The sequence below is a fragment of the Phyllostomus hastatus genome, unplaced genomic scaffold (assembly GCF_019186645.2).
Source record: "Phyllostomus hastatus isolate PE091 unplaced genomic scaffold, TTU_PhHast_1.1 phas_contig_977, whole genome shotgun sequence".
NCBI classification, from domain to species: Eukaryota; Metazoa; Chordata; class Mammalia; order Chiroptera; family Phyllostomidae; genus Phyllostomus; species Phyllostomus hastatus.
This window is the reverse complement of record NW_025333998.1, coordinates 20,077-92,165: the sequence shown is the minus strand read 5'-3', so window position 1 is coordinate 92,165 and position 72,089 is coordinate 20,077. Positions and strand designations below refer to the sequence as shown.

The 72,089-nt window shown below is 41.5% G+C and overlaps 2 protein-coding genes across 2 annotated transcripts; both read left to right on the top strand.

The window, feature by feature from the left end:
* Positions 1-18,868: 18,868 nt before the first annotated feature.
* On the top strand, positions 18,869-51,759 carry LOC123828162 (nuclear autoantigen Sp-100-like). The gene is made up of 9 exons (XM_045852804.1): positions 18,869-19,032; positions 19,870-19,953; positions 21,246-21,302; positions 23,060-23,203; positions 24,068-24,214; positions 24,884-24,967; positions 39,734-39,787; positions 49,767-49,871; positions 51,698-51,759. Exons 1-9 carry the CDS (start codon positions 18,885-18,887, stop codon positions 51,757-51,759), a joined length of 885 nt encoding a protein of 294 aa, XP_045708760.1. The 5' UTR covers positions 18,869-18,884.
* A 7,663-nt stretch (positions 51,760-59,422) lies between these two features.
* On the top strand, positions 59,423-62,014 carry LOC123828159 (nuclear body protein SP140-like protein). Its single transcript, XM_045852801.1, has 5 exons — positions 59,423-59,571; positions 60,264-60,369; positions 60,670-60,747; positions 60,970-61,101; positions 61,855-62,014. Exons 2-5 carry the CDS (start codon positions 60,349-60,351, stop codon positions 61,930-61,932), a joined length of 309 nt encoding a protein of 102 aa, XP_045708757.1. The 5' UTR covers positions 59,423-59,571; positions 60,264-60,348; the 3' UTR covers positions 61,933-62,014.
* The last annotated feature ends 10,075 nt before the right edge of the window (positions 62,015-72,089 follow it).

The window sequence follows — 72,089 nt, the reverse complement described above, 5'->3', positions numbered from 1 at the left end:
CGCATATTGTTAGGCTTCTCAGCAGCAACTGATCTGTCTCATCCTTGGGTGGTTTTCAAGTATTCACTCCAACTGAAATTCTAGAATAAACCATGTTTTTTCACCAGACTTATCGTTTGCTGTCTTATTTTGTTTATAAAGGAGACCATTCTAAATAGTTGTGTGTTTCTGCTCCAGTGAGCATAGAAGTACAAAGTGTATCTAGCCTGGCTTGCACCTCTCCTAACAAATATGTGCCTCTGATGCTCTGCACAGCAGCATCTCTCCTCCTGGTGGACCTGGGCTCTGGGGCACTGGACCCACTGGCATCTCCAGAAACCAGAATGAGGCTGAGCGTGGGAATGGGCACAGCAGATCTGCTGCTTACATGCAAGGACGAAGCTTTCTGCTTCTGATCTGTAGGAGTGAGCTCCTACTGAGCCATTCTCTTGCAGAAAACAGCTGGAAACCCTGGGTAATATTTGGAGAATAAGGCTTGAAACTCAAGAAAGTGAACAAAAACAGGACAATTCTGCAAGGAAGTCAAATCTCACAAGTAGCAAACATGTGATGTTGCTAGTGTACTATCACCAGACTCTGAGAGTAGCCTCAGGCTTGTGGGGTGGTCAACACTTTGGTAGAAAGTCCACCTTCTTCCTGGTCAGCAAAGTCAGGCAACCAGTCTGCCTGGGGGGCCAGAGGGTAATCCCAGAAAGGAGAAGTTCATAGAGAAACCTCAAAATACCAGCGTTCTCCCTGGTAAAATCTGGATCAAGGGACATGGCTTAGATGTGTGCCAAAAATAACCCCTAAATGTCAACCCCAGAAGTGGATTTATCCACATGGCCTCTGACTGCTCCAATCAACTGCTTGCACACACACCACCCCAGAGGCTGCTGTCCCTGTGCACTTGAGCTCTGAGGAGCACAGAGCCCTGGCCTCTCCAGCATGGTGAGCCCAGGGCGACCTGCCAGGGAGCAAACTCACCTTTCACAGAACTCCCAGCCTGAGAGTGTCCCCAGGAAGAAGGGAGGTCAGGGGGGATCAGGAGCCCTGTTGGTTGATATACCACCTTGTAGAAGGGGACATTGAGGCAGGGCCTGAGTGTTCCCACTTAAGTCCTGGTGCCCCTCCCTCTTCATTCCTACATCCACAGGGGTACAGCAGGACTTAATCCTCTGGCCCAGGTGTTGCCGTTGGTGCCACTTTGCTTCTTCGTGTCCTTGAATTTTCAGGTTGGGACTCCCTACACCATCTTGAGGACAAACCTCTATCCCCACAGGATATCATAGGCTGGAGACTCAGCCCACTACTGATTGGAAGCTGCTCCTGGTGAAGCTAAGGAAGCCCATCCCCTCCCCGAGTCCCCCTACATTGCGTCCCTCCTCAGTCACTGCCTCTCCTCCTTTCCAGGTTTCCAGGACCCATAGTTCAGGGAATTTCCCTGAAAACAGGAGTGGTCCCTGTTGTCAGTGCTCCTTGCCACCCGGGAAAATGGTCCAAGTACTTCCTTTTGTCTCCTTCTCATCAATCCAGCTGGACTGTTAGGGGGGGTCCGCCTGCTTCTGAAGATGGTCTTGTCTGGGTCTTAACTTGGCCTCATGTGACCTTGTTTTCAGAATCAAAAACCTTTTCTTTATGCACAGAGCACCCCCCAATCCCACAGATACCACTGCTGTTCCCAGATTCAGGTTTGTGCCAGCTTTCTCTCTCCCCACAAATGTGTCCCATGCTCTTTGGCTAGAGCAGGCTCAGTAGAAGACTGTCCACCCAGGAGGCTGGCCACTGTGGATTTCCCACCCAGCCGACTGCTCTCCACCTCTCATTCATGTGGTGATTTGGTGACTCTAAGCAAACTCAGGGAAGAGCTGGCACATTTATGCCAACACCAAGAATGGTGGTGTCCTAGTCTGCTGGCTGCCTGCTGGGCACAGGAGAAAGAGTGTGAGGGAAGAAGGTAAAAGGCTGGTGCCATCTGTGTCAGACCTTGTTGGGTCCTATGAACCACGGAGGCCAGGAGCAGAGGACAAGAGTACCCAGCAGAATCTCAGCTTACTAATTTTTCTTTTTCCTTTTTTATCATTCTCATGCAAGGACCTGCTTATTAATTTTATTTATTTATTTTTTAAAAACTATTTTATTGTTGTTCAATTATAATTGTCTGCATTTACACCCCTTCACTATTCCCCCCAATCCAGCCATCCCCACCTTCCTCCCTTGCTTCCATGCCCCCCCATGGTTTTGTCCATGTGTCCTTTATACTTGTTCCTAAAAACCCTTCCCCTCTTCCCCCATTATTCCCTCCCACCTCCCCTCCAGCTACTGTGAGATTGTTCTTAATTTCAATGCCTCTGGTTATATTTTTGCTTGCTTGTTTGTTTTGTTGATTCAGCTCCAGTTAAAGGTAAGATCATATGGAACTTGTCTCTCACTTAGGGACTTGTCCCTCACTGTCCACCTGTCTTATTTCACTTAGCATAATGCTCTCCAGTTCCATCTATGCTGTTCACAAAGGGTAGGAGCTCCTTCTTTCTTTCTGCTGCATAGTATTCCATTGTGTAAATGTACCATCGTTTTTTGATCCATTCATTTACTGATAGGCACCTAGGTTGCTTCCAGCACTAGGCTATTGTAAATTGTGCTGTTATGAACATTGGGGTGCATAGATTCTTTTGGATTGGTGTTTCACATTCTTAGGGTATAATTCCAGGAGTGGAATTGCCAGGTCAAAAAGGCAGTTCCATTTTTAGTTTTCTGGGGAAATTCCATACTGCTTTCCACAGTGGTTGCACTAGTCTGAAATCCCACCAACAGTGCACTAGGATTCCCTTTTCTCCACATCCTCTCCAACACTTGTTGTTTGTTGCTTTGTTTATGATGGCCATTCTGACCAGTGTGGCGTGGTATCTCATTGTGGTTTTAATTTGCATTTTTCTGATGGCTAGTGATGTTGAGCATCTTTTCATATTTCTCTGGGGCCTCTGTATGTCCTCCTTGGAGAAGTGTCTGTTCAACTCTTTTGCACATTTTTGATTGGGTTGTTCGCTTCCTGGAGTGGAGTCATGTGAATTCTTTATATATTTCGGAGATCAAACCCTTTTCCAAGGTATCATTGGCAAATATGTTTTCCCATATAGTGGTTCTCTTTTCATTTTAATGCTGTTTTCTTTAGGCATGCAGAAGTTTTTTAATTCGATGAGGCCCCATTTTTCTGTTCTTGCCTTTATGTCCCTTGCTCTAGGGGACATATTGGTGAACATATTGCTGCATTGAATGTCTGAGATTTTTCTGCCAATGTTTCTCTAGGAGTTTCATGGTATCATGACTTATAGTCAATCTGCCTTGAATACATTTTTTGTGTATGGCGTAAGTTGGTGATTGAGTTTCATTTTGTTGCATGTAGCTGTCCAGATCTCCCAACTCCATTTGTTGGAGAAGCTATTTTTACTCCATTTATGCTTCTGCCCCCTTTGTCAAACATTAGTTGATCATAGAGACTTGGGTTTATTTCTGGGCTGTGTATTCTGTTTCATTGGTCTATGTGTCTGTTCTTATGCCAGTACCAATCTGTTTTGATTACAGTGGCCTTGTAATACAGTTGGATACCAGGTATTGTGATCCCTCCTACTTTGTTCTTTTTTCTCAAAATTTTAAAGAAAAGGATGACTTGAACTCTCCCCTATACACAGTTGGGTGCTCTTTCTTCCATTGTTACACACACAGGGGATCGAGAGCAGGAAGAGCTACAGGGAAGGCTGTGACCCAAATCCCTTGGAAAGATGTCTGTATAAATAAGTCCTTGAAGCAAAAGCCGAATTCAACAACCATAACTCAACCTCCTTCTTTAAGGTGGAAAAAAATTCTTAAGCTTTTCAGCAACAACTTATATGCCTCTTCTGTATAGTTGTTTGTAAGTATCCACTCCACCTTCTAGAATAAGCCATATTTTTCCTCCAAGCATATTATTTGTTCTGTTATTTTGCTTATGAAATGAGGCCACCACTCTACATAGGCGTGTTTTTTTGCTCCTGGGTGCACAGAAGTACAAAGTGTATCTAGCCTGGCTGTGTGTCTTCTAACAAATATGTGCCTCTGATGCTCTGCACAGCAGCATCTCTTCCTTGGTGGGCAGGGAGTTCAGGGGCACTGGACCCACTGGGTCTCCAGAAGCCAGAACAAGGCTGGGCTTTGGACTGGGCAGTGCTATTCCACTATTTGCAAGCAGGAATGGAGAGTTTTGTTTCTGATCCATAGAAGTGAGTTACTACCCAACCCAATGCTTTCAGAAAACATCTAGAAATTGTGGACAATGGTCAGAGAACAACTGTCTGAGACTTCTGCAAAGTGAACAAAAAGTTGGGTGAGTCTGGAGGTAAAGAGCACCAAGGAAGCAGGCAACATGAGTTGCTTCCTATTTACTGACGCCTGACTCTGTGAGCAGCCACAGTCTGTGTGGTCAGCAGAGCCAGGAAGAACCCGTGGCAACCATGCTCTCAGGGGATGAAGGTGGAAAACCCAGAAGAAAGAAAGTCACAGAGAAAAAACAAAATTCTGTGCATAAACTTGCCCCCAAGTATCCTGACATGTGTTCTAAAACAACTGACAGGCAGAGGTGATACAGATGGAAGTAAAAATACCAGCATTCTTCCTGATAAAAGCTGGATCAAAGGATGTGCCTTAGATGTGTGCCAAAAATAACCCCTAAACCTGAACCCTAGGAGTTGATTTATTCACAAGCCCAGCTGCTGAATCTACCACTCTTTACCCCTCACACACCCTACAGACCACTGTCCCTGTGCACTTGAGCTTGGAGGAACACAAAGCCCAGGCCTCTCCAGCAGGATGAGCCCAGAGAGACCCACCAAGGACCACACTCACCTTTCACAGAACTCCCAGTCTGAGCGTCTCCCCAGAAAGATGGGAGGGCAGGGGGGCCAGCAGTCCTGCTGGTTGATAGGCCACCTCTGAGAAGGGGACACTGGTGCAAGGCCTGAGTGTTCCTTCTGAGGTCAAGGTGCCACCGTGTCCATTCCTACATCCACAGAGGTGCTGCAGGACTCCATCCTCAGCACAGTGGCTGCTGTTGCTGCTGCTTTCTTCCTCCTGCCTGTGAATTCTCAGGTCTGGATTCCCTGCCACATCTCAGGGATAAGCTTCTGTCCCCTGAGGGTCTCCCAGGCTGGAGACTCAGCCCATTTTTTATGTGTGTTTAGAAGCTGCCCCTGGTGAACAAGAGAAGCCCATTTCCCTCACTATGTCTTCTGCCCCGTGACCCTTCTTTGCTGTTTCTCCTGCTTTCCAGGTTTCCAGGCCACGTAGCTCAGGCAACTTCCTTGAAAACAGGATTGTCCCTGTTGTCATTGCTCTTTGCCACCATGGAAAATGGAGAGAAAATGCTCTTCTCTCCTTCAAGTCAGCCAAGCAGGACTATTAGGAGTCCACTTGCTCCTGAAGATGGTCTTCTCTGATTCCCAACCTGGGTGGCTCTGACCTTGTTTCCTGGATCAAAAATGTTTGCATCTCCACAGGGGACTCCTGATCCCATAGAAACCACTGCTGTTCACTGAGTAGCATGTGTGCCCAGCTTTCTGTGGTCCCAGGAAAGAGACCCCTTTCTTTGAGCCAGGGCAGCCCCAGTATGGGAGTGTCTTCCCAGGAGGTGGGCAGCTGTGGATTTCTGTGGAGAGCAACAACAATAAAATGGCATTGGTACTATTAAGATAACATAAAATATATTAAACCAAGTGGAGTCACTTATGTTAACTAAAATGGCTGTCAGTCAGTCATGACACTTTGGTTCCAGAGGAAAATTCCCTAAGTCAGAGTAAACGCATCTGGCAAGGAGACAGGTCTGCCCATGTGGTGAGAGAAATGTGTAGCAAGGAGACATACCTACAATATCTACACACATGTTCAAAGAGCTATGTCAGCGCAGTGAGACCACCCACAGCTAGGCTCCTGGGAAATTCCACACTTGGCATTAGGAGTGCCAAGACATTTACCGAAAAGACTCAGAAGGGTGGGGTACAACATTTTCAAGGTATAACTGAGGCAGGTTCCATTCCATTGCTGAGATAGCTGAGCTCCACACACCAGAGTGCTGCTCCCCGCCACGCCGATCTCCCTTGGCAACAGTCACTGGAGGCTCTACCGTTCTGGACTGAGTACTTCTCCTGCCCTGCTGCCCTCCTGACTCTGGACATTTTTCCTTGCAAGACAATGGCAACTCCCTTGCCCACTGTGCTGTCTCTCAGACCTGCAGACTGCGACTCTGGACTCGGGATTGTTATCCCCCTATTGATTGCCGTGTGTGTGGGTTCTATTACTCTCAGGCTGTTAGCGTGTAAGTAGGATATTAATGTATGCTGATGGTCTACTTTGAGTGAATCTGCATTCAATCAAAGATGGGTAAATAGCATAGTTACTGTGTGTGGCTCTTGTCTATTCCTTGGTGCCAGGCTGCTCAGCAGGCAGCTAATCAAACAGTTGCCTGGCTGCCTTATAGGAAAGACTACATCATGAACAAGGCGCTCATGACATTTTCCCACGCACCCAACTGCTATCTGCCTGTCATTCAGGTGATCTGGTGACTCTAAGCAGATTCAGGGAAAAGCTGGCACAGTTATGCCAACACCCAGTGTGGTGTTGGCCTAGTGTGCCTGCTGCCCGGGGACAGAGGAGGGACACTGGAAAGGCAGGAGTTGTCTGTGTCAGACTATGTCTGGGCCATGAGTCCCATGCAGGTTGGGAGCACAGGGCAGCTGTGTCCTCCAGAGGCTCAGCTTACCAGTCTGGAGGGTGGGGCAGATCCCTGTGTGTGCAGCACCTGAGACACATTGAGACCTTGCCCACTAATACAGAAACCATCCTCATTGTCCTAGAATCTGTCCCAATGTGATCAATATTCACTCCTTTGGGGAGAATGAAGGGACATTCATGGAGAGAGGGTAGAACTTTCCCTGTGTCTTAAATTCAGCTGGGCCAGAACCCTTAGTCCCAGCCAGAGGAAGTGAGACTCAGGGACCAAATGTGGGAAACCATTGCTCTAAGGTTGGTGCTTCTCCAGCCCTGTGTCCAAACACTGGGACTAGTGCAATTGGCTCTAGGCTCTCCAAGGGTCTGAGTGAAGATCTGAAGTTTCTGTCTTTCCCTCTCTCCCAACAGCCACCTCCACATGGACAAGGGGAACATGGGTTCATTCCCATCCATGTAAGCCCTGCACCCTCTTAGAAGGTTGGGGCAGCTGGGGACAGTGGGTTCACAGGTTGTTTTTGTGTCTTTGCACACACAAGGGGACTACAGAGGACTGGTTCTGCACCCTCTGGCAGACCGCCTCTTTGGCCTTCCACACCCTGGTTGTCCCTCTTTGTCCTGCATTCCTCCTGCCACTGTCCTGATGGCTGAGGACCTCTATCAATACTCTATGGGGCTATAGAAGGGGAAAGGCAGCCTAGGGCAGCACAGGGGTACTTAGTTTCACTTCTCTTTTCCTCATTTGGGTGGAGTGCATTCAGGGTGAGTCTGTTACACATTTCCTGCTCAGAGCTGGGCAGTCTCACTGAAACCAGGCAGGAGAAACCAGAGGGATCAGAGGTCCTGGCAGGATCAAGGGCAGGACGATGGCCACCAAGGGCAGTGACCTCAGCACCAGGTCAGTTTCTGTCTGCCTTCCTTTAACTTTCTCTCTGGCTATGGTGCTGCTTTAGTACCTATTATTTATTAGACACTCCTCTAAACCCTGACCTTAACCTTGTTTATAGGAACACTCACGTGCAGTGTAATGGAATGCAGGAATATGCACTGAGGGAAGCGGATCTTTAAACAGCAGGGGGGGACAGCTGCAGGTGTGAGTGCAGCTGCCACAGTCCACAGGACACTTGTCTTACACCTACTGCTCTGCTGTGGAGTCATTTCGACACGGTTGTGCTTCCTGAGGTTTTGAGGCAGTGATTTGTTATTTTCTCATGACCTTTGTGCCCTCTCTTTTCCCTCAGGCCTCCTCTACTTTCACATTGGTCATTTCAAGAGGGTACTTTAGAAAATATAAAAATTCAGGTTAAACATCTGACTTTTCAATGGGTGCCATGGTCCCCTACCGGACCTGCATTGGGTCAGCACCAGGCCTACTCTGGTCTCAGGCTGGGGGTCTGGTTCTTCCTCCAGGGATCTTGGTAAGGGAGTCAAAAGAAGAGAAAGGACCAAGATACCAAAGACTAGTGCAGGTTAAGTGTTCCATTTGTACTTTCATTTTCTGCTCCCGAGAGGTTTACACATTTGGCAAAGAAAAGGCTAGAAATCCTTTCACATTAATCATCACATGGATCCATCTCATTGTTTTTAATGGCCACAAGCTACTGCATGGAATCCATGCACCATAATTCTTTACCAACGAGCTCTGAAATATAATTTTATATGTCTTCATGTTTTTTGCATATACCCCAGTGTTTGTGTAGTTTCAAAAACCGAAATGTGAAATTGTTGAGGGTAATAACACTCACTTGTTTATACTGCAGATCCTGCTAAGTTGCCTTTTTTTTTTTTCCTATGGCTGAACCGCTGTATTCTCCCAGCACTGGCTGATGAGACATCTGTCCACACCCAGACTTCACAAAGGAGCTGGGTTAAGGGATATAGCCTGCTAATTTGCATTCTCTGATTACATGGGAAGTTGAACAGGTTTTGCTGTCTATTGTCTATTTAAATTGCCTCTTCTCTGAACTGTTGGTTTATTTTTGGCCAGTGTTATTAGTTGGGCTGATTGTCCTTCCTTTAATGACAAGGTAGAGTTTGCTGCTTAGTTTGAACTTTACAAATATACTTTTCTTGTCTTTAATTTTGTTTCTGGTGACTTCTATCATATTAAAGCTTGAAATTTGGAGTATCTACTTGTAGTATTAATTTAATAAAATGGATACACCTTGGTTATTATAAATAAATAAAAGCAATACCAAAAGTTACTGGTAAATTCCATACAGCTCTACTTAAACACAGTCCTTGTGTTCTTTAAGGTGGCAGATTCAATTTCACCTCTATTTCAGAGATGCTTCCTTCTCCAATATGGTGTAAAACTTTATTTTTCAAATTTTGTGCAAAATTATTCTTTCATTGATGCAAATTGAGCTCTCACAGCTTTATATGCCCCCTAAACTTTTATTCTTTAGTTTTTTACTTTGTGTTCATAATGGTTCTCTCAAATTTTTCTTCTGAGACAATTATTTTACTTTCAGCTCTTTCTTTGGTTTTGTATAATTTCTAATTTGAAAGAGTTAATTCTGTTTGTTTTCAGAGTGGTCTCAATTTCCTTCCATAGCTCTGCAAGCTCAACTTTAAACCACATTTTGTTACTAAATCAAGAAATCTGCACACTGTTGCTTTATTTATATAGGTGTTTGTGTGACATTAAGTGTTTTTGGATGTCTTCCTTGACTGCTGAGTCTTCCTGAAAGTGAGCCCTGTCTGTAGCTTGGTGTCTGTGTTCCTTCACTTTCTTTCTCTCCTGCCTGCCATGGTTGTATAGCCTACCTCACTCATGTTTGACTTTTGCACCATTCTCATCTGGATGAATTTTTTAAAAATATTTTCTGTCTTATCTGAGACTGAATTTCTTGGCATCTAATATACAGTTTGAAGGACTTATCATTTTTCTTGTCATTTTCTCTGAGACACCACATTTGGTTAACCATCCTGTTGCCCTCTGCTCTACTGCCCTTTTCATTACCCAGTGGCCACATGTGCAGGGTCTGCTCTGTGCTCCTCTTCCCTGTCATTGGCGTGTAATATCCTCTCCTAGTGCCACAATGACTGTCAGAGTACAACAACTTCATAAGAACTTTGACATCTGGCAGAGTGCATCTTCCTATCTTCTTTTCCTTTTCAAAATGCCTCATCCTTTTGCATATCCAAACCAGCTAGTCAAAATCTTGTTGAGATTTATATTGGGATTGTAATGAATTTGTGGAACAACTGAAGAGAATTGACATCATTATGATATTGATTTTGTATCTCATTAATATGGTATATGCATACTATTAATTTAAAAATATTCTCTAGAAATTTCCAGCCAAGATGGAATTGTTGGTATATCACACTGTGCCTCTTCCCACAACCAAAAGGACAAGAAAAAAACTTAAAAAGAAAAAGCATGCAGAACTGCCAGAAAATCAAACTATATGGAAGTTGGACAACCAAAGACTTAAAGAAATATTCATCCAGACTGGTAGGAATGGAGGAGATGGGCAGGTGGGGCAGAGAGGACTCATGGCATGGCAGTGCCTAGAGGGACTGGGGAGGGCAAGGTGGCATCTTGTGGACCAGGTGAGGTGGTAGCTGGCAGAGTGGGTGGTCTCACGTTTTCGTGCAGGTAAACCGGGAGGAACAATGGGGGAGTGAGACAGATCAAGCAAACTAGTGTTCCAGCGTGGAAAAATAAGGCATCGAAACCCCTGATGAAAAATGTTGTGGGTTTTGTTTCAGCATGGGAAGCTCCCAACTCACAGGAGAGTTCGTTCGAGAGACCCACAGGGTTCTAGAATATACACAAACCCACCCACCTGGAAATCAGCACCAGAAGGGTCCAATTTCCTAGTAGGTAGTGGAGGAAGTGACTGAAAGCCAATCAAGAGCCCAGCAAGCCACATTGTTCCTTCTTGGACCCCCATCCCCATATTGCACCAAAATGCAGAAACATGGGTTGTCCTGCCCTGGTGAATACCTAAGGCTCCATGCCTTACTAAGTAACAGGCATGCCAACACAAAAAAGTGGCCCAAATGGAAGAACAGATCAAAGTTCTAGAAAAAATGAGCACGCAATGAAGTGATAGCTAATATATCAGATTCACCGTCCAAACACTGGTATCAAGATTCTCACAGAAATAGTTGAGTACGGTCTCAAAATAGAGGAAAGAATGCACAGGGAACTTAACAGTGATGGGATGGAAACTGGAACTCAAACCAACAGTTTGGACCAGAAGGAAGAAATGAACATTCAACAAGAACAGAATGAAAAAACAAGAATTCAAAAATGAGGACAGTCTTAGAAACCTCTGAGATAACTTTAAATGTTCCAACATTTGAATCATAGGGGTGCCAGAAGGAGAAGAGGAAGAGCAAGAAATTGAAAACTTATTTGAGAAAATAATGGAGAACTTCCCCAATCTGACCAAGGTAATAGCCTCCCAGGAAGTCCATGAAGCTCAGAGAATCCCATAGAAGTTAGACCCAAGGAAGCACACAGCAAGACACATCATAATTACATCACCCAAAATTAAAGAGAAGGAGGTGGATATAATCTTAAAAGCAGCAAGAGAAAAAAAAAGAGTTACCTACAAAGAGTTCCCATAAGACTATCTGCTGATTTCTCAAAAGAAACCTTACAGGCAAGAAGGGGCTGGAAAGAAGTATTCAAAGCCATGAAAAGATAGGACCTACATCCAAGATTTCTCTCTCCAGCAAAGCTCTCATTTAGAATGAAAGGGCAGATAAAATGCTTCCCAGGTAAGGTCAAGTTCAAGGAGTTCATCAGCACCAAGCCCTTATTATACAAAATGTTAAAGGGACTTATCTGAATAAAAGAAGATCCAAAACTATGAGCAGTAAAATGACAGCAAACTCACAACTATCAACAACCGAACCTTAAAAAACAAACACAAACTAAGTAAACAATTAGAAGAGGAACAGAATCATATAAATGGAAATAACATGGAGGGTTATAAACAGGGAGGGGGAGGAGGGAGAATGTGGGAAAAGGTACAGAGAATAAGAAGCATAATTGGTAGGTACAAAGTAGACAGTGGAAGGTTAAGAATAGTATAGGAAATGTAGAAGCCAAAGAAGTTATATGTATGACCCATGGGCAGGAACTAAATGGAGGGGGGGAAAGCATGTTGGAGGAGGGGTAGAAGGCAGAAGGGAATAAAGGGAGGGGAATGGTACAACTGTAATAGTATAATCAATAAAATATATTTAAAATATTTTCTAATAAAATTTATAGCTTTGACTCTAGATGTTTTATACTCATTCTGCTACATTTATTTGTCCATACCTTTTTTTCTTAAATCTGCATAATTTCACATCAGCTTTCTAGCTGCCTGCTACTAAGATATAAAAATAAATTAATTTTTGCCACTTTCTAATTTAGTAACTTATATGGTGATATATATGAACTTATATAAGGTATACCTAGTGACAATTTTGTTTCTTTATAATCTTTACACTTATTTTATTTTCTTTGCTTATTGTGTTGGCCAGGACTTCCAAGATTATGGTGAGCACAAGTAATGCTAGTAATCATCTGCAAATTGAGCCCAGGTCCAAAGAGAAAGCTTTTCTCATTGCCCCATTATGGTTGATGTTAGCTGTACGTTTCCTTTCCTAATATGGAAACTTGCACAGATTTTTAAAAATGTATATCTAATGTTTTTTAGTGTATGAGGTGTTTCTGGCCCTGTTTTCTACACTTTCTGCTGTTCTCACTTCCAAAGATTATTTAAATAAATTTTTGGGGGGAATAATTTTATATTTATAGAAAAGTAAAGATACTCTAGAAATTTCTGTACACTTCACACCTAGTTTCACATCCTGTGATATTATGCTCTTACACTGCTGTGATACACTTATCAAAACAGAAAAACCCACATTGCTACATCCGTGTCACTGAACCTGCAGACTTTTTTAAATTTTAATGGTTCTTCCATTAAAGTCCTTGTTGAGTTCCAGGATTGACTCCAGGATACCACGTTGCCCTCAGTCATCCTGTCACCTATTCTATGGTCTGTGACAGTTCCTCAGTTTCTCCTTGTTTTTCATGACCCTGGGGTTTGGAAAGTACTATTCAGGCATTTTGTTAAGTATTCCTCAGTTTTGGTTAATCTTGATTCTTTCAGTCTGGTGTTACGGGTTTCAGGAAAGAACTCCCTGAGGAGAAGTGCCCTTCTCATCCCTTCTGTCAGGGGAGATGTCAGCCTGACTTATCACCAGGGTTGTTCACCTTGATCACTTGGTTAAGGTGGTGATCGCCAGGCTTCTTTTGCAAACTTGTTATGTTTTCCTCTCCACACTTATTCACAGAGATCCTTTTGCTGGTTGATTTTGGCTGTATCCTCAATTGTACTTGAAAAACTTACTTATGGGTAAAATTTAGGCCTGCAGTGAAGGCATGAGCCTTTGGGCAGGATTTCTTTTGCTACATCAAGGTACCTGAGGGCACAAGCCCAAGCCCTCCATTCATTTCATCTGGATTCCCATTGGACTCTCCATCCTGTGTGGCCTGGACTTTGTTTCTGTCCCTCACATACTAAGGTTGTCAAACCCAAGGATCTGGTTCTCTAGGATCAAGAAATGCCTTGAAGTCAAATGTGGCTTCTGTGATAACTCCCTGGTTTCTCCTTCCCCTTCACCAAAGTAATAAATCCTTATACTGTTTTCATTTCCTAAATGATTAATAACATTTAAATGCTTTTGCCAACTTTCAGGTTTTATCAGCAGAAAGTGATATAGCACATGCAAGTGGAGGGTATTGAGATTTTTTTAAAACTCTCCCTACTGCACCAGCAACCTATAGTCATTGATCGATGGGGTCATTGATTTGCTCTCATTTCTCAGATTATGGCTTTATTTTTAAGTATATTTTATTGATTATGTTATTCAGTTGTCCCATTTTTTCTTTCACTTTATTTGCCTCCAATCTGCACACCACATCTGTACAGATTCCCACCCCTCCTTATTTAATGTCCATGGGTTGTACATATAAATTCTTTGGCTTCTCTATTTCCTATACTATTCTTAACCTTCCCCTGTATATTTTGTGCCTACCATTTATGCTTCTTATTTCCTGTACCTTTTCCCCCTGCATTCCCTCCCCTGCCCCACTGATAATCCTCCATGTGATCTCCATTTCTGTGATTCTCTTCCTGTTCTAGTTGTTTGTTTAGTTTCTTGTTTTTGTTTTTTTTCATGTTAAGTTGTTGATAGTTGTGAATTTGCTGTCATTTTTCCTGTTCATAGTTTTGATTATCTTTTTCTTAGACAAGTCCCTTTCACATTTCATATAATGCTTGGTGATGATGAACTCCTTGAACTTGACCTTATCTAGGAAGCACTTTATCTGCCCTTCCATTCTAAATGATAGCTTTGCTGGATAGAGTAATCTAGGTGGTAGTCCTTGCGTTTCATGACTTTGAATACTTCTTTCGAGACCCTTCTAGCTTGCAAGGTTTCTTTCGAGAAATCAGCAGATAGTCTTAAGGGAACTCCTTTGTGTGTGTCTCCTTTTCTCTTGCTGCTTTTAAGATTCTCTCCTTATCTTTGATCTTGAGTGATGTAATTATGATGTGCCTTGCTTTGTGCTTCCTTGAGTCCAACTTCTTTGGGACTCTCTCAGATTCCTGGATTTCCTGGGAGTCTATTTCCTTTGCCAGATTAGGGAAGTTCTTCTTCCTTATGTTTACAAGTAAGTTTTCAATTTTTTGCTTTTCCTTTTCTCTTTCTGGCATCCACCTGATTTGGATGTTGGAGCACTTAATATTGTCCCATAGGTTCCTAAGCCTCTCCTCGTAGTTTTAAATTCTTCTGACTTTATTCTGTTCTAGTTGAATGTTTATTGCTTCCTTCTGGTAAGAACCATTGATTTGAGTTCCACTTTCCTTCCCTTCACTGTTGGTTCTCTGTACATTTACCTTTAATTCACTTTTCATAGCCTTCACTTTTTCCTCTATTATGTGACTATACTCAACAATTTCTGTGAGCATCCTGATTATCAGTGTTTTGAACTCTGCATCTGACAGGTTGTCTACCTCTTCTTTGCTTAGTTGTATTTTTTCTGGAGCTTTGATCTCTTCTTTCATTTGAGCCATATTTTTTGTCTCAGTGTACCTGTTACTTTATAAGGGGTGGAACCTCAGGTATTTGTCAGGTCAGGGCAACCTACATCATTGTGTTGTGGCTCTGTATATGGAAGTCTCTGACTGAAGAAACCTGTGGGGGGGCCCTGGTCGGTGTATCTCAGTGGATTGAGCTTGGGCCTGTGAACCAAGGAATCACCAGTTCAGTTCCTAGTCAGGGCACATGCCTGGGTTGCAGACCAGATCCCCAGTAGGGGGCCAATCAGGAGGCAACCACACATGGATGCTTTGCTCCCTCTCTTTCTCTTCCCCTTGCCCCCCCCCAAAGTCAATAAATACAAATTTAAAAAGAATATTGAGTTTTCCAATCTAAAATATTTAATGTCTCTATTTATTTAGACGTTTAATTTTTCTGTACAATGTTTTATACTTTTCTGTGCAAGTCTTGCATTCCATTTGTTTGATTCTTTCTAAGAATTTAATTCTTTGCCTTACTTTATTTTCAATTTGAGAACCCAATTCTTAAAATTTTATGTTTCCTGGTTCTTTTATAAAAACAATATTATTTTATAAGCTGTGAGGTGTTAAATATGCTTAAAGTCTTGTTATGTTGGACCTATTATTTCTATTTCTACTGATGTTGCCAAAAAAAGTTGAAAGAAGGTTTTGAAGGGGTCCTGGGTGGAACCTGACACTTGTCACTAAGCCAGTGTTAACAGCCTTGAATGTGACATTCCACACATTTTCTAACATTTGTTTCAAAGTTTACCCATAAGATTTTAGTACTTTGATTTATATAAAAATGAGGCCATAATATATTAATCTGAACTTGATATTTTTGTTCATCTATAAAACTATGATCTTCTCCTTGATCTCACTTTTTAAGTGGAATCTAATCCACAAAATGAACAAGCAAGCAAAAATATAACCAGAGACATTAAAATCAAGAACAATCTGACTATAACCAGAGGGGAGGTGAAAGAGGATGATGGGAGGGGAGGGGATGAGATTTCAGGAACAGTTGTTCCTGAAGGTGAGGAACACATGGAGAAAACCACGGGTGGGTGGAATCAGGGGAGGGAGGTAGGGCTGCCTGGTGTGGGAGAGAGGGATGGGGGAAAAACACAGACAACTGTACTTGAACAACAATAAAATTTAAAAAAAAGAAGTAAAAAGGTAAGGGTGAACTATTTGAGAGTTGTTTCAGGCAGCTAACTTGTACAAATCTATGTTACTTTCAGATGTTATGGTTATAGTATTTGCCTGATTTTTAAGAATTTATAAGTTGTTGTAACTTATTATTCAAAATAAATGTTTACTCTTGTAATCAATTTTGTAAAAAAAAACCCCCATGATATCCCATCCAAATTACTAAAAGGAAATAGGTATGTAATACTCCACTAGTATGTATTTATTATAATATATTAAACCATTTATCTGAAGGAAAAATCATATTGTTTTCAGGTTTGGTGGTCATATTAAGTTTTTATTGTTGGTTTTTGCTATTGAAACAATGCTTCAATAAATGCTTTTGTACCTACAGGTATCTGATAAAAAATATTTACTTGTGATATATGTGTCTAGTACTCAAGAAAATCAATGGACAAAACAAATGAAAATCTCTGTCTTAATGGCATATGTATACTTAGGAGGAAGAGTGACAGTAAGAAAATAAATTTTAAATAAAATACAGAAGTAATTAATTTAATATGTTAGGGAAGGCTAAGACATGGTAGAGAAAAAAAGAAAACGGAAGGAGCTAAATTAGGAATTGGGACTATAAGGTCAGGGTGAAGGAGCTGAAGTTTTTATTTCAAATAAATTGGTCAAAGCAGGTCCCATTGAGAAGGTGACATGGAACAAGGACCTTAAGGAGATGAGGCAGTTAGTTCACTAAATGGGTATCTGAACAAAGAACACTCTATGCAGGGGAGACAGCACTAAGTTTCTAGGGCTCACGTGTGCCTGGTGTAGTCAAGGAACAGCAGAGAGGCAGGTTTGGCCAGAGGAAGTGAGCTAGGGGACAGGGGAGAAGAGCTGGACTATTTCGGGCCCCTTGAGTACTGTAAGAACTTGTCTTTCTTCTGAGGGGGAAATAAGGTACCACTGAAAGTTCTGGAACTCTAGTTTCTGTAAGTTGCAAACTGGTGTTTTATATTTCCATAGGCTAGGTTCCCAAAGTGGGGTGACTACTGGACCAATATGGACTCTATCTTTGAATTTATTGCAATATGTTTTCAGTAAAGTCTTTAGCAATTTCTGCTCATACCAGCAATGAACGTCTGCTTCTCTGAATCTTCTCCATCGCTGCTTTGTCACTTATGAAGTTGTGTTTGCCAATTTAGTAGGCAAAAAGGGATGTTTATCTTGTATGAATACTTATGTTTATTGGACATTTTAGTTTTCCCTAAGTTGCCTGTTCAGGTCCATTTTCTTTGGCATCATAAGTCATACTTTATGAACTAACAAGCAAAATAGATAAAGGACAGGTTGACAGCTGTTGGGTGTATGTGGCTGGGTGGAGGGTGGAGGGTTTGAGCAAAAAAGAAAAAAAAGAGGAAGAACTCATGCCAGGGGAAGGGGGGTGGGTTATGGGGGGGGGGATGAATGGTGATGGACAGAGGCTTGACTAGGGTCGTTAACACACAATACCATGTACGGATGATGTGTTGCAGAAATGTACACCTGAATTAGGTCCAGGGGATGTAACTAATAAAACTCTCAGCTGATTTCTCAAAAAAACCTTTTGAGGCTAGAAGGGATTGCCAAGAAATATTCAAAGTTGTGAAAAGTGGGGACCTACGCCAAAGATTGCTCTACCATTTTGTCATGGTATCCTTTCTCTCCAGAATGTCTGCAGAGGACCAGGACATATATAACAGTGTCAAGGAGACTGCAGGCAAGCTCTTCAAAAGGCATAAGGTGGAAATTTCAACTGCAATAGAAAGACCATTTCCTTTCTTTGAAATGCTCCGGGACCATGAATTTATCACTAATGAAAAAATATAACGTAAGTGAGGTTTACTTTGTCACAATCTGGCACACAGCGCTAAACTTTGTTTTGTTCTGATATATTTGAAGTCAAATGTCAGAGAACAATCAGACAACTGAGGAGTCTCCTGTGAGTGGGGACCTTCTCATGTAGTGCTGTAAGTGTTCCTAGAGTTAAGAAGGGAGAAGAGAAACAGGCATTACTGGAAACAGTCCTGCTCCTAACTGAAGGGAATAGTGCCCTGTGGTGCCCCCAGAGTTTGGTGAATAGCCCTGGAGACAGGTTGGATCCACACATGAATAATGCCTTGTAGGATTTATGTATATAATATAGCACAAATTAGGAAAAACAGTAATTTTAATGAATGGAGGAATAAGCTTAATGATTTCATTTAATGAAATAATAATTGTCACAACATTTCATTTCAATAAATATCAATTTAAATATTTAGATTGAGAACATTAAAATCCCCCAGAGAATAAATGTCTGGTGACATTTTTTTCCTATTTTTTCCTTTTCTGTTGGTATTTCTGGAGTATCAGAATTCTGCTAATTTTAGCAAAAAACTTAAGCATAAATGCAGAGTACAAGTTTTGTCTTTCCCCTATGAATATGCTTACTTTATGGCAAAGTTCACAGGAAGGAAAAGATCATCAGCTGGCTTGCTTGAGCCCTTCTAGGCTGAGTCTGTCCTGGGGAAGGGACAAGTGTTTTCCAGTCAAAGGAACAGCGGCACATCACCTGCTAAATCGATTCCTAAAATATTTGGCTGGGCTCTGCAAGGGATACACATCACTTAACATGAACCTATTTTTGTTCTACAAAAATTGTTCCTCCTTCTATCTACTATAAATGAGGATAAGGAGATTAAATTCACAAACAGATGTTTTCTAGGGAGACAGATTTAGTTGTTCCACTTAGTAGTCATACAAACATATACAAATTCTAAACTTTTACATCAGAAGATACTATCTAGGGAAATTGTCATACATTAACAATAAAATCACTATCTGGCGGCTGTTCTGTATTTATATTTTCCGCATTCTCTATTTTTTAAGGAGTATCAAGCAAAGCTTATGCGAATTTCTGCAACAGCAGCTGTATATGATATTCTTACTGAACTGCAGGAGACATTTGACTTTCCCCTTCTGCGTGATTTGTTCAGCAATACCATCATGAAGAACTATCCTGATTTACGTCGCAGTTACACAATCTTCAAAAGAGGTAATTAGGTTTATTACTAACTTTTTGATGTCCATGGCCAATTTTTTTTCCACAAGTATATACTGAGTTCCTACCATGTGCCAAACACTGTGCTAGGCGGTGGAGCTACAGCAGTTAAGAAGCAGACATAGCATGAGCCTCTCAAAGCTTATAACATAATGGACACAGTTAAACACCCACCAGGTGGTCTGTTTAACTAGGCATTTAGACTCACAGGACATGCAGAGACACAGTGGCATCAGATTTACTTGGAAGAACAAATGACAAGAAAAATAACATCCCTATAGGGTGGTGTCAGTCACTGCTCTTCTGTGAGACCCTTTGTAGTGGTCCACACAGCAGTCCATCAAGTGGCGTACTACCTGCCTCGAGTGACAGCTTAGGTATGAGTGTGGGATCCACCATGTCCTAGCCACACCATGTCCATGGGAGTCGGTGTCTCATGTAACAACTCTACAATCATAACTTACCGCAACCCCAAAGGAAAGAGCTAACTTACAAGAGTCATGACATTGGAGGAAGACCAAATATGGCTTAGAGTTCATACCTAGTCCCTCCCAGGTCACAGGCAATCTCCCCTACATACTGTCACTGCTCGTTTTTTACCCTAAACCCAGTGTTGGCTTAGTAACACAGAGGGAGGCCACCTTCATCAGGTTTCCAGAGTAATGAGCAAGAACATTAACTCAAAGTCAAACTTGCTTTTAAAGAAGGGGAAAAGGTTTTATTATCACATTCTCCACAACACACGTGGAAATTCTGAAACATGCAATTTGAGGTGATGTCACTATTCTGGATGGAGATCTCTAACTGTCTTCTTCTCTTGCCTTCTCTCAGAGATATCAAACATAAGCAATTACCTGGAAAATGATGAGGAAGAAAATGAGGGGAGATCTGGTATTCAACTAAACCTTGAACAAGGTGATTGCAACCAGATAAAAACCGATTCTCATCTGCTTAGAGGAAAGGAGAAAGGGAGGTGGGCTCTGAGGCCAGAGTAAGGTTTGGGAATCTGGGGGAGAACCATAGAGGAACCTGGAGAAGACAGCGGTGGGTATATGTGCGAGCATCGGCCCAGAGGTCAGTCTTGTAGAAGTAGCTGTGACAGGAGACCATGAGCCCAATAATCAAGACAGGAACCCAGAGTGTCAGGAAACCAGATTTAACAAGAATACTGACCTGGTAGTAATTGTGATTTAGAAAAATCCTGTAAGAGAAGATCAGTGTGAAGCTGTGGAGGACTAGGAACTGTGGGCACAAGGTCAACACCACATAGGAGATCCTTGGTGAAGACAGAAAATGGGACTGATTTAAATATAGGGGGATGCCGTTCAAGAGCAGGAATGTTCAAGGACATAGGCAGGCATATGAGGAAAGAAGAGGGGAAGTGGTAAGATGTGGAGGAGAAGATGGTTATAATTTGAGGGAGAGAGAGAAGGAAGAGAAATGAAAGACAGGAAAAGGAGGTAAAGGACACAATAAAACAACCTTATTTTTAAGAGCTCACTTATTGAGCATTTACTCATGCAGTCGTGGGCTTAGTGCTCACACCTGCCCTTGGGGAGCAGTCTCACTATCTGCGCATTTCTGAAAAGGACTGAAATCTAGAGAGACTGTGTATGCATTTGGCTTGGGGTCAAATAGGCAAGATAAACCTAGATATTCTGAACCTAGAGCCTGTGTTCCTAACCCTGTACACACCAGATAGTCTCATGGAAAAGACAGAAGCCTGAGTTAAAAACAGGAAACATAAGTAGAAAGAAACACAGAAAGAAGAATACCAAGAGCTGGAGGAAGTGCAGGAAATCCGACACGGAATCTCATGAAACGTCCAACAGTTACAGAAAAACAGGCATGCAGAGTCATGGTGTGGTGTGAAGGGAAGTGGGGAAGAGAGAACAAGATTTTGTAGAAAGTAAGGGCACCAGTCAAAGTCAGCTCTAAAAGTTCATGGTGACTTTGGGTGACATGAGAAGCCATCTGCAGTTACTGAGTGACTTGTGAGCAATCTCAGTAAGATGGCCTGGCTGAGGCCAGCAGTGTAGTGGATGGCTAGAGTCACAGGGGAACCCCGAGGTCCAGATGAGACCTGTATTAATACCTGGGGGAGGGGATCATCAAGTCTTACCTTGTAAAGGTTTACATGGGACTAGAGGAAAACAGCACAGCTCACACTTCAATTTCTGGAATAAATTTCTACTTTCTTCCCCCAGGAACTGACAGTAACTCAAACTTGCCTTGGAGTGGCCCACATCCCCTGAATAATGCTGGTGTGTTTCTAGTAACTGTTTTATGATCATTGTTTTTCTTGTCTTATTCTGGCATGTGCTATGGGGGTGAAGGGTAGGGCTGATTCTTTTTAGTGCTGATTGTCCAGAATAGTCATTCTTTGCATCTGCATTTTCCCCAAAGATTTAGATAACAGTCTTCCTTTTCCTGGTTTTTGGGAGGGCTGGCTCTTCCCTACCTCCTGCATGTGCTGCCAGCTCCTGCCATCCTTGGCCTGGACCTATTGCTTGTGCACCTGGTTTCACAAGCCTTCTGCCTCTGTCTCGCTTAACACTGGCTGCAGCCTTGCTTTGATGTCACACCCAGCAGTGGCCAGCACTGCAGTGAGAAGAGGGGGGTAGGGATAATGAGTGTTCCTCCTGGGCCAGGATCTCTCATGTGTTGGGTCCCTTACACAGGACCATGGACACCATGTGAATCTGTGCAAACCCTCTCCCCTTCAACTCCAGGGCTGCAGGCCTGGAGCTGCTCTAAAACACCCTGGAAGGCATATTATGTAGCCTCCACTGGGATGTGTTATTCAAGAAAGGATGTTTTAAATTAATAACACATTTTTATTAAAAAAATTTCAGAATGATTTTTGAGAGCACCTTTATACTTTTCACAAGTCATGTTTACTCAGAAAGTAAATGTTTAAGAGTATAAAACATCCAACATGCATCAATCCATAGTTTAGTACTTTATCTACCAGTGAGCTGGTGGGAAGAGGAGGGGCGAGAGGAAGGAACAGTGGTGAGTAATGGGCAGAAAAGGGTTTCACTGTGTGTGTGTGTGTGTGTGTGTGTGTAGGGGGGTGTGGTGGGGAGGGAGTAATGACCCAAATATTGCAAACAAACCACCAATAAATGTGTCCAAGAGTCTGACTCATCTAGGAAGGTTGACTGTGACAAGCACAGGGCCGGAAAGGGCTGTGTCTTGTGCCCCTCCTTCCAAGAGGGGGCTCCAAAGAACTATGGATATTGCATTAGAATGCACCAGGGCCCAAGTTCTATGTTAAAATTGTGAGAATTAATTTAGTAAATAATATTTTTTATAAATTAGTTAGCTTAGAAAAATAGTTCTAAATGAGAAAAACCAAGCTGCAATGAAAGTAATGTTTATCCATTCATACACAATTGGGGTTGGTGGGAAGAGAGTGGGATGGGTCAATGGAGTCAATAATGCACAGAGGAGGTTCACTGTGGGGAAGGGGGGTGTGCAGGTCCTGGGAGGTTTACTCAGATTCATTCCTTATCTTTTCCTGCTCTGCTCTGCCCTCTAACCCTGGCCACAGACCCCTGCAGACTTGCTTGCCAGCTCCATTGTACTGCGTCCAGCTGAGTTCCTGACCTGGTAGACAGTAGCAAGACATTAGAGGATGGGAGCAAGGGAGAAGCCGGTATATATTGCTGTCACTTTCTCAGGCCTCAACTCTGGCAGTAGCTGCATCTTCCCCATGACACCACTTCCCACCAAGCAGGCCAGCCATAGTCCAGCTTGTCCCCACCCAGTGACCTTGGGATATGCCCTTGGTACAGACCTCACCCTTAGTCCTTCACATACCTTGCTCTTGACCATTTTGAAAGCTGCCACATTCTTCCATTTGGGCTTCTTGGCTCTTCCATCAGCTGTATAACTAATCATCTGGACTAAATTCCCTCTGCTCTAAAGTTTAGACAGCTTCTTATTGTATTTTCCTGCTGGACCCTGATTGATGGAGGAAACAAATTAAATATCTATGAATCAAAATGTGGTCTAGGTACAGCCACATCTGATAATGGACTCTCAAATGACATGTTTGAAGAAGAGATAAGTGTGATTGTTGATACAACCACTGGCAACAACGATGCCCTAGAAAGCCAACAAGCAAATGAACAATATGCCCAGCAGAATGAGCCAGCAGGTAAGACTGAATGTCTGCCATGGATGAGTGTGGAGGGGAACAGGCAGGTGGAGGGACTCAGTGTGGTGGATACAGTCACAAGAGTAGAACTTCAGTAATGATGAGAGTGCATAAGACGGAGAAAACATAAAGACAAAATTGCTATAGAAAGGGCATTCACAGGTCACAAAAACAATTAAGAAATACAGTAGGAGAAAGTAAGAAACATTGTAGAGAATGGATAAACTGAAGGTTCACATAGGGCACAGCAAGGTCAGGTCTAGGGTGAGGCAGGAACCCAGAGGCTTGTGAAGAGGATCTCACTCTCAGCACCTCCTGTGCTGTAGATGACTACTTTGCTTCACCCTGGACCCTGCTGGGCCCTGGTGCACAATGACAAAATAAATATAGAGAAATAAGTATGAATAGAAGAAGATATAGAGGGAAGTAAATATCAATAAATAGTAAAAATCAGGAGACAACAACAGCACTATGTCGAGAATGAGTAAAGGAGAATGAATGGAGAACTGGTAGAGAGAGGACCAAGCTTTGTCTGATTGGAGGAGACAGTCTCCAGAAAGAAGGCACAAGGGACTGATCCTAATTCCACTGAAAAGGTAAGGTGTCCACACTGATGAAAATGGCCTGAGAACCTTCTTAGGTAAAAAATAGGTCTCTCCTCTGAAAAGTAGAATCAAAAGTAAAAATAAAAAAACCAGAGTTAACAGAGGCACAAAGGAAGGACAGAGCTGAGCAGCAGGAAAGGAGAGGGTGGGGGAGCTCTCCCTGCAGTGGGATTACAGGGAGAAGGGCTTAATTGTAGTGAGGGTGCTCACTCTCTCTGCAGAAACAAGTGAAATTCTTCATTTTTGCAATTTGGTCCAGGAGCAGATCTACCGAACCATGGAATCCCAGTGAGTTCCGGCTCTATAGATCCAATGAACATAAAGAAGGAAAAGCCATATTTTAATTCAGGAGTTGAATGGGAAGCCCAAGGAAGGAGTGACTGTAACCAGGCATCTGACATAATAGGCAAGGCTGACTGAAAGAGTGTGTGGTGTGAACCACAGCACTGGGCAAGGGTCTGGGACATGTCAGAGGGCCCGTGGAGGCAGTCCTGGTGACCTGGGTTAGAGATAGGAAGGGGAGGGAACCAGCGCCTTATGCAGCAAGTTCAGCAGAAAAGTGTCCGCAGTCGTTGGAAAAATATCAAAACAGAAATGGTTGACTTAAGCATTGATATCACACTGTTTCTATGCAAGAGAAGAAAGTGACAGATGGAGGAGTTGAGGAAAAATCAAAGAACCAAGATACTCGTTACAGGAGAGAAAACGGAACACATGAAGACGAGGAGAGTTTAAAGACATGCCATCGCCAGGCATGATTAGTGGAAACTGAGCCAATAGGGAAGTGGAGAATTAAACTGAGAATGAAAGAAGAGGTAGAGTGTGGGTGGAGGTGGGACACAGGGTGACTGTGGGGTAAGAAGTGCTGCAGGATGGGCACAGCTGCCCTCTGTGCCCGAATCTCACCACCTCTTGTGTAGGACCTGGAGCAACCTGCCAGGCCCACGCTTTAGTGCACAGACCAGTGGGACCTGAGCGGGTTAACTTAGCTCCTCAGTCTTCCTAGTGCTCTTGTCATGGGTTTTCCTGTCCATGGGCTCCTTGGGCCACTAAGGGGTTTTTGTCCTCTGTACAGACATCAGCAGTGAGGACTCCGTGGAACGCAGAAACAGAGAAGAGGCCCCAGAACCTTCCACCTCAACAGTGAAAAGGAAATCTGGTAAGGAGGTGGGAGTTCAAGGCTTGGGCTGCAGGAAGCTGAATTAACAGGTATTGTTTCCTGAGGCATCCATTCTGAGTTGATTCTGCACTAAGGATGCAGTTTATCCTGGAATCCCATTCTCTGCATTTTACTTGACCACTTTGGGATGTGCAAGACAATAGGAAATCATTTTATTTATATTTTTGAAGATGAGGCTATATATTGATGAGTCCTATTAATATATGCATGTATAAATTGATTATATAGTAGAAATAGGCTGGCAAAGTAATGATCTTGTTTTAAAATGAACGGATATGACTATAAAGTGTTGGATTTATACAATTATTTCTAAAGAGAAGAGAAAAACAAATATTTCTTTATTGGAAGATCACATTCCCCCAGCTATCTAGTGTTAGCAGAAATGCATAAGGCATTTTGAAACCCAGAGTATGTTTTCTACAGAGTTCTTCAGCAAGTCATGAATATATAGTGACTTTTTCAAAGGACCTTGGCAAATAGTATCTTACTTTTTCTCTTACATCTTACCCTGAGGGGTAAGCATGATGGACAGTGTTACTCTTGTTTCTAGATAAGGAAACACAATTACAGAAATGTTTTTAGGTCTACCACAAAGTCTCCTGGAGATGATAGCTTCCTGGATTCTACATGGTTTCCTTTGTAAAACTGCAGTTGAAAAATGTTACAAAAATTTTTCCCTCATCCTTGGGAAGCATGAGTGGTCATAAGCTTTGCAGCTCTTTGGTGCACAGACTGATGGTTGGTTTCCCTTCCTGCGTTCTCAGAGGATATTGGAAGCATGCTATTTAGGAAAACATGCTAGGAAAAGACCTAAAAACAAATAAAAACGTTACCTGGTCTTTAGGTTACAAATGTACAATATTTAAATCATATATTTATTGTAATACCTCACTATGACTATCCATGAAAAATGTAAGTTTGCTTCAGTTTTTAGAGAGTGCATATTCTGACTTGTGTCTTATAGTAGGCAACCCGCTCCAAAAGGTGGTTTTATAGTAGGTCCATGGCTCAGACACAAGAGACTATTGCTGAGATTTGGAAACAGTTCAAGGGGCACTTGGGGAAAGGAAGCCTTCTACCTGCGACACAGGATTTCCAAGTTCTCCCCACATGAGAAACAGCAGATGAAGAAAAAGACAGTGTAAAATGACAATAGAAGGGGTGAGAGGAGGAAGACCCATGTATCCATGCCTCTGTTTCCACTTTGTTCATCAGTTTATTTTGTTCATTAGATTCCACATGTAAGTGAGTTTATGTGGTATTTGTCTTTCTCTGACTGGCTTATTTACTTAGCAAAGTAATGTGCAGGTCCATCCATGCTGTCACAAGAGTTAAGATTTCCTTCTTTATCTGGTTTTGGAGTGTGGATAATGCCGGCTTTGTAAAGAACTTGGAAGTCTTCTCTCTTTAATTTTTTGGAATAGTTTGAGAAGGATATATGTTAGTTCTTTGAATGTTTGGCAAAATTTGCCTGTGAAGTCATCTGGTTCCAGACTTTTTTTTGCTGAAAAAAATGTTAAATTTTTTATTGTGTTTTTCCATTACCATTTAACCAACCCCCTTACACCTCCCTCCATACCTCAATCACCACACTGTTGTCCATGTCCATGAATTGTTTTTCATTTTTGCCTGATCTCTTCACTCCCTAATCCCCCCATAACTGTCATCCTGCTTTCTGTTTATGAGTCTGTCTTTATTTTGCTTGTTAGTTCAGTTTGTTCATTAGATTCCACATGAGTGAAATCATATGGTATTTGTCTTTCTCTGACTGGCTTATTTCACTTAGCATAATGTTCTCCAGTTCCATCCATGCTGTCAAAAGGGTAAAATTTTCTTTATTTATGGCTGATTAGTATTCAATTTTATAAATGTCCCACAATTGCTTTATCCATTCATCTACTGATGGAAGCTTGGGCTGTTTCCATATCTTGGCAGTTGTAAATAATGCCACAGTGAGCAGAGAGGTCCTTATGTTTTTCTGAATTAGTGTTTGGGGATTCTTCATATATATTCCCATAAATAGGAATACTGGGTTAAAAGGCAGATTTATTTTTAATTATTTGAGGTATTTCCATAATGCTTTCCATAGTGGCTGGGTCAATCTGCATTCCCACCAACAGTGCAGTGGGATTCCTTTTCTCCACATCCTTACTAGCACTTGTTTGTCGATTTATTGATAATAGCCATTTTGACCAGTGTGAGGTGATATTGTGGTTTTAATATACATTTCTCTAATGATTAGTGATGTTGAGCATCTTTTCATATGTCTACTGGTCATCTGTATGTCCTCTTTGAGAAGGGCCTGTTTAGGTCCTTGCCTGGGTTGAATAGTTTATTTGTTTGTTTACTTTGGTGTTGAATTTTATAAATTCTTTATAAATTTTGGATGTTAACCTCTTATTCAATGTATCAGAACATATGCTTCCCCATTCTGTGGATTGCATTTTTATTTTGTTGATGGTTTCCATTGCTGTACAAAAACTTGTTATTTATTTTTTTCATTTTCACCAATGACTTTATATTTTAATGATTTTATTATTGTTCAGTTACAGTTGTCTGTACTTTCTCCCCATCCCCTCCAAACCCACCTCCCTCTCTTGCTTCCACCCTCCGTAAGTTTTGTCCACGTGTCCTTTTTTAAATATATTTTATTGATTATGCTATTACAGTTGTCCCATTACTCCCCCTCCATCCCCCTCCACCCTACACACCCTCTCTCACCCACATTCCCTCTCTAGTTCATGACCATGTATAATAAGTTCTTTAGCTTCTGCATTTCCCATACTATTCTTGCCCTCCCCCGACTATTTTCTTCCTACCATCTGTGCTACTTATTCTCCACAACTTTTCCCCCTCCCTCCTCCTCCCACTCCCCTGTTGCTAACCCTCCATCCTTCCATGTGATCTCCATTTCTGTGGTCTGTTCCTGTTCTAGTTGTTTGCTTAGTCTGTTTTTCTTTTTGGTGTGGTTGTTCATAATTGTGAGTTTGCTGTCATTTTACTATACATGTTTTTTATCTCCTTTTTCTTAGATAAGTCCCTTTAACATTTCATCAAATAAGGGCTTGGTGATGATGAACTCCTTCAACTTGACCTTACCTGGGAAGCACTATATCTGCCCTTCCATTCTGAATGATATCTTTGCTGGATAGAGCAATCTAGGATGTAGGTCCTTGCCTTTGATGACTTGGAATACTTCTTTCCATCCCCTTCTTGCCTGAAGGTCTCTTTTGTGAAATCAGCTGACAGTCTTATGGGAACTCCTTTGTAGGAAACTGTCTCCTTATCTCTTGCTGCTTCTAGGATTCTCTCCATCTTTACCTTGGCTAACGTAATTAGCCAAGGGTAATGTAATGATGTGCCTTGGTGTGTTCCTCCTTGGGTCCAACTTCTTTGGGACTCTCTGAGCTTCCTGGAGTTCCTGGAAATCTATTCCTTTGCCAGATTGGGAAATTCTCCTTTATTATTTGTTCATATAATTTTTCCATTTGTTGCTCTTCCTCTTTCCCTGCTGGTACCCCTATAATTCAAATGTTGGGGCATTTAAAGATGTCCTGGAGGTTCCTAAGCCTCCCCTCATTTTTTTGAATACTTGTTTCTTCATTCTTTTCTTTTTGGTTGTTTCTTTCTTCCTTCTGGTCCACTGCATTGATTTGAGTCCCAGTTTCCTTTTCATCACTCTTGGTTCCCTGACCCTTGGTTCCTTCATTTCTGTTACTGTAGCCTTCACTTTTTAACCTAATTTGCAGCCAGATTGAACCAATTCTGTGAGCATCCTGATCACCAGTGCTTTGAACTGTGCATCTGATAAGTTGGCTATCTCCTGGTCACTTAAAAGTATTGGTCCTGGGGTTTTGATTTGTACTTCCTTTTGAACCATTTTTTTTTTAATCTGGTCATGCCTGGTAGGTAGTGAGGGGTGGAGCCTTAGGTGTTCCCCAGGGCGGGGCAACCCAGTGGCTGGGTTTTGACGCTATATGTGGGGGCGGGGTCTGAGAGGGAACAATGGTGCTTGCTCTGCTCTCTGTCAGACTTCAGTCCTTTCTGCCACTTCCCCCAAGCAAACTGGGCCTCTATTGTGCTAATTCCCATGTGGGTGGGCTTGTGCACATTCTAGGAACCCGTGGGTCTTTCCAACAAACTCTCCTGTGAGGCTGGGAGTCTCTCCCTGTGCCTCAACCCTCACAGGTGTTTTCAATCAGTGCTCCAAGGCTCCATTTCCCAGCGCTAGGACACTGGGTTGCACGCAGTGCCTTGCTTCACAATCACCGCCTTGCTGGGCCTGCCGGTTGCCACCCTGTGCCCAGGGTCTGCCAGCTGCCTGCATGTCCAGGGTCCACCTGCTCTGGTCTTGTGCACCCGGGATGCCTTACATGCCTGGTTCCACCACTCTTTGTGCTGCCACTGCTCTCTACCTGGCTGCCCAACTCCACCCCTCCTATTGGTCTGGATGAATGTGTCCATTTTAACTCCTTGGTTGTCCGACTTTCATACAGTTCAATTTTCTATCAGTTCTGGTTGTTATTCTGTTTCTAAATTGTTGTTGTCCCTATTTTGGTTATGCGAAGAGGCACAGTGTCTTTACCTATGCCTCCATCTCGGCCGGAAACTTGTACAAAAACTTTTTAGTTTGTTGAGGTCCCGTTTGCTTATTTTTTCTTTTATTTCCCTTGTCTGGGGAGATATATCAAATATTGCTACAAGCAATGTCTGAGACTTTACTGCCTATGTTTTCTTCTAGGATTTTTGTGGTTTCATATGCCCTGACCAGGATTAGAACACATGCCCTTTTGATTTGGACAGTGCTCCAAGAAACTGAGCCACACTGGCCAGGGCTAAGCCATTCATCGTTTAGCCTCCATGTGTTTGGATATTTTTCAGGTGTATCTTTTTGTAGTTGATTTCTAGTTTCATACCGTTGTGGTCAGAGTAGATGCTTGATATGATTTCAATGTTCTTGAATTTGTTAAGACTTACTTTGTGTCCTAACATGTAGTGTATCTTTGAGACAGTTCCATGTGCACTTTGGAAGAATGTATATTCCACTGATTGGGATGCAATGTTCTGTAAATATCAAGTAAGACAATCTGATCCAGTGTGACATTTAAGGTCACTGCTGTGTTGTTGAAATTTTGTCTGGAAGATCTATCCATTGAGGTGTTAAGACCCCCGACTATCACTGTATTTCTGTTGGTGTCTTCCTTAATATCCTCCAAGATTTTCTTTGTATATTTAGGTGTTCCTATGTTTGATGCATATGTTTACCAAGGTTATATCCTCATGTTGGATTGATCCCTTTCATATTGTACTATGTAGTGACCTTTATTGTCTCTTGTTATGGCCTTTGTTTTAAAGTCTATTTAGTGAGGTATAAGTATAACTACCCAAGGGTTTTTGTTTTGTTTCCTTGTTTTCATTTGCATAGAATGTTTTTCTATCACTTCACTTTCAGTCTTTGTGTATCTTTTGTTCTGAGATGAGTGTCTTGTAGACAGCATATGTATGGGTCATGTTTCTTATTCATTCAGCATTTAATCCATTTATATTTCAGGTTATTATTGTTAGATATTTACTTATTGTTATTTTATTTTTTATACTTCTGTTCTTCTCTCTATTTCTTCTTAAAGCAGACACTTTGACATTTCTTGCAATATTGATTTGGTGGTAATGAACTCATTTAGCTTTTCATAATCTTGGATATTTCATACAAATCCCTCTTTGCTGAGTGTTTCTGGTGGGAAATCAGTTGACAGCCTTTTGGAGCCTCTTTTAGATAACTAAAACTAACTGTCTCTTGCTTGCTGCCTTCAAAGTTCTCTCTTTGTTTTTAACCTTTGCCATTCTTCCTTGTGATATGTCTTAGTGTAAATCCCTTGGGGTTCAATTTGATTGGGGTTCTCTGTTCTTCCTGAACTTAGGTTACTTCACCAAGTTATGGAAGTTTTCAGCCATTATTTCTTCGAAAAAGTTCTCTGTTCCCGGTCACGCTCATCTTCTGGTGCCTATATGATGCAAACATTGTTACACTTGATGTTGCCCCAAAGGTGCCTTAGAATTTCCTCATTTTTTAAAAAATTCTCTTTTCTTTTTGAGAACCCATGAAGTAGACATAAACATTGTAAACATATATGCACCAAACATGGAGCACCCAATATATAAGGGAAATCTTGGAGGACTTCAAGGAAGATATAGACAGATTTCCAGCCAAGATGGAGGCATAGTTAGATATACTTTGCCTGTTTGCACAACCAGAAGAAGGACAACAATAAATTTAAGGAGAAAAAGTAACCAGAACTGCCAGAAAACTGAGGTGTATTGAAGTTTGACAACCAAGGAGTTACAAAAGAAACATTCATTCAGACTGTTAGGAGGGGTGAAGACTGGCAGCCAGGGAAGAGAGAATGCGTGGCAAGGGGTGGCTTGCAGATGGAGCAGTCCCATGTTTGTATGCAGAGAAACCTGGAAGAACAACTGGGGTACAAGACAGACCATACAACCCAGGGTTTGAGCATGGAGAAATAAGCATCAAAACCTCTGATTAAAAACATGTGTGAAGGTTACAGCAGCAGGAGAAACTCCCAGCATCACAGGAGAGATTGTTGGAGAGACTCACAGGGTCCTAGAATGTACACAAACCCATTCACCCAGGAATCAGCACCAGAAGGGTCCACTTTGCTTGTGGGTAGCAAGGGAAGTGCCTGAAAGCAGGCGAAGACCAGAGCAAGCAGCATTGTTTCCTCTCGGACCCCTCCACCACAGACAGAGCCACAACACAGCAATGTGGGTTGCCCTGCCCTGACAAAGCCCTAAGGCTCCACCCCTTACTATGCAATAGGTGCACAGAGACAAACAAATATGTCCCAAATGAAAGAACAGATTAAAAACTCCAAAAATAGAACTAAGTGAGGAGGAGATAGCCATCATATCAGATGCACAGTTCAAAACACTGGTAATCAGGATACTCATAGAAATGGTTTCATATGGCCACAAAATAAAGGAAAAAAATGAAGAGTATGAAAAGTGAAATAAAGGAAAATGTACAGGAGACCAACAGTGATGGGAAGGAAAGCTGGACTCAAATCAATGGTTTGTACCAGAAGGGCGAAATAAACATCCAACAGAATGAAGAAACATGAATTCAAAAAAAATGAGGAGAGGTTTAGGAAACTCTAGGACAACTTTAATTGTTTGAACATCTGGATCATAAGGGTGCAAGAAGGAGAAGAGGAAGACCAAGAATTTGAAAACATTTTTGAAAACATAAGGAAGGAAAACTTCCTCAATCTGACCAAGGAAACAGATATCCAGGAAGTCCAGGAAGCTCCAAGTCAAAAAGAAGTTGGGCCCAAGGAGAACACACCAAGGCACATCATAATTACATTTCCCAAGATGAAAGAGAAGGAGAGAATCTTAAATGCAGCAAGAGAAAAGGAGACAGTTATCTACAAAGGAGTTCCCCTAGGACCATCAGCCTGCTTTTTCAAAAGACACCTTTCAGGCAAGAAGGGGCTGAGAAGAACTACTCAAAGTCATGAAAGACATGGACCTACATCCAAGATTACTCTATCCAACAAAGCCCACACTTAGAATGGAAGGGCTTCCCAGATAAGGTCAAGTTAAAGGGGTTCCTCATCACCAAGCTCTTATTATATGAAATGTTAAATGGACTTTCCTAAGAAAAAGAAGATGATCAAAAGTATGAACAGTAAAATGACAATAAACTCACAACTATCAACAACTGCACCTAAAAAGAAAACATACTAAGCAAACAGGAGCAAAATCACAGAAGTGGAGATTATATGGAGGGGTGTCAGAGGGGTGAGGGGAGGGAGAATGGGGAAAATGTACAGGGAATAAGAAGCATAAGTGGTAGTTACAAAATAGACAGGGGAATGTTAAGAATGGTATAAGAAACAGAGAAGCCAAAGAATGTAGATGTACACCCATGGAAATGAACTAAGGTAGGGGAGGATGTTGGCAGGAGGGTGAGCACAGGGTAGAGGGGAATAAAGGGGAGAAAAAATAGGAGAACTGTAATAGCATAATCAATAAAATGTATTTGAAATATTTTTAAAAAGATATAGACAGCAACACACTTTTACTAAGGGAATTTATCACCCCACTGTCAACAGTCGATAGATCTTCCAAACAAAATATCAATAAGCATATTGTGGCACCAAACAATGCACTAAATGAAATGGACTTAACTGATATACATAGAACTGTTCATCCCCGCAAAAGCAAAGTACACATTCTTTTCAAATGCACATGGAACATTTTCAAAGATAGATCATATGATGGGATACAAAACAAGCTTCAACAAATTTAAGAAAATTGAAATCATACCAAGCATTTTCTCCAACCACAAGGAACTGAAACTAACAATGAACTCCAAGGGAAAAAAACCAAAACACTCAAAATCATGGAGATTGAATAGCATGCTATTAAACAATGAATGGGTCAAGAATGATATTAGGGAAGAAATCAAAAACTTTCTGGAAAGAAATGAAAATGAACTCCAACAACCCAAAACTTATGGGACACAGCCAAGGCAGTCCTGAGAGGGAAGTTCATAGTGATTCAGGCCTACCTAAAAAAGATAGAAACATTTCAAAGAAACAACCTAACCCCACATCTACAAGAACTGGAGGAACAACAACAAAGACAGCCCAGAGCAAGTAGAAGGAAGGAAATAATCAATATCAGAGAAGAATTAAATGACATAGAGATTAAAATAACACTTCAAAGAATCAATAAATCCAGAACTGGTTCTTTGAAAAGATAAACAAAATTGGTAAGCCTTTAATCAGACTCATCAAGAAAAAGAGAGAGGACCCAAATTAACAAAATCAGAAATGAAAGAAGAGAAATTACAACTGATAACACACAAATACAAAGAATTTTATGAAACTGCCACACACAATTATATGTCAAGATATTTGAAGTCCTGGGTGAAATGGAGAAATTTCTAGATACATATAATTTTTCAAAATGGAATGAAGAAGAAGCAGGAAGCCTGAGCAGATGGAAAACAGCTGGTGAAATTGAAGCAGTAATCAAAAAACTCCTAGCCCTGGACCACAAAAGCCCTGGACCAGACAGTTTCACAGGAGAATTTTCAAAACATTTAAGGAAGAGCTAACTCCTATACTCCTCAAACTATTCCACAAAATCTAATCAGGGGGAAGACTCCAAAACTCATTTTATGAGGCCACCATCATCCTAATCCCAAAACCAGATAAAGATACAACAAAGAAAGAAAACTTCAGGACAATATTTCTGATGAACATAGACGCTAAAATCCTCAACAAAATATTGGCACGCCTCATTCAGCAATAAATTAAAAAGATCATAAAGATCACACACTATGATCAAGTGGGATTCATCCCAGGGATGCAAGGATGGTACAATATTCTCAATCAATAAACATAATACATCACATAAACAAAACAAAAGACAAAAATCACATGATCATATCAATAGATGTGGAAAAAAGCATTTGATAAGGTACGACATTCATTTATGATAAAAGCACTCAGCAAGGTGGGAGTGGAGGGAGCATAACTCAACACAATAAAGGTGATATATAAGAAACCTAAAGCCTAAAACATCATACTCAACAGGCAGAAACTAAAAGCTTTCCCACTAAGATGAGAAACAAGGCAAAGGTATCCACTTTCACCACTTCTATTCCACATAGTATTAGTAGTTCTGGCCACAGTGATCAGAGAAGAAAAAGAAATAAAAGGCATCCAAATTGGAAAGGAGTAAGTAAAACTGTCATAGTTTATAGATGACCAGATAGTGTGCATAGAAAACCTCATAAACTCCATCAAAAACCTACTGAACCTAAGAAGTGAATTTGGCAAAACAGTGGGATGCAAAATCAATATTCAGAAACTGAAGGCATTTTTGCACCCCAACAATGAAATATCAGAAACATAAAGCAGGAAAAATAAACCATTTTCTATAGCAACAAGAAAAATAGAGTACCTAGGAATAAACCTAACAATGAAGTAAAAGACCTGTACTCAGAAAACTATACAACACTGAAGAAAGAAATTAAGGAAGACACAAATAAGTGAAAGCATGTACCATGTTCATGGATTGGAAGAATTAACATCATCAAAATGCCCGAAACAATTTATAGATTCAATGTAATCTCTCTTAAAATACCAATGACATATTTCACAGATATAGAACAAACATTCAAATATTTATATGGAATCATAAATTACACTGAATAGCCTCAGCCATTTTCAGAAAGAAGAACAAAGCAGGAGGGATCACAACACCTAATATCAAAGTAGATTACAAGGCCACTGCTATCAGTACAGTCTGGCATTTGCATAAGGACAGAGACATAGATCATGGAACAGAATAGAGAGCCCAGAAATTAACTCATGTCTCTATAGTTTGATTGGAAGAAGTGGGCAGGAGCATAAAATTGAATAAAAATAGCCTCTTCAAGAAATGGTGTTGGGAGATCTGGACAGTTACATGCAAAAATATGAAACTCGATCACCAAGTTACACCGTACTTAAAAATAAACTCAAGATGGATAAGACTTAAATATAAGTCATAACACCATAAAAGTCATAAAAGAGAACATAGGACAATTTCAGATATATCATGCAGCAATATTTTCACCAATATGTCCCTGAGAGCAAGGGACATAAATGAGAGAATAAACAAATGGACCTCATCAAATTAAAAAGCTTCTGTATGACGAAAGGAAACAGCCAAATGAAAAGTGAACCAACTGGATGGGAAAATTTATTTGCCAATGATACATTGGACAAGGGATTAATCTCCAAGATATATACAGAACTCATACATCTTAAGGAGGACAAGCAATCCAATTAAAAAATGGACAAAGGACGTCAATACACACCTCTCCAAGGGGGACATACAGGTAGCCCATAGACATATAAAAATGCTCATAACTAGCCATCATAAAGATGCAAATTAAAACCACAATGTGATATCACCTCACACCTGTCAGAATGGCTATCATTAATAAATCAACAAACAATAAGTACTTGGGAGGATGTGGAGAAAAGGGAACTTTAGTGCACTGTTGGCAGGAATGCAGACTGGTGTAGCTGCTGTGGAAAACAGTATGGAATTTCTTCAAAAAATTAAAAATGGAACTGTCTTTTGACCTGGCAATTCCACTGCTGGAAATACACCCTAAGAATCCTGAAACTCCAATTCAAAAGAACTCATGCACTCCTATGTTCCCAGCAGCACTATGTACAATAGCCAAGATTTGGAAGCAGCCTAAGTCCCCATCAGAAAATGAGTGGATTAAAAAAGTTGGGACATTTACACAAGGGAATACTACTCAGCAGAAAGAAAGAAGGAATGCCTACCCTTTGCAACAACATGGATGGAATTGGAGAGCATTATGCAAAATGAAATAAGCCAGGCAGTGAAAGACAAATACCATATGATCTCACCTTTAAGTGGAACCTAATCAACAAAACAAATAAGCAAGCAAATATAATCAGAGACATTGAAACAATCTGACAGTAACCAGAGTGGAGGTGGGAAGGGATAATGGGGGAGGGGGTAAAGGTTTTCAGGAACAACAATAAAGGACACATAGATAAAACCAAGGAGGGGGGATGTCTGGGGTTAGGGGGAGTTGTGGGGGGAAAATGTAGACAACTGTACTTGAACAATAAAAAAAAAAAAGAACAAACTGACAGTAACCAGAGAGGGGGAGGGGATAACAAGGGAAAGAAGGGAAAGGGTCCAGTTAAGGAACATGTATAAGGGACCCAGGAACAAAGATAAGAAGTGGGGAGGACTGAATGTGGGAGATGAGAGGTGGGTAGGTCATGGGAGGAAAATTGGGACTATTGTAACTGAACAACAATAAAAAATTTTTAAAAAATCTTTTCTCATTTTGATGCTCTGCTAAGGTGTTTACTATTATCTTGTCTTCTAAATCAATGATTCGATCCTCTACTTCATCTAATCTGCTGTTTTATTTATATATTATTTATTCTTTATAATATATTCTTCATTTTAGATATCGTATTCTACATTTCTGATTGGTTATTTTTTATGGTTTCTATGTCCTTTTTAATGCTTACTCTCCTTTTATTGAAGTTCAGAGATTATCCATTCATTCTTCACCTAAGGTCCTTGAGCATCCTATAAACATTGTTTTAAACTCTGCATCTGGTATTTCGGTTACTTCCATTTCATTTAATTCTTTCCCTGGGGATTTACTTTACTTCATTAACTTGGGGCATAGTTGTTTATCTTCCCATTTTGTCTCTGTGTATTAGATAGATCTGCTATGACTCCCAAACTTGTTATGATGAGTTCATAAAGAAGCTGTCTTGGGCTCAGTGGCACAATCTTCCAGATCACCTGTTGTCCACATTCCATAAATGTTTCTTGTGGATTATGTGCACTGTTTTTGTTGTAGCTGAGTCTTGAGTGCTTTTGGCCCTTTTGTGGGTAGAGTTAACCCTTCGGGCTAACTATAAAGGTAAACCTCAATCACCGAGTATGAGTCACTGTGCAGGGGCTGCCTCTGAGGAGCAGTTGCTCCCAACAGGGTCTGGTGCCTGCCAGAATCCCCCTTTGTGTGTGCCACTCTTGATGTTAGTTGGATCAAATGCTGGTGTGATCAGAAGCCCACAACTGGTTGTGTTGGTTTTGCATCCACTTGGGTAGGATTCAGGTACAGGTCAATTTCAAATATTGTGTGGAACTGGCCTTGGGCCACCTGTCTGGAGCTACTACACCATTTACTGTTTGTGGTTGTGCCTACTGCACCTGCGTGTGCATGGGAGGAGCCAATCTGTGTAAAAGGGTCAGCTTCCTCCAGCATAGAGCTGAGGGTAGATTGGTAAAGGGACCAAGGTTCCCTGAGGTTTGCCTTCACCTCTCAGCTGTTCTGCCTCTCCCTGAGGTTGCCTAGTCCTTCTACAGAGCCTCCAAAATAATGTACAGTGGGCCCAGATTGGGTGCAAACCCCTTTCATGGGTTGCAAGCTCAGTAGGATATGGTAATTGGTGTCAGGAGAACAGCATTAGTGGGTCACCTACTTGAGGCTCACCCAGTCAGGCACTCAATCAGAGGAAAAGTGGCTGCCATTCCAGAGCCAAAGCACTCAGTCTCTGCCAGAGTCTCCAATTCTAGTTTCCACTGGAGGGGCTCACTACATGTTTAGGTTGGGTACAAAGAGCCATCCCTTCTGCAGGAGCAACTTCAGCTGCCCCAAGACCAGGGCAACAGGTAAAGAGAATATCCCAATATGGGTGATGCTGGCCCAGCCCAGGAGGGGGCTTAGCATTGTATTCTGGTCCTAGATAATAGCCTCCAGGGGTCTCACACTTTGAATGTTCCAGCATTGAGTCACTCACCTTTCCTCCCATAGAGCTGAGTCCAGTGGGGCAGAGGATCAGGGACTTGGCAGGACTGATCCAAAGAGACTCCCAATAGGTGTGGTGCCTACAAGCTTGAAGGATGCTCACTTCTTCCCCTTCCTGGTGTAGTGTGGGCTAAATTCATGCAGGAAATATATGCGGTCCTCCCTCCAACCCCGTGATGTCACCACACACCCTAGTGCCTGCTCTTCTGGTTCTTGGACAAAAGCTTCCCCAGGAGACACAGTCTGAAAGTCCTAGCTCTGTGTCTCACTCTGATCCCCTTATATCACTGAACTCAGCAGGATGGTGCCAACCAAGTCATTCAACATGTAGAAGGAGGTGGTGTCAGCTGTGTGCTCAAGGAGGGGGAGAATGGAGCTCTTTCCAAAGCCATACAGATAGTCACTGCCTGGGTCTCTGACAAGAACTTCCCCAGAAAAAGAGGGCCCCAAAACTCATTGCTGGCTGCAGCCTGCAAAGCCCTCAACAGAATGGGCTCTCTAACAGTCAAAGTCCATGCATTCCATTCCCCAGGAGAGTGCTTCAACAGCAGGAGTGCTCATCCCAGAAAAAGTGGTGTGTGGTGTCTCCTAGGCAGACAGCTTAACGTCCCCACTGATTTTCACCAGCAGATGTCCTGCAGGCTCCTCTTCCTGTCTCTGTTGCTCTGGATGGAGGATGCCTGCATGGGATTAAGACCTCACACTCCTGGGGGAGAGAGTTTAGCAACCACAGTATATCTCTGGCTACCACTGCACCTGGTTGTGGAGGCTGGCTCTTTCCACACCTCTGCACTTCTTACCAGTCTCTATGTGATTTCGTCTGTAAACCTTTGGTCATAACATTTCAGTTTGGCTAGACTTTAGTTGGCTGTTCTCATTAATTTCTCTGTAATTATCTGTAAATTCAGTGTTAGCCAGGAGCAGTTTAGTGTAGCTTCCATCTATTATGCAGCCATCTTAAAATCTACCATCCCCAGCACATATTTTTGTATGGATGCCTGTCCTCCAGCATGTCACAGGTTTAACTGGGGATTTTTACAGGAACTTTTGCACAAATTTCCTCATAAAAATACTAGCCATCTAAACAGAAAATGATGCCTGTTCTTACTGCTGAGTGCAATGGGATTTAAGAGAATTTTTTAAAGTGATATTGAAAAATGAAGGAAGACCTGGGGCCAATTGTGAAGTCATACTTCTCAGTGTACTAGGTTTTCAGTTCCTTTTTAAGAAAGAGAAAAACAATAAATCAAACACCCTTATAAACTCAATCCTCCTGCAGTATTAATCATGCTAATATTTGCAACTTTCATCTATTTTCTGTTTTCTCACCACCACCTGTTATTTTCTAGGTACTGTGAATCCTGAAAACAACTCTATTCCAGAAAAAGCCAAGAGAAAAAGAAGTAAGAATAAGATTTTACTTGCTTTTGATATGAGAAACAAGTTTTATAATCCTAGTATTTTATAATTATTATTATTATTTACAATATTGTGGTTGGTAGAATGGTGGCTTCTCAAGATGTCCATGTCCTAGTCCCTGGAACCTGTAATCTGTTATCTCACATAGTGAATGAACTTTATGGATGTGATTAAACTAGGCACCTTGAGATGGGGGAGGTTATCCTGGATTACCTGGGTGGCCTAAATACACTCTTATAGGCTTTAAAAAGTGGAGAGCCTCTCTTGGCTGTGGGGAGAGGAAGAAGTGACTATGGAGGAACAGTCAGAAAGGTGCAATATTGCTGGTTCTGCAGATGGAGGAGGTAGGAGGGAATGTGGGTGGCCACAAGAAGCAGGAAAAAATCAAGGAATCAAATCATTCCCTACAGCCTCCAGAAAGGAATGAAAGTCTGCAAAAACTTGATTTTAGCCCTGTAAGGCAGTGCCAGAATTCTTACTGACATTATTGTAAAATAATAAATTTATGTTGTTTGAAACCACTGTTTGTAGTAAACTGTTATGGCAGCAATGTGGAAATAAACAGACTCATCCTTACCAGTGGGTTATGGCTATAAAACATTTTCTAAAAATGTGCTGATGGCTATGGATAGAGAGAAGAGACTAGAAGAATTTTAACTTGAATGGTTAAAAAATCCTCGATTGAGCAGTGTGTAGAATGTGGGTGCTGAAGACCTGGTGAGGACTCAGAAAGGGGGGTGAACATGAGAACAACAACCTTCATTGTCTCAGAAAATACAAAATCATCCTGATCAGCACAAATATGGAGGTTTAAAGGTGTGACTGCTTTCTAGTTTTAGAAAACTAGAGGAAGAAGATTCTCATTATACAGTGACAAAAATTATAACCAAATCCTTTTCTGCAGATAAATGGAAAGAACTTTCTGGATATACACTGGGGAGATTTCTAGGTGATGATGATACAGCTGGTTTGTTTTTGCTGCTTACAGTAAAATGTGAGAGAAAAGAGATAAACTGAGGGTGAAATTGTGAGGCAAAATAAATCAAGATGTGATAATTTGAAGAAGTCTCAGCCTATTCTGGTTGAAGAAGATGGTAAAATTAGAAGATTCACTGTCAGGCAAGTGTGCTCTAGAGAATGACTAAGAGTGTGGCTGTACAACTTTTTGCTAGAACCTCAGAAGTAGTAAAAAGCCGGAATATTCAGTCACAGGAAGGTGCTTTGATGAGAATCTGTGTGTGACTCAGATCCCTTCAGCCATCTCAGCAGAAGCCAAAACTAGGTACGTGATTACGTAGGAAAGATCCGTGGAGGAGCCTTTTGTCTAATGGAGCAAATCCCCATGACACACCTGGGAGACCTATTTGGTTCTCGACTATTTTATGCCAACAGAAACAGAGCCGTCCATGTGTAATCCCTGGAACCTGGAACCTTTTTCTTTACGTGGAGAAGGAGACTTTGAAAATGTGATTAAGTAAATTATCTTGAGATGGGAAATGATCCTGAATAATCTGGGTGCCCCAGTCAAATTAGATAGGTCCTTAAAAATCAGAAAAGCTTTCCTGCTGTGCGGAGGAACATGTGCCTATGGAAGAACGATCAGAGAGCTGTGATGTGGCTGTCTTTACAGAGGAAGACAAGGGGACCATTAGCCAAAATCTCTACTCTGTTCCATTGTTCTGTATGTCTGTTTTTATGCAAGCACCATGCTATTTTGATTACTATGATCTTATAGTTTAGTTTCATATTAGATAGTGTGATTCCTCCAAATTTGTTCTTCTTTCTCAGGATGACTATTGCTATGTGGGGCCTTTTGTGGCTCCATATAAATTTTTGAAATATTTGCTCTGGATCTGTGAAATACTTCACTGGAATTTTGATAGGAATTGCATAGAATCTATAAATTGCTTTTGGTAGTATGGACATTTTAATGATGTGAATTCTTCCTATCCATAAACACAGTATGTGTTTCCACTTATTTGTATCTTCTTCCATTTCTCTCTTCAGTTCCTTATAATTTTCCAGATACAGGTCTTTTTCATCCTTGGTTAAATTTATTCTTAGGTATTTTATTTGTTTTGAAGCAATTGTAAAATGGGATTTTTTTTCTTAATTTCCCTTTTTGTTAGTGTACTACAGGCATATAAAAATGTAACTGATTTATGGATGCTAATTGTGTATCCTGCTACTTTCATGAATTCATTTATCAGTTCTAGTAGTTTCTTGGTGGAATCTTTAGGGTTCTCTGTTTACAGCCTCATGTCTTCTGCCAATGATGACAGTTTTACTTTTTCCTTTCTGATTTGAATGCCTTTTTATTTCTTCTTGTCTGGTTGCTGTGGCAAAGACTCCCAGTATTATGCTGAATAAGAGAGGCGAGGCAAACATCCCTGTCTTGTTCCTGATCTTAATGGGAACACCTGTACTTTTTGCATATTGAGTATGATGTTGGCAGTGGGTTTTTTATATATGACCTTTATTATGTTTAGGTATGTTCCTTCTATTCCCACTTTGCTGAGAGTTTTATCACAAATGGATGTTGTTTTATCAAATGCTTTTTCTGCATCCCTTGATATGATCATGTGGTTTTTATCCTTCATTTTTTTAATTGACTTATGAATGTTGCACCAACATTGCCTTCCAAGAATAAATGCTACTTAGTCATGGTGTTTGGTCTTTTTGACTTATTGCTGAATGGGGTTTGCTAATATATTGTTGACAATTTTAGGGTTTAGGTTCATCATGGATGTTAGCCTATAATTTTCTTTTTTATAGTGTCTTTCTCTGGTTTTACATTTAGGATAATGCTGGCCTCATAAAATGAGCTTGGGAGGCTTCCTCTCTTTAACTTTTTTGAAAGAGTTTGAGAAGAAGAGGTCTTCTTTCTCAATTCTTTTATAATTGTTCGTTCTGAATTGTTTTGTAAAAATCACCTATGGAGCCATCCAGTTCAGGGCTTCTGCTTTTTGCAAATTTTTATTACTGTTTCAATATCACTAGATGCAATCTGTCTGTTCAGATTTTCTGATTCTTCCTGACTTGATTTTGGAAAGTTGTTTGTCTAGGAATTTATCTATTTCATCCCAGTTGTCCAATTTGTTGGCATATGGTTGTTTATAAGATTGTCTTAAAATTCTTTGTATTTCTTTGATGTCAGTTATTATTCTCCTCTTCCCAATTTCTGATTTTATTTATTTGGGCCCTTTCTTTTTTTCTTGATGAATGTGGTGAAAGGTTTTTCAATCTTGTTTATCTTTTCAACAAACCAGCTCTTGGATCCATTGATCCTTTGTAGTCTTTTTTAGACTCCAGTTTATTTAGTTCTGCTCTGTTTTTTGTTATTTCCTTTCTTCTACTCACTTTAGGCTTTGTTTATTGTACTTTTTCAAGTTCTCTTAAGGGTAAAGTTAGATTGTTTATTCGAGCTTTTTCTTGTTTTTGTTTGTTTGTTTTGTTTTGTTTTGTTTTGTTTTAGAGAAGTCTGTAATGCTATGAATTTTCTGCTTTAGGATTGCTTTCTGCGTGTCTGACATATTTTGCATTGTTGTGTTCTCATTTTCATTTGTTTCAAAGTATCTTGATTTCTTTGTTGATGTCATTGTCGACTCATTCCTTGTTTAGTGTTATTTAGCTTCCATGTCTTTGTTTATTTTTTCAGTTTTATTCTTGTGATTGATTTTTAGTTTCATAGCATTATGGTCAGAGAAGATGCTTGATATGATTTCAGTTTTCTGAAATTTATTGAGACTTGTTTTGTGTCCTAACATGTGCTTTCTCCTAGAAAACACCCCATGTGCACTTGAAAAGAATGTATATTCTGCTGCTGTGGGGATGAAGTTGTTTAAAGCCACTGTATCTTTGCTGAATTTCTGTCTGGAAGATCGATCCACTGAAGTCAATAGGATGTTAAAATCCCTGACTATGACTGTCTTTCTTTTGCTCTATCCCTTCATGTCCATCAAGATTTGTTTTACATATTCAGGTGCTCCTACGTTCATTGCATAAATATTTATTAAGGTTATATTTTCCTGTTGTATTGTTCCCTTTAGCCCTATGTAGTTTCCTTCTTTGTCTCTTACTATAGCCTTAGTTTTAAAGTATTTTTTGGTTCTAAGTATTTCTACCCCCAGCTTTTTTTTGCCTTTCCATTTGCATGAAATATCTCTTTCTATCCTATTACTTTTAGTCTGTGTGTATCTTTCTATTTGAGAGATATCTCTTGGTGCCAGCGTATATTAAGTTCTTGTTTCCGCATCCATTTAGCCATCCTATGTCTTTTGGTTGTAGCATTTAAGCCTTTTACATTTAAAATGATTATTGATAGATATGTATTTATTGCCATTTTATTTTTTTAACTAGTTTCCTCTTTTTTTTCTTTTTTCTTAAAGCAAGTTCTTTAACATTTGTTGCAATACTGCTTTGGTGTTCACAAACTCCTTTAGCTTTTTCTTGTCCGAAAGCTCTTTATTTCTCCTCCAATTTTAAATTGCTGGATAAAGTAGTCTCATTATAGGTCCTTGTTTTTCATTGCTTGAATATTCGTGCCAATCCCTTATGGACTGAAATATTTTTGTTAAGAAAACATATGGCAGTCTAATGGGAACTTCCTGGCAGGTAAATAATTGATTTCTCCAGCAGCTTTTACACTTCTCTCATTGTCTCTAAGCTTTGCCATTTTTAAGTATGTGTGTCTTGGGATGGTCTTCTGGGTTCATCATGTTTGGGACTACCTATGCTTCCTGTTAGTACAGGAAGCATAGTCTCTTTTTTCCTTCACCAAGTTAAGGAAGTTTTCGGTCATTATTTCTTCAAATAGATTTTCGATCCCTTGCTCACACTCTTCTCCTTCTTGTATCCCCATGGTGTGGATGTTGTTATATTTCATGTTGCCCCAAAGGTCCCTTAAACTCTCTTTTTCATTTATTTTTTTTTCTTTTTGCTGCTCTGATTGGGTGTTTTTTCTGCCTTGTTTTCCAAATCACTGATTCGACACTCTGCTTCATCTAACCTACTATTTATTCCTTCCAGTGTATTATTTATTTCAGATATCAGATTCTTTATTTCTGACTGGCCTTTTTCTATAGTTTCCATGTCTTTTTTTATGTTGTTGAGTATCCTATAATTGCTAGTTTGAACTTTATGTCTGATACCTTGCTTGCCTTCATTTCATTTTACTCTTATGGAGAATTCTTTTGTTGTTTCAATTGGAGCTTGTTTCTTTGCTTCCCTTTTTGGCTGACTTTTTGTGTTTGTTTCTACGTATTTGAGAAATCAGTACAGACTCTGTGGTAGACCTATGTCATACTGTCACATGCTGACTGTAATTGGCCCTAGGCAATATGTTTGGAGTTATAAGCGATTTACACATCATGGCTCCTCTGCTGGACCTGGCTGACCCCGAGGACAGCTTTTACCATCATGGGACCTGTGGAATGGTCTACTAAAGTCCCAGATTTCCCAACAATCTGTCTCTTCTTGCAGGCTTTCTGTTAGGGCTTAATCACTGAAGGTGCTTCTATCTGTACTCCTCAGCAGCCCAGCTTAAGCTCCACAGTGTGGGGCAAGAGGGATTCCTGCAGGTGCGGCTATCGCTTCCCTCAGGCTGATGCCTCGTGGAAGGGAGTGCTCTGCCTGAGAAAGATGACTTCTGCAATATGGGGAATGATGCAGCACAGGGTTGCCATAGGCTCACTCTTCAGGTCTCTCTCCAGAGCCACCAAACCCAGACTCTCTTCATGAGGCTCTTGTCCACTCTGTCCTTATTCTGCCAGGACCCAGAGTAAGTGGCTGCAAACAAAATTTTGTGCATTGGCCTGTTAAGAGGCTCTCTGTGTTTCTAGCCATCTCTCCCTAGCACACAGAAACCAGGCCACTTTTTCATACCCAGATGTTATTTGGGGTCTTTTCCAGGTCTGGTGCTATAGTCTTGGTGTGCTGGCCTTGGGGACACCCTCTGGTCACTGAAATATTCCTTTGGAACTCTAGCTGCTGCCTGTGGGAGCCCAGCCAGCCCTCTTACACTGCTGGACTTCCTACCATTCTCATTGTGGTGATGTGTTTTCTTTGCTAAGTCCTTGGTTATAAGGCTTTCCTCCAGCTATTGTTCAGTTGGTTATTCATGATATTTTTCTACAATTTAGTTGGAACTCCAGTTTGGTCCAAGAAGGAGGTTAGTGTAGATCCCACCTCCTTTGACACCATCTGGGATTCTTTTTCATCAAGTGTTAAACTGGTGGTTCTGCCAGCTATTAGGGAAGTTATGAACTATGGTATTTTATCTGGACTATGACATCTCCAAGAATGTAGATATTAGTAAATTAGGAATGAAAAGTAGATATCTGGAATACCATATGAAGAATTGACTTCATTAAGTCTTTAAAATTTGTTGAAAGTTCTTTTGGAACCTAATGTGTGATCAATATTTGTAAATGTTTTAAGTCCTTTTAAAATAGTATACATTTGAACTATATGTTGGCAAGGGCTTCTCCCTGTATACATATTTTTTTATGAAACCTACTATTTAAATCTATGGGATCCACAGTAATAAGTCATCCTTGATCCATCAGGCTTGTACTTAGTGATGTATTAAATTTTCCAAATGATTGAATATTTGCCAATTCCTTCTTGTACTGTTGTTTTACTTTAAATACTTTGACACTATTTATGGTGGTAATCACTTACTGGATGTCTTCTTTTGTAGTTACAGAGTGTTCCTCTTCATCCTTATTAATGCTTTTTGCCTTCAAATTTCTTTTTTTCACAGGGCTAATTCTGTTACATTAACTTTTATGTTTTCTGTTTTTTATCTCTTCATTAAACCTTCTTATGCAGCTTTGTTTTATTCCTCTCATAATGACACAGCTTTTTGTAATCTTCTCTGATAATCCTAATCTTGTAATAGATACGTTTTACTTGTTGCTTTAATTATGATCCCTGACATATGTGAACTAATATATCTATATTCTTGCTAACCACACCTTTTGTGTATTTTTGTGTCTCTTGTATGCTATCTGTTGATTGAGATAGAATTCTACACTTCATTTTTTTTCTGTTTTGGTGTGGAAATTGGAGACAAAACTTCTGTAATCTCTTTAAACATGCCTTAATCTCAAAGAATGTCAAGGAGTTAGCATGGATTCCCTCTAATTAAACACCCCATCTTTATCATTAGGCTATTGTAGTTTTACATTTTGTTGTTCATCTTTTAAATTATAAATTTTGAAACTATTATAATTTTGCAGTCACTATTTACTTCCATGAATCTTTCATCATTTTGTATACTCATCATTGTTTCTTTCTTTGGCGTCACCTTTGGTCTACCTGGAAAAATTGTTCATTGTTTTGGTGAGGGTGTCTAAGGTGGTACACTGCCAAGGGTGGTAGGTGCAAATTGATCTTTATTTTGAAATAATTTTTTATCAAGATTAAAGATTGTAGGTGAACATTTCTTTCTCCTCAATATACTGATATGATTACTGCATTGTCTTCTAAAATCTATTGTGCGGCTGACAAATATTCTCTTGTATTTTAACTGTCACTTTTTGGTTACTATGCTTTTTTCTTGCCAAAACCTCTTTATCCAACTATTGAATTATACAAATTTAAAATTTACCAAAAACTTGGGAAAATTAACAGTAAACATAGATTCACAATGAACATGTACTGTTCTTGCTCTATCACATTTCTGTCCATTTATCCATTTCTCTATTTATTAAAAAACCATCCTCAATATTGAAACATTTATAAGTAGCAAACAATAGCATACTTCCTTCCAAACACTTTAGCATGTATATTATATTAACTAGACTTCAATATTTGTATTTATTTTGCTTTTTCCTGATAAAATTTACAATGAGATGTGCAAGTATTAAGTACATCATTCTGTCAGTTCAGATTAAATTACACTCCTCTAAAATGCAAATCTGTATCAAGAGACGGAATGTGACCATCACCTTGGAACTTAAAAAAACCTCCTCTGAGGAGAGAAGGAGGCTTTATTATCCTGAGATATTTCTAAGGAGGGAGATATTCTCTGTTTTATATTGGTTGGGAAACAAATTTGCCTTCTGACCTGGAGGGCTACATTAACTCTGGCTTCTAGAACTATTTGTATTCACACATCCTTGAAAAGATACTCTGGGGCATGTGGCAACCCATGGAGAGTTGCCTCCCAACAAAGTGACCTGACACAGCAGATCCTGGCGGTCTCCCCATGAGGATACCACTCCACCAGCCAGGACGATTACTGGGACCACTGGAGTCTAGGACCAAATTCATTCAATTGGTCTCCTTCAGTATTAAACAAATTTCCTAAACCACAATTGTTTAAGTCTCCCATAATCATCCCTTACAGTTGAAGTCACCGTGTTTGCATGAGAGACAAATGAAGGCCTGGCTTTCACACAAGAGGTACAATCCCAAGGACACACACAGTGGCCCTGAAAAAGAGGGCATTTACAGTTGTTGAGGTTCCTAAGGGGAATATAGCAGCCAGGATTTGGAAAGTTCTGTTCATTGCTGATGGGGTTTGGAAAGAGGTTGGGACAGGACAGTCTCTCCAAACTGACCTCTTTGGCCATGATGTTCATATAGCATTTGTCACCACCACATCCCACCACTGAACAACTGAGAATCAGTGCGGGGACATTGTCCAGAGACACTCTGCATGAGACGAACAGATATTGGCACCAGCCCCTGATTAATCGTATCTGGTGCTGAGTGGCAGACTCAGCACCCAAGTGGTGGAAGACCTGGGCAAGGTGGTTTCTTTCTAGAAAGAATACTCAGAGCAGCTCTGGAAGACAGATATCATTAATACCTCTCCACCTCCCATACATCCTAGGTGTTTCCTCCTCAGGTGCCTGGATCTTTGCTCTTCCTTCACTGTTACAAAATGGTACAAAATGTGTACCATTTTAATGACTGCAATTTCCTCTTTCTTTCTAATAATCTCCTATTGTCACTCAGACTTTTCATCAAGAAGAATCAGATACAAGCCTGGCAAAAGCATTTCCGAAAAAATAAAATCAAAATTAAATCTGAATCACCTGGGAACTCTGAAAACTGCACCCTGCAGGCTGGTTGGGCAAAGTATGAGGCATCATTCCCAGTAAGAGTCTGAACAGAATCCAGAATTGTCAGAGTCAGCCTTTATAATAACAATGATCCCCCATCACTTTTGTTTTGGTCACAACTTATCCCCCATTTCTGTCTTCCTTAGGGAGGGATGCCTTTAGTGTCCAAAGAACCCTAACAGATAAGGGTGTGGATAGGAGGAGACAAGATCACAAAATTAGATGATCAGAGAAATGGGTTTATCTTCTGATAAAGGGCACACCATTGTCAGACTGCAAATGGTCCAGCCAACCATGCAATTTGCAGATTGCTCTAGAGCTTCCTGGGCTCCCCTTTCAGCTTTGGAGAAGGCTGATGTGGGGGAGAAATGAGGCAAAGCAGTGAACACAAACAGCAGGCAGACACCATCTCCATTAGGTCACCCCATCACTGTCCCCTCTGCTCCAGAGTCAGAGCTCACACAGGAAGAGACAGGTACAGTCTGGGACTTTGCCTCCAGTGACCTATGACCTATGTGCAGGGAAGTAGCCCAGCTGCAGAGCTCCCTTCTACCAGGACAGCAGCTGTATGTACCACTGTCACGTAAGTATCAGGGGGCTGACTGCATGGGGAGCTAAGACAGTTGCACTGACTCCTGCTGTCTCTGCTAAAACATTCTGATTGTGGGGGTCTGAGAGGTGAAATCAAAGTAGACATTCTGTGGTTGGGTATCTGAAACCACAACGTCAATGAAAGAAATGTCACTGAAAGAAAAACTCTGAAACTGCAGATTTGTGGAATAAAGTTCCCCAGGTACCTCTATGACTTTATAGAAACAACAACTACATGACAGGAAGTTTTCCATGTGCAATTGTAAAATGAGACAGAATGAAGTATCTTCTCTTTCAGGGACAGGAGAGCAGCCAGGTGTGCCTGTGGATTTTCAAGATGAAATACTTCCTGTGAATTGTGGAGAGAAGAAGGGGCTGTTAATTAAGAGGAAATTGGAACGAGGTAGGTTTCAGGGTTTATTTTAATTTGCAGCCCCTCTGTGAAGGAATCACATGCAGTAATATAATTACCCATGTCAATTTCCTGTCATTCAAGGAACTGAGGCCCCATGTGGCTTGAAAGAAGAAGGAAGGGATCCCTAAGATGATGTTTTTTGCACTTTAAGCAGTGCTGCATATCAAGTGCTCACCCCCCACGTGGAAGTGCCCGTGAGGATGCCCAAAGACAAGTGCAGGAATGTCAGTCTCTGGGTGGAAAATATTGCACATTTTACTTTGAGTCAGATATAACAGGGAAGAGGTCCTCAGCCTCCACGTTCACGTCCTGTATCCCACCTGGATAATCACCACCAGGACAGGGTGTTAGATGCAGTGAGGAGACAACAGAGTTTAGAGTCAGAAAACCTGATCCCAGCCTCAGCTCTGCTGAGAGACAGTGTGAAGACTGGGACCTTCTGGAGCCTGAAACTTCCCATCTAAGAAATGGAAAATAATTACAAGCCTGCCTCCTGCTGTGACTTTGAGATTTTGTTTACAGATGAATGTAAAGTGTTTTGTGATTTTAACATTATAAAAGTTTTTTACTGATTGTATAGATGATGAACTTCATATCAGATTATTTTTTAATATGGCTATGAGAACACTAATATAAATAAATGTTTGTATCATAACACTTTTGAAACAGCTTCCCTGCGATATAACACACACATGTATAATTCACCATTTAGAGTATAGATTTTACTGATATTTTTATTTTGTTCATTCACAAGACTATAAAACCAACTTCACAATCTAATTTTAGAACATTTAGTCCCCACCAAAGGAAACCCGATGCCTTTCAGCTGTCAGTGCCCTTTCCCACCCAGGCTCATCGCCCACCCTAAGCACTGATTAATCTGTGTTCTGACCTATAAATGGACCTATTTAAGCATTTTATGTCAGTTGACTCACATAACATCTGCCTTTCTGTCACTGGTTCCTTCACTTAGCATGAAGCTTCAAGGTTCATACACACAGTACCATGTATTATACTTCTTTCTTTTTTATTGTCCTGTGTGAGCCATAATATGGATATGCAGTATTGCATTTAGCCTTCAGTTAGGGTTTTCTCATTCTTTAGCTATCATGAATAATACTGTTTCACGTAAAGTTTTTTTGTGAACACATTTTTAAAATTCTTTTTAGTATATACCCTGGAGTGGAATTACAGAATTATATGGTAATTCTCTGTTGATATTATTGAGAAAAAAACAAACAATTTTTAAAGGTATTGCACCAGTTTAATTCTCATCAACAAAATCTGAGGGTTCCAATTTTTCTGCATTCTCACCAACACTTGTTATTGTCTTTTTGCAGTGGCCACCCTAGTGCTTAGACTGTAGAATTTGATTGTGGTTTAATTTCCTTTTATCTAATGATAATGTCATAAAGTATATGAATATCTTTTACATTATCAGTTAAACTTTCTACTGATTAATATTTCACAATTATTTTAGTATCAGCTACCCATGATTTCAAAGATGGAAACATATCTGCTCAATAATGATGGTAAAGTCAAAGAAAATTGTTGTAATACAGGACATGGATGTTGCCTTAGTGCCATTGTGAGCTGCAGGTCCCCTATTGAGATTTTAATTGAAAGCAGCAAGTCACCTTGGAGGGAATTTACAGGCTGTGTTTAGGGGTCCTGAAGCATGAAAGGGGAGATCAAAAGCTCCTGCTATTGATCTTGAACCCAGATGGGTGACATCAGATCCAAGGTGGTGGGAGGCCAACCTCTGAGCACTGAGGACAAAGAGGGATTAGGATCAAAGTACCCTGGTCTTACAGGAGCCACAAGGAAGTGCATAAGAACTGAAGATGGAAACTGGTTCACCCCCCAAGGAGTTTGAAATCAGAGGAGGCTACGAAAAAGCAAATAACTGGAGGGACAACCTGACCTGTGGTGGAAAACGCCTAAGACTTCTGATAGAGGTACTTCACTGACGGGGACAGAAAGTGTGACTTTCTTTGTTGTGGTCAAAGAGGAGGTCACCACTTGTTCACCAAATATATGTTGACTTGTGGATGCAGCCTTGGGGCCCCAGACTTTATCCTTTTCACAGGAAGAGGTGTCCTACACTCATACCTCAGTACAAGGGAACCCATCCATTTGTCAAAGGGGCTCTGTTGGTACGCATGAAGGGGCCTGGAGGAGGGAAAAGGTCACTCTGACCCAGGTGCTTGCAGATAACTGTAGGCACTGAAAAAAAGAGGACTGTCTGCAGTCAAACAAATAGGCGGAACACACTCGAGAGAAAGAGTGTTGTAAAACCAGAACCATAATTAACATGATCTGAGTTGATATAGACAGATTATATGAGATACAGCATAATCCATCAATTGTTGGTGTTGGCAGAGAGATTTAATGTCAAGCTAAGGAGTTTAAACTCATAACATACACAGTGCAGAACCAGGGATTCTCCTGAGTTTTGATATGACACCTTTAAAAACAGTATCTCAAACAACACAGGGACTTGAACTGACTTCACTGTCTTTCAGCCCAAGAAATGTATAGTCAATCTTCAAGGCTCAGCTCCCATGTCACTCCTGTCTGAATGTTCCCTGGCTGACCTGCCTGGTCACCCCTTCCCTGGGCCCCCTGAACTCTCAAGTAAGGTCCTTCTCACATTGTCTTATTCTTATTTTTCCATGGATTCCTTTTGTCTTTCTAGACCCCTCTGAGGGTTTGTCCTTTATGTGCCCAACATTGTCCAGGTGTCTGACATTCTGTAGGTGTGGGACCCAAGTGTTGGTTGAATAGTCCTGGTGTGAGGAGGCAGGTGTGAGTGGCACTGGTGGGAATGGAGAGGGGGTGAGAGGTGCCTAAGAGATTGTGAAGGAAAACCTCTGAAAAGTTATTTTTAAAATGCACAAAAGCAAGGGATAAGTTTCCAAAGATGTATTTCTGGGTTCTGTGGATGGACCTAGAAGAACAGGTGAGGAGAGGGAGATGGTTCCTCAATGAGACACCTGGACTTTGAGATGACAGTTGGACATTTGTGCAGAAATATTTATAAGGAGGTGGGAATGCCAGACTCACAAAACTTAAACACAGGCTAAGCATCAACTTGGATCTTTTTTCTTTCAGCTTGGATTTATCCTTCCACTTCCCACTACAAAAAGGTAATTATTATTTTATTCAAGTTCTCATTACATAACTAATTTTATATGTACTGTATCATTTTTTATGGTTTCTCAGTACATAGTTAACATTGTTTCTTTTTCTCCTCTCCAGTGCCTTTATTTATTTATGTATGTACATACATACATACATACAAACGTATTTCGTGTGCCTTCAGTGTTGCTCCTTTGAACATTAGGTTGCATGCAAGGTTATCTGTGGGTTGTAAATCATTTCAGATGGGGATGATGAGGAGCCATCTAAAATAGATCTCATATAGCTGAGTTTTAGCTATACATGTAGATGTTGTAAAGTTGTCAAAGTTGTAAAAGCAAACATGATTATGGAATGCATAAAAACCTTTCTTAACAGGGTATAGGGTCATCTTCAAGTCCATCCCAGATTTTTTTGATAAAGGTTACTATTTCCTTACTTTAATGAAATCTGAAAAGGAAAAAGTTTGCTCCTCATCATCCAGATGAACCCATCCAGTAGATAGTCTATCTTGGGACAGATACAAAACCATATACTACTTCATGACACAGGAAACTAAGAGCATATTTCTTCTCTGATTACTCTACATACTCTTCCATCCTTCAGTAAAATGAACAAATAGACATACATAATTCTTTTTAAAGTGGAAATTATTGGCAAATTTTTCATGAGGATGTTGCTGTTGGGGAGGGAGCTCTTGGGAGGTGGATGTAGCCTGTGTGAGGGGCTGACCTGGAAATTGTTTATTTTGATGCCCCCTTTGGCTCCACCTCAGAGGCTGAGCAGGCTTCCTTTCCATCTGTGAAGGTGGTTTCTCCCTGAGGTGGAAGAAGGTGGAAAAAAGACCATGGAGGCAACAAAAATATGTAATATGCAGTGTAGATTCAGGACAAAGTGGTACTTTTCACAACATCTGGTATGAATGAGAACTTGAGAAGGAGAAGAAGGGGCAAAGGTGCCATCTTGTACTCTTCAGGTAGAAATGGCCACCCAGGACATTCACAGAATTCTACATTAACTTACAGAGAGCTGGCCTCTGGGACTTCATCTAACACTGGGAATGTGAGGTCCAGAACTTTACATTATTTGATGTTCTGGGTCTTTCAAACACCTGGACATTGGGACATTTCACCCACTGTGTTTAGTAAAGAGAAATTACTGTTGGGTCTAGTCAATGACTACTGTAATGTCTCTACCATTCTCTATTGGTATGGAGTTACTTTATCTGGATTACTTGAAGGAGTTAGAAACTTCCAACACACAGGTCCTATCCTTATCTCTGGGTGCAACACTTTGTAGCAATCAGGTTCAATTTTTCATATATTTTCTGTCTTTTGATCAAGAACCAATGTGACTCAAACTGGCAGATCTCAGAATACACTACTACCTTGGTGGGTCCTCTGTATCTCCCAGATTTTCTCTTGTTGGTGGAGACCCTGGTTTCTGGAAATTTCAATATCGATCTTGGCACCACATGACAGCTTCCTGTCGTCAGAGGGCTACCTATACTTTCTGGTGACAACTGCTGTGTGTTGTCATGTAATCTGAAATAATCAGCCAGACCAACCATTTATTATATGCTAATGTTTGCTAAAAAGATAACAAATGTTCTCTTTTCCTAAGTGAAACCATACTCATTTATTTATTCCTTCAACATACAGTTACTGAAGTGCATAGAAATGCCCAGTGTCCATGAAGAAGATAGAAATAATATCCCTGCACTTGAGGATTGTTTCAACTTCAATGATCTATTATGTAACAATAAGTACTGGGGATCAGGGACTCTAGAGTACCCAAGAGACAGGCAGTGACATGATCATTTCTCAGGTCACTTGACAGTGGATCACACTAGTGTGTGACTTCTCTGCCCTGGGTGAGATAAAGCTGAGGCTGCCTGACGGAAAAGAGGCCATGTCATTCTACTGAAGGTACAAAAGCACTGCAAGTGTAGTGTACTGTGGTTGGTTTCCTGTGAAAAGTCAGATAGGTTCCATCTTGCAATTTGGATGAATGGAGAGGGGTGTGATCTTCTGGAAGAAGAATTGGAATATGGAGGACCTTGAATTTATTTTTATCATTAGGGTGGTGGCTTAAAAGAGCTGCAGGTGGTGGTGGATTTCTTCTCTGGGACATGTGCATGGTTCCCAGGACCCTGAATAAGAGATGGTGACCCAGAGGGTCCTGTCATACTGCCAGTAACCAACGGTCTGTGGGGAGGAGAAAACAACTGTTCCAGGAAGAGTAGCCTCACTCCTGTTAATAATAATGTTTCCTAGGATAGATATTACAGGCCAATTCAACAATGACTTACAAGATTCTCATGCATTAATAACCACAGTGGCTCAGGCTAAATCTCAATTTAGGCTGTACTAGAGTCACCTTTGGAAAATGACATTACCTGAATCCCACTCTAAACAAAATGTTGATTTAAGTGTTCTGAATTATGACTTAAACATTAGAATTGTTAAATAGTCTCCAGATGCTTTTCATACATAAGCTACTCGTTATATGATTTAAGGAGAGTGCCAATGCCTAAGCCCCACCCAGATCAATTGATCAGAATTTCAGACATTGGAACCAGGGACGTTATTACTTTACATGCTCTCCTATGACAATTCAAGTGTGCAGATGGGCTGAGAAAGAAAGAGCCAAAGGGATAAGAGTCTGGTCTTGATTAAAAGATTGGGGGTGCAAGATTCTTATGTACTGGTTATGTTTGTTATTTCCTTGTCCTTCTGGGAAGAGGGTTGCCACTTTCTGGAGAGTGAGAAGGACTGTGAGTCCCTACAGTGGAGAGAAGGAAATTGTCTCAGGCCTCCATGATGGAGCAGTCTCAGTCTCCATTGTGCATGTGATTCAAGATTCTCCCAGAACATGGAATGGAAGCTCTTGACAAGATGTCCCTTGGTGACGCATGTACCGGCTCACAGTGTCTGCGGTGTTTGGATGAGATACGAGACAAATTCACATGGACTCCCAAGTTCTGTGGAGGAAAAGGGATGGGATGGCTACTCTCTCAAGGGGAGAGCGTGCCAAGCCTTGCCTTGACGAGATTTTATTGGGTTCAATTTATACAAGAATACAGGTAAGGTTCATTAATCATTGTCAGGCAGTAAGGATCAAACAACAAATAGCATACAAAGAACTTCAAGGGTTTATTCTGAGTCAGGGTCTGTTAGCTAAAGGGCTACAAAACTTTGGGGAACAAAACCATTTCCTGCCTAGACAAGTATCATTTAATTGAGAACATTCTTAGCAAAGCAGGTTTCACAGGATTTTATGTATTTTTTTTTATTTTAATCATTGTTCAAGTACAGTTTTCTCCCTTTTACTCCCATTCCAGCCCACCCACCGAACCCTCCCCACTTCCTCCCATTGGATTTTATGTATTCTTTCTTAGGCTTGCTCACCTGCCCTTTCCAGCATAGGGTGGCACCACCCTGTCTCATTGTTTCAGGCATAAGTCAACCAGGGGCAAGTGAGGCAGCCAAGAGATTAGGAGTCTTCTCACAGACAGAATGAGGACTCAGGCTATGTCAAAGCCGAAGGGTAAGGGTCCATCACCAGCTTTTGCTATAGCCCCCCAAGTCCTTCCTTGGGTTCTCCCCATGATAGTGCCTGTCTTAGGTCGTTGCCCCCTTGGGAAATCTTACCCGTCATTGCCTAACCCACCAAGCATTGGGCGCCAGGCAGGGTAAAGAAAAAGGAGCAGAAGCAGGGCCCCTCCCAGGGAGATAAGCTTTGTCTCCTTAGTGGCTTATGGTCTGAAAGGTCACTCACTCAGCCTTAGCCATGGGGTGCTTACAGCTTCTGAAACCAGGCAGGGTAGTTCCCAACATCCTTGGTTCTTGCACTTTCTCATATATGGACATATTTTAAATTAAAAGAAATGACCAAAGTCCTGATTCCCCCCAAGTGAAGACTATTTATCCCAAATCCCTAAACAAGATTCAAAATACATCTTAGTGGCTTTTTATCTTTATTACTTCCTACATTAAGAGAAATAACATGGCTGTGTACCAAATTACTCTTACTCTGCCCATTGGCTTCAAGAAGGACCTTTCTGTTCTTTGTGTACTGTGGTTGTTTGGTTCATTAGGGTCTCAGCATCCCTGTTTGCCATGGACCCTGCAGAGACAATGGAACCAACACTGGAAGCTTAAAAATTACTGTGAGAAGGAGTGGGGAGTTTTTATTTGCAATAAGAAAAAGTGTATAGACCCAGGTTGGATTCTCAGGTTTTCTGTGGAAGTTGTAGTTTTATGAAATGGAAGCATCAAGAAAGAACAGGTAGTGGATGTGGGGGACAAGAGAATACATTCAGTTTTGACTGCATGAGTTTGGGGTGTGATCCAAGGGCCCAGGAGAAGATGCTGGGTGAACACAGGGATGTGCACAAAGGCAGGAGACAGGCTGGACAGCTGGGAGCTGGCGACATAGCAATAGAACTGCAGCTTTGAAAGTGATTGGATCATCTGGGGCCATTCAAATGGCCAATGATTGGAACCTGAGGGATTCTGTGTAAATGTTGGAGGAGGACAAGGATGGCAAGGGAAAGTGATACAGCAGTGAGTCTGAGGGAGTAATCCCAGGAGAAAAATGGCACAGAATGCATGTGTTTGGAGAAAGCAGAAGTAGTCAAAGTACACAAGGGTGGAAGTTGTCATCCTTGCCTCCTCCTGTTCCTCAACAGCCCACTTCCCTCCACCCAGCACTCATCAATGTGGGGGCCAGTCTCCAAACCAATCACATTTATGTCACCTCAGATGGTCACAGAAGGGGAGGAATTTCTCCACCCTGGGATAGATAGGATGTTTCTATCTGGGATAGAATAACCCTCCAGTGATTCTCAAACTACCTGGGTTTTCTCAGAAGGCAGAACCAAGAAAGCAAAAGAGGCTCGTATCATTCCTGATTGATCCACACTCATATGTAATTACTGACTTTTCGTTTTAAAAGCGTACTACAAAGTGTTTTTTTTGTTGTTGCAATCACCTCCTGTTCATCCTATTGATGAGGGTGGGATGTCCACCAGACATTTGAGAGATGGGAAGTAATGGCATCTGTCACTGCACAGATGGGTTGACCGGTGTTATTAGTCATGTCTACTCCCAGACCAAGGAAGAAGGGCAGAGCCAGACCCACAGGCCTCACTAAGGTTTCCCTGCATAGCTGAGTAGACAACCAGGGGCTGGGAGGGTGAGGGGGATCCCATGTTTCCATAGGAGGCTGTGGCTGGTCTATGTGAAAAAATTCCATGGCTGACAGAGAACTGAAACCTGATGTTCCAACATGGGCAGGTCAGTGGTAGTCCCTTAACAAGGAGCATTATTTAGCTGTGGGACCCTGTCCAGGACAGCAGGGTGGGTAGAGGCACATGCACACAGGCCCTCTAAGACCATCTCAATGTTACCAGATGTCACAGCAGCACCTGACAGTGAGCTTTAATATTAGTCCTTACACTGTGCTTCCTTCATTAAGAAAGAGCTCAGCCACAGGCCAGGTCTTTGCCATGAACCCACGTGTTTGTATATAATACAGTGTATCTTCATATCTGCTCTGTAAATTTAATTGGGTTTAATGGGAAGGAGTTGTACTACAAGACTTGGATGCAAATGCTGTCAAATTTTATCTTCTCCAAATACAATGAAATGTAGTTATTTATATTGAGACAGGTAACACTACAGTTTTAGTTGAGTACTTTAGTGGGGGAAAGAAGACCTTCACATTGTTTATGCAACAATGCAATTGTTACTGCCTGGCCACAGAGAGATGGAGCCTCCACACCTTACATGCCAAGCTGAGTCATGGGGCATCTTCCTCAGGCTTTTAGAGCCAAAGGCCTCCATCCTCCCAGGTACCACCTGGCCATGTGTCATGGTCTTTCCAACCCAAAGGCAGTGCCACAGGCCCTGGGTCCCTCTGGGCAGTGAATCTACAGTCCAGGAAGCCCTAACAGGCCATTCAACTCATGGAAGCCGACAGCCAAGAATACAGGATGCAGTGCTTTCTCAAATGTTTATTCCATCTTATTAGTTTCTCAACATACCCCTTTTCCAACAGTAATGTTAGTCACTGTGGTGTAAGCAAATGGATTTAACACTTTATTTCAGAACCTCATTCTATCTGCAAGGTAATGAGATGATTCAGATTCTTATGAAATCATCCTCTTGTTTTGTTGCCTGTGGTTCTGTGTTAGGATCTCTGGTTTAACAGAAAAAAACGTCTCCAGTCTGGTCACAAAAGCTTCTCTTGAACTTCACAGCAGAACAAGAATCTTTCTTCTGAAACCCCCATTTTGTGCTCTCCTTCACAGCTCAGTGAAACACAGAGGAGTCCCTGAAGGTTCGCACAAAGGCCATGAGTCCTAGATTCCCACAGTGCTGGTTGTCAGAAGCTCATGGGGATGTGGTCATTGTTTTATCTTCTAGGTGGAAAACTCAGGCAAATGTGTAATCTGCCAGGATGGAGGAAAGCTCGTTGGCTGTGGTACTTGTCCCAGAGTCTTTCATGAGGGCTGTCACCTCCCACCTGTGGAGACTAGAAGGTTTGTGAGATGCAGACCCCTTCTCTCATTTTATAGACCCTTCTTCCTGCAATGCTCACTCCCCTCTGCGGGATTCTTCCTTGTGTCCTGATGGGGACAGAGCTGGGCTGGAGGTACAGGGGTCAGCAGTATGATCCCAGGAGCTGTTGAAAGATGCTGGCAGCAGGAGGGAAACATCCTCTAGCCTCTGGGAGGCTGAGGCCAATGGCTGGGTCCTTTGCCTTCATAATGTCACTGTCCTTTCCAGAACTCTCCCAGCACAAACCCCTTTTTTACAGAAGTGGAAATGCCAGCTCTTTGTGTTTTGTGTTTATTTAGAAAAGGAAGGATACATGGTCTGGTTTCCTCATTGTGCATGTTCTCAACAGGCTAATGGAAGCCTGAGGCCTCCAGGAGTTAGGGCACAGTTTCAAGCACTCTGGTCTGGTGGGTAGTGTTCCTGGTGCTCTCAGCCGCTCAGATGGGGAAAGGAGAACCCACCACTCACCCTGACACTACCCTCCATCCACTTACCCTCTATGACTACCCTCTATGGGAGGAGGGTCATCACATAAAAAATTGTAGAGAGCCTGAGAAGTGTATCCATCCTTCTTGTTTGCCTACTGGCCATTCGTGAAAGGAGAACAGTGGTAGCCATAGTGATAGTGACAGTTTCTGGTCCTTTCCTTGCTCATTTATATCTGACATCTCAGGAATGCTTGGAAGTGCACATACTGCACAATAGGAAATCCTCCAAGCCAGCAACATGACAGTGAATCTGAAGTCCTGGTGAAGGTTATGGGGTCTGAAGAGAAGCTGGTAAGTTGAATTTGAACCTTAAGCATTCTCCTTTCTCCTCACATGTAAGAAGTCCATCAATCACAGGTTGAGGGGGTGGATGCCAAGTGGTACCTAGTTTTCTGATAGCACCTCAACCATGCTGCAAACTCACCAGACCTGTTTGCAGGAAAATACTCAGCCATTACCTGTTAGTGTCCAAGAGCAATACCAGTTTGGGGAAACTTCCAGAAGACTGGGGTAGGCATGCGTGTGTCTGGACATGCCTATGGGCTCATTCTCTCCAAGCTCTTTTTAATTCACTGCCTTTTTCTTTTGCAGAAATGTGCGTTCCTCCTCTTAAATGTCTATGGCCCTTTAGAGAGCAAAGTTTTCCCAAATATTCCACATGAAAATTATGTGAGTAACAACAACAAATCATCAATACAGGCTACCATAATGTTATCTGACCTTGACACGGGTTCTTGTGGGATTTGTGATCTGAAGTCCCCGGGAGAGAAAACATGAGCTGCCTGTATCTTCACCTTGGATTTCTGCTGGATTTGATGGGAATATTTCATAGTGCAATAGGCAGCCATTGCACTATGTCAGTAACTCTCTTATTGATATATTTCTCACCAGGTTGAAGAGGCTTCTCGATGTCTAAAGAAACTTAGGAAGTTGGACGAAATCAAGGAGAAACTAAATAAGGGAGACTACGCCCGTGTGGGATATTTTGTTCTGGCCATGAATGAATTCTTTACTATCCCCAGTGTAAGTGGCTCCCCTGTTTCCATTTCATTTTCCTCCCATTAAGTCACTCTGCCTTCATTTCCTGGTGCTGGGAAATTTTAGAGTTTCTCTCATCGTATGAAAGGCCATATAAGCAAGGGTTCAGGAAGTGAGTAAGTTTTAAAATTCAGGATTTATGCTCACCAGGGAGAGTAACAGTTAGTCAGAAGGTTTCTCTGTAACCAGAACCCCAGTCCCCTGAGGGTTCATTCCCCTCTGAAACGGTGATCACGTGCGCACAGAGAACAGTCACTTCCTTCTGCTCCAAACCTAAGGAGAGAATTTTGCCCTAAAGTCATTCTGTTGTTCTTGCCTCTCCCCAAATATACTCACTCAGAACTCTCAGGGATCCCAAACTGCAGAGTCCTTTGCATGTGAATGGACTATATACTTAACAGGGGGACTCAAGAGGGGAATAGAAGTGACAAGGTGAAAGGAAGGTTACTGGTTGTACATAGACATCTGTGATATTTGATTGTTACTAAGATCTTAGATTACTTTTCTAATTCTCACTGAAAGAGACAACCCAAACCTAATGAGTAAGAGTCCTCCAGTGTAGTAATGATTTCCCATTTCTGTCTAGTCAGCTAGAAGTAATCATGTTCTTAGGAAACAAGTTACTCTTAGATGCATGTGTTTTTAGACTTAACCTGGTTAAGAGTCCCTGTCATTGTCAGTTGCAAGGTATCTAAGGACACTGATAATGAGTGCTATTATCTTTGTTTTTTTTTCTAGTGCAATGATGCAGAATTCACTAAGGATGATTTTAAGAAGACTTTCAAAAAACAGTTTGCTATTCAGGAGACAAATTAGAACAGTGCACTGATGTAGTTGATGCTGTTCGCATCCTGAAAAGTCCTACTTTCAGGCAGATTTCTTTTTTTTCTTCCATTGTTGTTCAAGTACAGTTTTCTTCCTTGCCCTCACCCCTTTCCACCACCCCAGCTCCCCCACTTCCTTCTCCTGGTTCCACCCTGCCTTGTTATTGTCCATGTGTCCTTTATAGTTGTTCCTGTAAAACCTTCACCCTTTTCTCCCATTATCCCTTCCCCTGTCCCTTCTGATCACTGTCAGCCTGTTCTCAATTTCAGTGCGTTTGGTTATATTTTGCTTGCTTGTTCCTTTTGTTGATTAGGTTCCAATTAAAGGTGAGATCATACGGTATTTGTCTTTCACCATCAGGCAGATTTCTTATGCCCTGGCAACTATGTGGGTTGGCTGCCATGCCACCTCTCCCCAGGGTATTGCTTTGGGCAAATGAAGCCATAATCACCTGAAAGTTACATCTCTTTGGCCTGGGGGTTGGTCCCCATCCCCAAAGATGAACCAACTATGTGCAGTGATTGTGTTCCCATGCCCCCAGGGATTCAGGCTAGAGCTATTGTCCCGCTGAGAGCACATCCTTACTTAGCTTTCCCCTCCATGGTATCCAGCTTCCCTTACCCTCTTCCTCCCAAGAGAATTCTCACAATAAATTACTTATTCAAGAGACTTTATCTCAGGCTTTGCTTTTAGGGAGCCCACCTTAACACAATGGTCTTAGCAAGCCAGTCCTAGGCATGGACTAGGCCAATACTTGCCCCATAGTCTGTGGATGGAAATGAGGGCAGTTCTTACAAGAAAGGAGTGTGCAGATTGTACACAGTAACAATTTCCTGAGTTCTCCAGCAAGGAGACCTATGGCAAATTATTCAAATAGCCAAATGCATGATAAAGAAAATACACAGAAATACTAAGAGTTTTTAATAGAGTGTCTCAGTTGATATCTAGGAGCCCAAAACATCATAACGGCCCCTGTTAGAAGACATTTATGAAAGTAAGGTGATGTCCATCTAACAGTGAGTCCACTCAATCCATGGAACCACCCAGCAGTCATCTCCCATGATTTCAAATGTATAATAAGGACACACATAGCAGTTGGCCAACCTGGTTTTTTACCCTATCATTTCTTAACCTAGGAAATAACAACTGTCCAAGGGAAGGCCAGATGGAAGGCTCTGAAACGGAAGTTTTCTTTGGTGAAAATAGTAAGTTGAAGGCAATATCGTACCCCCTGGAAAAGGAGGGAATGACATAGGTTGATGACACCTGCAAAGATTTAAGGAGGCAAGAGTTGTAATGTCCATGTGATTCAGCAGTCTGGCTTAAGCAAAAAGCTAGGTGATTGCTGACTACTAGATGACTAATAGAAATGTGAGCAAAGGGGGAGCCTTTTAGCACCCAGAACTCAGGACTGGGTGGACTGCATCCTGCTTGTAGAAGTCCTTTAAGACAGAGCCCAATGACTGGTCTGCTCTTCTGCTCTTCAAAGCTACTCATACTGTAGCAGGAAAAGAAACCCCCCATGAAAAAGTTTCTATGCTCTGTAACACTTGCAAATAGGTAAGGAGCCGTCACCAAGGCAATGGCCAGTCATCTCAAGGTCATACACTAACTCCCATGATAAGCTCCTGTGCTCTGTAGCTTCTGCAAATTTTTCCTCCTGCATTTTGCTCCTTTGTCTCCCATATGAGGTAACTAGACCTAACTTCTGCATTTAGCTTCTGTAACTTTGCTTCACCACATAGGCAGGAAGCCTGGGACTATTTAAACCGCAGGAAAATAAAAATCGGGGGCTCAGGATTTTGGGAAATTAACACCTCCCCCTTGAGCCCATGTGCATAATAAAGTTTGTGCTTCATTATCTCCCTAAGTGTGAAAGTGATTTTCTGCAACAATACCATCTGACCAGAGAGCTCAGTTGGCAGTTTTACCTGAATTGGGTCCCTAGTCACACTGTACCAACCATAGAGCCCATTCTACTACCCAGGCCAATCAGAGAAGCATATTTGCAGGCCCACTCAACTGTTGAGTATAGTTCTAGTCCTGGCCATTTTGAAGGCTTTGCCAGAGAACCCTGGCAGCCTTGACAGCAAGCCTATGGTTCAGCTGATATGTGGAGCCAGGTCTATAATTCTTTCTAGCAAGACAGCCCAGGCTATGACCCTGTCCAATTGACTAACACAGACTGTGGCCTCACCCATTCATGGAGCTAGTCAATGAGCCCACACAATCATAGAGCACAGTTTGTAACCCATCCAATGAGGGAGACAGGAGAGTGATTCTGCCCACCTGTGTAACAGTCTCTATCCCCACCCAACTGTAGGATGGAGCTGGAGGCCTCTCCCAACTAGAAAATCTTGCCAATAACCACATCCAATAGCAGAGCACCGCTAGCAATTTATGGTAACTTATTTTGTAGCCCAGCCTGTAACCTGGCCAACTTCAGGAAACACCCATTGGCCTCACCAGATCTCAGATAACATTCCAGCGCCCACTATGACTATGAAGCTCTCCTTGTTGCCTCAACTGAACATGAAATCCAGCTAGAGGCACCATCAAGCTAGGGAACATGGTCTGAAACTCCACCCACACAGGAGCCATTGTAAAGCCCAGCTTGTAATCCTGACCATTTTCAGAGTCCTACAAGGCACTACCATACCATGAAACAATCTGAAACGTCACCCAAATATAGGTGATTGCTAAGCCCATCTAGCCTCAGAGCACAGCTAGCAGCCTGACTTGATCAGGGGAGCCCAATCAGCAGAGCCACCAAAACACAGTTCAGCCAGCTTCCAGTCACCACCTTCAGAGCACAGGCAATGGCCTTCCCAACAAAGACCCTGATAACTTTCCCCACCTCCCTATGGATCTTATCATCTCCCTGTCCTGTGTTCCAAACTGAGCTGACTAATGAAACCATTTTTTTTGGTGAAGAAAGTCTGTAAATTTGGGAAAAGGAGACCGCTTAATTATATGCACTGATACCAACACAGGAATGAAATTTTTAGGTAAACATGGCATTACAAAAGAAAACTAATAAACTATAATAACTACCCTAAAACATGGAAATCTATAAACTGCCTGACAAAAAATTTAGAAGAATCCTCTTAAAGAAGTTAATGAAGTACAAGATCCCACAGACAGCTAACTAAATGAAAAAATGAGAAATTTAACAAAAAAAAGAAATTACAAAAGAACACCAAAAATCCTACATTGAAGCAAACATTAAATGCACGGAAGTACTTAATAGTAAGCTGTAACAGCAGACTCAGTCAAGCAGGGGAAAGAGTCAGGGAACTAGAAGAAAGGTTATTTAAAATTATGCAGTTGGAGGAGCAAGCCGAAGAGGTAAAAAGCCTACAGGACTTATAAGACATTAATAAGAAAACTATATTAGCATTATGGGAATCCCAGAAGGAGAAGAATAAAAGAAATGTAAAGTGTGTTTAAAACAATAATGGTGGAAAATTTACCATGCATGGAGCAAAATGGACTTTCAGTTCCATGAAGCCCAATAGACCCAATAGGGAGAAGCTGAAAAGGGCAACCCACACACACTTTGTGGGTTCAAAGTCAAAGACAGAGAGAGGATTTTAAAGGTAGCAAGACAAAAGTGACTTGTGAAAAACTCACATAAGAACATTAGTGGATTTCTCAATACAAATTTTCAGGCAGGAGAAAGAGGAATGATATATTCAATACACTGAAAGAAAAAATCCATCAACTAAATATAGTACCCAGCAAAGTTGTCCTTAGGAAATAAAGGAGAAGTAGACTTTCCCAAACAAACTGGAACTGAACGCATTCATCACCAGTAGACCTGTCTTATGAGAAAAGTTAAAGGGCTTCCTTTAAGCTAAAATAAAAGGATGTTAATTAATGTCAGAAAAACATATCAGTGAATAAAACTTCCTGTGACTGTAAATATACAGTTGAAGTCAGATTCTCTGATATTGTAATGGTGTTATATAATCCATTACAACTATACTTTAAAAGTTAAAAAAAACAACTGTATTAAAAATATCCAGAACTATAATAATTCATTATTGGGTACACAATGTTAAAAAGATGTAGCCTTGACTTGTGTGATTCAGTTGGTTGAAACATCATGCCATGAATGGAAAAAGTTGCAGGTTTGGTTCCCCCCAGGGCAGATGCCTATGTTGCAGGTTTGGTCCCAGTCAGGGTACATACGAGAGGCTACAGACTGATGTTTCTCTCTCACATCATTGTTTCTACCCCACATCTCTTTCTTTCTCTCTCTCTGCCTCTCATCACGTCAATTGACATATCCTCAGTTGAGGATAAAAAAAAGTAAATTCTGATCTCTATAATCTTAAATATAAGTGGGGAGAAGTAAAACTATAAAGTTTCTTTATGTTATCAAATTCAAGTTGTTATCAGCTTAAAATAAAAATTACAAATACATGATATTTTATTAAGCATCATGATAACCACAAAGCAAAAACCTGTAGCACATACTCCAAAGATTATGGTATATGAGACAAAGTATATTGCCACAAATGAGCAAATCACCAGAGAGGACAGTAAGAAAGCCAGGAACAACGTCTGTACAAAAAACAATAAGACAAGAATGAATAATAGTGGAGAAGTTTAATACCCCACTGTCAACAGTGGCTAGATCATTGAGAATTAATAAGAAAACCTCAGATATGAATGACACTACAGCCCAAATGAACCTAAGAGATATATACAGAAGATTTCATCCAACAGTAACAGAATACACATTTTCCTTAAGGAGACACAAACATCTTCTGGGATAAATTATATGTTAGGCAACAAATAAGTCTCAACACATTCAAGAAGACAAAAAATTATATTGTGTCTTTTCCAACCATGATGTTATAAAACTAGAAATCAGTAACAAGAGAAAAGTTGGGAAATTCACAAATACATTGAAATGCAATCCCTATCATGATTCCAATGGGTCACTTTACAGTAATAAAAAAAATCTTAAAATTCTTATGAGCCACATAAGATCCAGAATAGTCAAAGGGATTTTGAGAATGGCAAGCAAAGCTGTAGGCATCACATTTCCTGAATCAAACTATATTTCAAAACTCTAGCAAGCAAAATAGTATGGTCCTGGTATTAAAACAACACATAGACAAATGCAAATGAATTGAGAACCTAGAAATTAATTCATGTATATGCAGTTAACTAATATTTGACGACAGAGCCAGAGTATTCAATGGGGGATAGGACAGTCTCTTCAGTAAATGATGTGAGGAAAAGTAGATAGTCATATGAAAAAGAATGAAATTGGACTCCATCTTACACTACTAAGATAAATTAACTCAAAATGGGTTAAAGATGTAAATGTAAGACCGGAAACCATAAGACTCCTAGAAGAAAATTAGGGAAAAGGGATTTGATGTTGGTCCTGAGAGTGATTTTATATATGTGACACCAAAAGCACAAGCAATATAAGTCAAAATAATCAATTGGGATGACATCAAACTAAAAAACTTCTGAATGATGACAACAACAACAACAAGTAATCAACAAAACAAAAAGACAATCTGCAAAAAGAGAGATAATACTTGCAGACCAATGTGCCACTGATGAAGTGTTTTCCAACTGTTTTTTAACCTCTTGGCAAAGTTCACTTTTGAATCCAATGTCCCAAAAGAACCTGGCTGGCCAGGCTTGCTGAGGGGCCAGTGTCTACACTAACGTCCCCTTCACACCTCACACAAAGAGTATAAGTTGTCCACCTAAAGAAACTGGGCATATGGGGCTGGATGGCCAGAGAAAACATGACTGACTGGTGACACCCACCCAGAGGACCCCACAGGTAGTCCATGCTGTCTAATAGGAGGAATGGGACAGTCCCAGGCCAGTCAGAGGAGCTGCAGATCCTGGAGTTTTTTCAATGGAGCAGGTTGACTGTGCTCCCATTGCTCTGTGCTGTGGACATAAAGGCTGAGTGGTCATTATGTTAGAAGGGAGAGTGTCTGCCCCACCCCACTGGACAGCCAAGAACAAACAAGGTCACTAAGTTGTCATACTTGTCTGTCCCATTTACCTAGTCTCAGATGTGGGCTGTTTGCTGAGATGTTGGGGAGCTCAGCTCTGGTATTTTCTGGGGTGGGGGGGGTAGGGGTGTGTGACTGCAGGACCTGGAGCTCCTGAGGTCCTGAGGCTCTTGGTAAGGACCCATCACCCTAACCTCCCAGAGGGGGCTCCTCTGGGTGTCAGCTCACATGCTGCTCTGCTTTGCTGGAGAGAAGCACCTTCTGTCTGAGAGGAGGGGACCTGGTATTCTCTGATTGTCTCTGTGTGAACTGGGTGGGGAGATGTCCCTGCAAGTCTTGACAAAGGCCCGCGTCAGAGTGCAGGGACTGAGTGCTGTGTCTGTGTTTCCTAATAGGCCAAAGTGTCACTTATGCACACACTTGGGTGTTTTCATTCCCTGGTTACATGCACAGGGAGTGAGAACAGAAGGAGGCAGAGGGAGGACTATGGCCTGAAACCCCTGGAAAGAGACAGCTTTATAAATAAATCCTTCAAGCTAAAACCAAATTTGATAATCCTTAATCAATCTCTTCCCTTAGCAAAGAACGCATATTGTTAGGCTTCTCAGCAGCAACTGATCTGTCTCATCCTTGGGTGGTTTTCAAGTATTCACTCCAACTGAAATTCTAGAATAAACCATGTTTTTTCACCAGACTTATCGTTTGCTGTCTTATTTTGTTTATAAAGGAGACCATTCTAAATAGTTGTGTGTTTCTGCTCCAGTGAACATAGAAGTACAAAGTGTATCTAGCCTGGCTTGCACCTCTCCTAACAAATATGTGCCTCTGATGCTCTGCACAGCAGCATCTCTCCTCCTGGTGGACCTGGGCTCTGGGGCACTGGACCCACTGGCATCTCCAGAAACCAGAATGAGGCTGAGCGTGGGAATGGGCACAGCAGATCTGCTGCTTACATGCAAGGACGAAGCTTTCTGCTTCTGATCTGTAGGAGTGAGCTCCTACTGAGCCATTCTCTTGCAGAAAACAGCTGGAAACCCTGGGTAATATTTGGAGAATAAGGCTTGAAACTCAAGAAAGTGAACAAAAACAGGACAATTCTGCAAGGAAGTCAAATCTCACAAGTAGCAAACATGTGATGTTGCTAGTGTACTATCACCAGACTCTGAGAGTAGCCTCAGGCTTGTGGGGTGGTCAACACTTTGGTAGAAAGTCCACCTTCTTCCTGGTCAGCAAAGTCAGGCAACCAGTCTGCCTGGGGGGGGGGCCAGAGGGTAATCCCAGAAATGAGAAGTTCATAGAGAAACCTCAAAATACCAGCATTCTCCCTGGTAAAATCTCGATCAAGGGACATGGCTTAGATGTGTGCCAAAAATAACCCCCTAAATCTCAACCCCCAGAAGTGGGTTTATCCACATGGCCTCTGACTGCTCCAATCAACTGCTTGCACACACACCACCCCAGAGGCTGTTGTCCCTGTGCACTTGAGCTCTGAGGAGCACAGAGCCCTGGCCTCTCCAGCATGGTGAGCCCAGGGCGACCTGCCAGGGAGCAAACTCACCTTTCACAGAACTCCCAGCCTGAGAGTGTCCCCAGGAAGAAGGGAGGTCAGGGGGGATCAGGAGCCCTGTTGGTTGATATACCACCTTGTAGAAGGGGGACATTGAGGCAGGGCCTGAGTGTTCCCACTTAAGTCCTGGTGCCCCTCCCTCTTCATTCCTACATCCACAGGGGTACAGCAGGACTTAATCCTCTGGCCCAGGTGTTGCCGTTGGTGCCACTTTGCTTCTTCGTGTCCTTGAATTTTCAGGTTGGGACTCCCTACACCATCTTGGGGACAAACCTCTATCCCCACAGGATATCATAGGCTGGAGACTCAGCCCACTACTGATTGGAAGCTGCTCCTGGTGAAGCTAAGGAAGCCCATCCCCTCCCCGAGTCCCCCTACATTGCGTCCCTCCTCAGTCACTGCCTCTCCTCCTTTCCAGGTTTCCAGGACCCATAGTTCAGGGAATTTCCCTGAAAACAGGAGTGGTCCCTGTTGTCAGTGCTCCTTGCCACCCGGGAAAATGGTCCAAGTACTTCCTTTTGTCTCCTTCTCATCAATCCAGCTGGACTGTTAGGGGGGGTCCGCCTGCTTCTGAAGATGGTCTTGTCTGGGTCTTAACTTGGCCTCATGTGACCTTGTTTTCAGAATCAAAAACCTTTTCTTTATGCACAGAGCACCCCCCAATCCCACAGATACCACTGCTGTTCCCAGATTCAGGTTTGTGCCAGCTTTCTCTCTCCCCACAAATGTGTCCCATGCTCTTTGGCTAGAGCAGGCTCAGTAGAAGACTGTCCACCCAGGAGGCTGGCCACTGTGGATTTCCCACCCAGCCGACTGCTCTCCACCTCTCATTCATGTGGTGATTTGGTGACTCTAAGCAAACTCAGGGAAGAGCTGGCACATTTATGCCAACACCAAGAATGGTGGTGTCCTAGTCTGCTGGCTGCCTGCTGGGCACAGGAGAAAGAGTGTGAGGGAAGAAGGTAAAAGGCTGGTGCCATCTGTGTCAGACCTTGTTGGGTCCTATGAACCACGGAGGCCAGGAGCAGAGGACAAGAGTACCCAGCAGAATCTCAGCTTACTAATTTTTCTTTTTCCTTTTTTATCATTCTCATGCAAGGACCTGCTTATTAATTTTATTTATTTATTTTTTAAAAACTATTTTATTGTTGTTCAATTATAATTGTCTGCATTTACACCCCTTCACTATTCCCCCCAATCCAGCCATCCCCACCTTCCTCCCTTGCTTCCATGCCCCCCCATGGTTTTGTCCATGTGTCCTTTATACTTGTTCCTAAAAACCCTTCCCCTCTTCCCCCATTATTCCCTCCCACCTCCCCTCCAGCTACTGTGAGATTGTTCTTAATTTCAATGCCTCTGGTTATATTTTTGCTTGCTTGTTTGTTTTGTTGATTCAGCTCCAGTTAAAGGTAAGATCATATGGAACTTGTCTCTCACTTAGGGACTTGTCCCTCACTGTCCACCTGTCTTATTTCACTTAGCATAATGCTCTCCAGTTCCATCTATGCTGTTCACAAAGGGTAGGAGCTCCTTCTTTCTTTCTGCTGCATAGTATTCCATTGTGTAAATGTACCATCGTTGTTTGATCCATTCATTTACTGATAGGCACCTAGGTTGCTTCCAGCACTAGGCTATTGTAAATTGTGCTGTTATGAACATTGGGGTGCATAGATTCTTTTGGATTGGTGTTTCACATTCTTAGGGTATAATTCCAGGAGTGGAATTGCCAGGTCAAAAAGGCAGTTCCATTTTTAGTTTTCTGGGGAAATTCCATACTGCTTTCCACAGTGGTTGCACTAGTCTGAAATCCCACCAACAGTGCACTAGGATTCCCTTTTCTCCACATCCTCTCCAACACTTGTTGTTTGTTGCTTTGTTTATGATGGCCATTCTGACCAGTGTGGCGTGGTATCTCATTGTGGTTTTAATTTGCATTTTTCTGATGGCTAGTGATGTTGAGCATCTTTTCATATTTCTCTGGGGCCTCTGTATGTCCTCCTTGGAGAAGTGTCTGTTCAACTCTTTTGCACATTTTTGATTGGGTTGTTCGCTTCCTGGAGTGGAGTCATGTGAATTCTTTATATATTTCGGAGATCAAACCCTTTTCCAAGGTATCATTGGCAAATATGTTTTCCCATATAGTGGTTCTCTTTTCATTTTAATGCTGTTTTCTTTAGGCATGCAGAAGTTTTTTAATTCGATGAGGCCCCATTTTTCTGTTCTTGCCTTTATGTCCCTTGCTCTAGGGGACATATTGGTGAACATATTGCTGCATTGAATGTCTGAGATTTTTCTGCCAATGTTTCTCTAGGAGTTTCATGGTATCATGACTTATAGTCAATCTGCCTTGAATACATTTTTTGTGTATGGCGTAAGTTGGTGATTGAGTTTCATTTTGTTGCATGTAGCTGTCCAGATCTCCCAACTCCATTTGTTGGAGAAGCTATTTTTACTCCATTTATGCTTCTGCCCCCTTTGTCAAACATTAGTTGATCATAGAGACTTGGGTTTATTTCTGGGCTGTGTATTCTGTTTCATTGGTCTATGTGTCTGTTCTTATGCCAGTACCAATCTGTTTTGAT

Coding starts and splice junctions, on each gene's coding strand:
- LOC123828162 (XM_045852804.1), top strand. CDS start 18,885: ATGCGAATTTCTGCAACAGCAGCTGTATATGATATTCTTACTGAACTG. Junction 19,954..21,245: donor TCAACTAAACCTTGAACAAG/GTGATTGCAACC, acceptor TTCTTCCCCCAG/GAACTGACAGTAACTCAAAC. Junction 21,303..23,059: donor ACATCCCCTGAATAATGCTG/GTGTGTTTCTAG, acceptor AATGTGGTCTAG/GTACAGCCACATCTGATAAT.
- LOC123828159 (XM_045852801.1), top strand. CDS start 60,349: ATGGGGTCTGAAGAGAAGCTG. Junction 60,370..60,669: donor TGGGGTCTGAAGAGAAGCTG/GTAAGTTGAATT, acceptor TTTCTTTTGCAG/AAATGTGCGTTCCTCCTCTT. Junction 60,748..60,969: donor ATATTCCACATGAAAATTAT/GTGAGTAACAAC, acceptor ATTTCTCACCAG/GTTGAAGAGGCTTCTCGATG.